We start from the raw sequence: 72,089 nt of genomic DNA on the forward strand, positions 1-72,089 counted from the left end.
AAGTGCATTCCCTTGTGGAGGAAATGTAACACGGTGGACGACTGCGGAGACGGGTCGGACGAACCTGCAGACTGTGTTGAGTCCCTTTCTAACACCTATATAAAAGGCCAAATGTGTTCCGGATTCAGTACATCTGCTTCCTTCCATCCGGGTGTACTAATACATTATATAATTATAAGCAACTAATTATTATTATTTTTTTTTTTAAGTTGATGGAGCAATGAAAGTTACCATTGTGCCATAGCCTGTGTATACATTCTGAACCAACAAGGAAGAAATCACACCCGCGTGAAAGTGATGGGCGCTCTTATCATCATACATCATCGTCTTCACTTTTCCGTCCTCACTTTTCCGTCTTGACTCTTCTGTCCTCACATTTTATCCTTAATACGTACTTTGCGTACATTGGCTGCTCAGCCAATCAAATCATCGCTATGACACAAACACACAAAGCCGGGCATACGGTAGGAGGGGCTTGCGCCCCTCAAAAACTGTATTTCAGTTAGATAACTCAACAACAAATAGATTGAGACAAGCGAGAATATTATTTGATATTTGCGTTCAGGCTGTGCTATACACATTATTACTCCCTGCTCAGCACAACTGACAACCATTTAAGAGCACAGAGATTTACATCTATAACTGTCTGTCTGTCTTTCTGTCTGTCTGTCTGTCTGTCTGTCTGTCTGTCTGTCTGTCTGTCTGTCTGTCTGCCTGCCTGCCTGCCTGCCTGCCTGCCTGCCCCCCCCCCCCCCCCCTCTCCAGAGTCTGTGAGGTTGGTGAATGGGACTAGTGTGTGTTCAGGCAGATTGGAGGTGAAGGATAATCAGTCGTGGGTCTCAGTGCATGAGGATGACTTTGACCAGCAGGACGCAGAGGTGGTCTGTAGGCAGCTTGGCTGTGGGGATCCTTCAGTCCTCCAGGGGGCGCTCTATGGAGAAGTGGAGGCTCCAATTTGGACCAAAGAGTTCCAGTGTGAAGGCAACGAGTCTGTTCTCATGGACTGTGAAACTTCAGGCTCAACTAGAAACGCCTCCTCACCTGATGACAACGCTGTTGGACTGACCTGCTCAGGTATAAAGACACAGTAGGTTTGGATAAGTTGAATGTGACCAACCATGACAGACATATTGCTGCACGTGTTTTACAGGAACGGCAAAAAACACCATGATGCATGAAAATAATTTTGCTCAATTCCAGATTCACAAGTTTTTTACACTCTATACATAATTATATAATTTACACAAAATTTTAAATGTTGGTACCTAACATTGACCCCTGAGCTACACTTATTTTTGGCTAATTCCCATCGGTGACGCAACGCCACACATTCTATGGAAAACACAAATATGCAGTACCATAGTTTATACACAAATCTACATAACCGTATCACCAGAGGACTTTGGTCCAATACAAACACTGTGTAAATGCATTGAACAAATCAACAATTGGATGTGCCATAATGTCCCTCAAGTACACAAAGCCAAAACTGAAGTATGTTTTTGGAGCCAAGGATGACCAATTAAAAGTCAGCGTCCAACATTGTACACCCTGAACGGAGGTCTCCGTCCTATCAAATAGTTACGCTCAGCGCTCAGGACGGAGATTAATCACAGGACGGAACATTAATGATATCATAACCGAGCGCATCGCTCCACAGGCTGGGAGCGCATGTTGGGCAACATTCAATGTCATTTCCGGTTGGGACGTCATCCAAAGTGGTCCCCCTCCATTTTAGTGGATGAGGTCGAAAATCTTAAAACGTGAATAACTCTTGATCTAAATCAATCCGTCCAATAAAGATTATGTTTTTGACGGCCCATCGCAGTCCCATCGCAGTCCCATCGCGGTCCCGTCGCTAGTCACGTCGCTAGTCACGTTAGAAGCAATCATGCCTCCCGTTGTTGTCGCTCGCCTCGCCCTCGGGGGTGTTTTGGCTACATCTAGCTACTTCAGCTACATCCAAGATGGCGCCTGGTGCACCTTGAAAAGCGCTTCGTAGCTGCAAATCGCTGGGCGCCCTGATGTAATGGTCCTAAATACCCCCGGGCATTCGGGGTGTTAAAAACCACTAAGCCAAACATTTGTAGCCATTGAATCAGACCTGAATTTAAACAGCCACATTAACACAATCACAAAGTCATCACTGATTAAAGGTTATACTGTAACGGTTCACAGGTCTCTCTAAAACATTTATCCGATTAAAGATTATTATTATTTTTGTAACCTATTTAACCTTTATTTAACCAGTAAAAACACATTGAGACACATCAATGCTACATCAATACATGACATTACAAAAACTGAATAATACATTAATGATTAACCGGCTCAGTACCTCAAAATATGAATGCAATGTAAAACAAAAACATGTAAACATAATGGATTCTCTGTTAATAATAATGACATACATTTTCCCCTCTTTATTGTTTACTCTCTTGTCACGGTACAGGGCCTGATGATGTCAGGTTGGTGGGAGGAACCAGCTACTGTACTGGGCGAATGGAAATCAGACACCAGAAAGAGTGGAGACCAGCGGATGGGTCGTCTGTCTGGAACCTGAAGTCAACAGCGGTATTGTGTAGACAGATAGACTGTGGTTTTGCTGTTTCAACAGAAAGAAGTACACTGATCAGAAAGAACAGAAAGATCAGTTCCACTGATCAAAATGTATGGAGGATTGCATCTTCCTGTGATGGGTCTGAGTCTGCACTGAGGGAGTGTGGAATAAAGGAATCTGATACTTCCACTAACATATTGGAGGTGAACTGTTCAGGTAACACAATCAATGACTGTAGTATTTAGTCTCTTATCTATCTATCTATCTATCTATCTATCTATCTATCTATCTATCTATCTATCTATCTATCTATCTATCTATCTATCTATCTATCTATCTATCTATCTATCTATCTAGGAATATGCAGCAGAATTGAGTCTTTATTACCACACATATGATGTCTGTCTGTCTGTCTGTCTGTCTGTCTGTCTGTCTGTCTGTCTGTCTGTCTGTCTGTCTGTCTGTCTGTCTGTCTGTCTGTCTGTCTGTCTGTCTGTCTGTCTGTCTGTCTGTCTGTCTGTCTGTCTGTCTGTCTGTCTGTCTGTCTCTCTCTCTCTCTCTCTCTCTCTCTCTCTCTCTCTCTCTCTCTCTCTCTCTCTCTCTCTCTCTCTCCCTCTCCAGAGTCTGTGAGGTTGGTGAATGGGCCTGGTTTGTGTTCAGGCAGAGTGGAGGTGAAGTTGAATCAGTCGTGGGTCTCAGTGTGTGAAGATGACTTTGACCAGCAGGATGCAGAGGTGGTCTGTAGGGAGCTTGGCTGTGGGGATCCTGCAGTCCTCAAGGGGGCGCTCTGCGGAGAGGGAAAGGCTCCGATGTGGACCAAAGAGTTCCAGTGTGAAGGCAACGAGTCTGCTCTCATGGAATGTGGAACCTCAAACTCAACTAGAAACACCTGCACATCTGTGAAGGCTGTTGGACTCACCTGCTCAGGTATACCGTAAAAGACAAACAACACTTTAGGTTTGCAACAAGGAAATGTAAAAATCACATAGTTCACATAAAATAAATGCACAACACGAAAAACCATCTCTCTCTCTCTTCTCTCTCTCTCTCTCTCTCTCTCTCTTCTCTGTGTTTTTATACCAATTAATGCACTTTTTTATTGTTTACTCTGTTATCTCTTTACAGAGTCTGATGATGTCAGGTTGGTGGGAAGAACCACAACCAGCCGCTGTACTGGTAGACTGGAGATCAAACACCAGGAAGAGTGGAGACCTGCGGACGGTTCTGACTGGAACCTGAACTCAGCATCTGTAGTGTGCAGACTGCTGGACTGTGGTTCCGCTGTTTCAACAGAAAGGAATCCTGGTTCTACGGTTGAAAATGTATGGTCGATTACATCTTCTTGTGTTGGGTCTGAGACTTCACTGCGGGAGTGTGTGATGAAGGAGTCTGGTACTTCCACTGACATATTGGAGGTGATCTGTTCAGGTAACACAAACAATGACTTCAACAATGATAGTAATCTTTAGTCTATGTTTTACCTACCTACCTACACCTACCTACCTACCTACCTACCTACCTACTTCTACCTACCTATACCTACTTCTACCTACCTATACCTACCTACCTACCTACTTCTACCTACCTATACCTACTTCTACCTACCTACCTACCTACCTACCTACCTACTTCTACCTACTTCTACCTACCTACCTACCTACCTACCTACCTACCTATACCTACCTACCTACCTACCTATACCTACCTACCTACCTATACCTACCTACCTACCTACCTATACCTACCTACCTACCTACCTACCTACCTACCTACCTACCTACCTACCTACCTATACCTACCTACCTACCTACCTACCTATACCTACCTACCTACCTACCTACCTACCTACCTATACCTACCTACCTACTTCTACCTACCTATACCTACCTACCGACCTACCTACCTACTTACTTCTACCTACCTATACCTACCTACCGACCTACCTACCTACCTACTTCTACCTACCTATACCTACCTACCGACCTACCGACCTACCTACCTACCTACCTACCTACCTACCTACCTATACCTACCTACCTACCTACCTACCTACCTACCTACTTCTACCTACCTATACCTACCTACCTACCTACCTATACCTACCTACCTACCTACCTACCTACCTACCTACCTACTTCTACCTACCTATACCTACCTACCGACCTACCTACCTACCTACCTACCTACCTACCTACCTATACCTACCTACCTACCTACCTACCTACCTACCTACCTACCTACTTCTACCTACCTATACCTACCTACCTACCTATACCTACCTACCTACCTACTTCTACCTACCTATACCTACCTACCTATCTACCTACCTACCTACCTACCTATACCTACCTACCTACCTACCTACCTACCTATACCTACCTACCTACCTACCTACCTACCTACCTATACCTACCTACCTACCTACCTACCTACCTATACCTACCTACCTACCTACCTACCAACCAACCAACCTACCTACCAACCCACCTACCTATACGTGAACTCAACATCAGTCACAGTGGTGAGGGAGTCAATCATTATAGTCTACAATGTTTGTTTTGGTTAGTTTGGTAAACACACGATACAGTTTCAGTTAGTTATCGTTTTATTATAGTTTAATTTAGTTCAGTTAACGAAAATGTTTTCTTCAATTTTAGTTTTCGTTGTTTCGTTAGTTTTAGTGAACCAAAATGGCCTTGCTGTCTTGTACCAGATCTGCTGTTTAAGCCAAACATCGCCCTCTTCCCATCGACACCCGAGGGCCAGCAGCAGGGGCAGCACATGTACATGGGTTCCACTTTCACCATCGCCTGCTCCGTTCAGCCACAGTACCCAGGAGGCCACTTCCTCCTCACCTTCACTGGATCCGCACAAAGCCGCTTACAACCAGCTGTCAATCACTCTGCGGACTTCCTGTTTCCTGCAGCAGACCACACCCACCAAGGAAACTACAGCTGTGTCTACCACGTCTATGTTTTTTCTCACAAGTTCTCCTCTGAGAGCGAGATTCTCTCGCTCATTGTCACAGGTAACCCTGAATAAAATGGACTTTTCAACTCACAGTATAAAACTCATTCAAGTCCGATATGCATAAAAGTGACATGAATTCAGAAATATCAAGGGAAGGGTAGGGTAGGTAACCCTCACAAAAAACATGCAGTAATCCTGGTCTCTAAACTGCCTCCCCCTGGCCAGCCTGATGGAGGGGAAAGGAACTGGTTGGAATAACGTGTTCCTTCCACGCGCTACGTCCAACCAGGGAAACTCCCCCCTGTCAGGAGTAAAGGAGCAACTTGGACACTCATGCATGAAGGAAGCATGAGTTCAAGTCCGTTGCTCTCCCCAGGTTGGCGGAGGGTGTGTAGAGCCCAGGATCACATTAGATAATTGACACGGGGGTGAAAAATGGGTTACAAAATCGTGGCATAAAATATCAAGGGAATACTATCAACTAAACTTCTGGGTACTGATAGCTCTTACATCATGTTTATTGTCTCCACCAGGCCGAAGGCATAGGAGAGAGTATGTTTTGCACTCCGTCCGTGTGTCCGTGTGTCCGTCCGTCCTTCCGTCCGTCCTTCCGTCCGTCCGTTACCAGCTAATCTCCGGCACCGTTAACCCGGTCGATGCCAAACTTTGCACACACACTCCCTGGATGCCAACGATGAACCTCTGCCCCACATTTTCCAGAACGGCCTGTTATAGCGCCACCATGAGGCAGATTTTCAAATGTTTTACCTAAAACTGCACCGATCTGCGTGAAACGTTGCATGCACACTCCCTAGAGGCCAAGGACAAACCTTTGACCTGCATTTTCCGCATCTGCCTTTTATAGCGCAACCAGGAGGCCGACTTTTGTAAAACACATTTTTTGATATTACTCCTCCAGATTCTGTCCAAAAATCTCACAAATCGTTACACAGTATCTCTATGGTCATGTGCTCAAGTTGGATCTGTCCGATATTTCATATTCCATCCTAATTGGCTATAATTGGCTTTCACAGTTTGCAAGATTGCCCCGTTTTGAACAAAAGCCTCAAATCATGAACGCAGCATGCAATTTACGTGAAATCTTTCACACATTTTCTTACTAGGCTGAGGAATATATCCCACCCTTTTCACATTGGCCTGTTATAGCGCCACCAACAGGTTGATTTTTGCAAAACACATTTTTGGAACAAAATGCCTCAAATCATCCAATTGCCATCAAAGGCGTATGAAGAAATAGCAATCGGTACACATGATCTCTGTAGTCATGTGATCAAGACGAGTCTGTTGGATTTCTCAGATTGTACACTGATTGGCTAAGATTGCCTTCCAAAGTTTTCAGGAGTGGCCCGTTTTGTACAAAATGCTGCACATGTCCTGCTCATCCAGAATTCTATCCTCAGAGATGCTATGAGTGATCTGGCTCTGCATTTCCTCAACAAAATGAAGAAAATTGTTGCAAAAACAAATACAAATATACATCCTCCTAAACATTTTGCCAAACATCACACACACTCCTATCCTCCTGGTGGAGACATGTGCCCGGAAGGGCACTTTTTCTAGTTTTTATTTTTTTAGGGGCGCTAGTCCCTCCTATGCACAGGTGTAATGTTTGTCTTTAGTTCAATGTTTGTTTTGTAAACGCATTGACAATGAAGGGAAAATGTACGTCATAATGTGTCATTTACGTCATATTGTCTCTTTATTGTTAACTCTTTGAGAGTTTCAAGGATTTCTATATAGTTTGTAGACTTCTCTATGGCAGAATGGCGTTTTTTGTGATTTATTGAAAATTCTCTGTTGTGAATGTGTGACAACGAAAGACCTTCAGAGAAAGCTTGACTTGTCTGCTTCCAGGAAAAAAATGAACTGAGTTGATAAAATGTTTAGTTCTTGTGTTGGAAGCCATTTAAAAGAGCCTGCATTTACACTGTTTTCTGTTTCTAGGACAACCAAAAAAAGTTATGCCCGGTTGAAGTTTTATTTTCTAAATAACTTTTTTTCTGCTGGGCGTACATAGCCATGCAATATCTCATTTTAAAGGGTGAGTTGTCTAGTTCAATTAAAATGAAATAAAAAGTTTCTCACATGTACCACTGTAGATATTTTGCCATCTATAAATAGCATGGTCAGTCATGATCAATCTGACCTATCCAGCTAAAAGTCCCCATAGCTCTGAAATTGGAACATCATATAAACTCAATTCTTTTTTGGGGTAAAATTAGACATTCTAACGCACATTTTGATATATACCATGTTTACATAGTCTTACCAGTACCTTGTCTATTCATGCATGCATCTCAAAAACCTGTTATGAAGAAACACAGTTTTGATAAAAAACACATCCAAGGACATTGTTTTGATATGACTTGGTGCCCATGATATGTATCAAAATATAGACTTGAATGTATACTGTATTATAAGAAAGAAATTGAGTTATTACCATCTACCGTTACAGAGTAAATCACAGTTGAAACTTGCTTAGTCATATACAATAAACCTCACAATAGTGAACAAAATAGTCATGACAGGTCTAACTCATTGTAAAAGCGTCTTTTATTTTTTACGACTACTAACATAATAAAATGATAAATATTACAGAAAATAAATAGGCCTACATACAAAACAGTTACTCCTCCCCTAGCTCTGATCCATAGCTCTAAATGCGCATTTAGAGCTATGGATCAGGGCTACTCCTCCCAAATGTCCCCAAACCCAGTCCTTGACGGTGTGTGTGTGTGTGTGAGTTAACCTGACTCCGCCATATGGGGCAGCAGAGTGTACACTGTGTTCCCCCCTCCTGCTCCCATCTGGGAACTCTCAGGCAGACTTGATGCCCGGCCACAAAACGGCCTGGCCAATCAGCAGCAGCTTCTAGCAACTTCTAGCAGCAGCTTCTAGCTGCTGCTGATTGGCCAGGCCGTTTTGTGAGCAACTTCTAGCAGCAGCTTCTAGCTTCTAGCTGCTGCTGATTGGCCAGGCCGTTTTGTGGCCGGGCATCAAGTCTGCCTGAGAGTTCCCAGATGGGAGCAGGAGGGGGGAACCCAGTGTACTCTCTGCTGCCCAATCTGGCGGAGTCAGGTTATGTGTGAGTAGGCTAAATAAAAAAAACACCCAAAAACGCCATCGCAGTCTTGACTCTTCATCCTCCTCCTCCTCCTCATCTGATGCCAGTTCTAAATATATAAAAAGAAATAAACATTTTAGCTGTAGTCAGTGCACGCTACTATTACATGGCGTTTTACCCGGCTGCTGGCGATCAAATGATTTTATTGTGCAGTGTCTTTGTGGGCCGAGTCGTGGCATGAAAAATACAAATAGATGCTTGTATAAGTAGTATCACGATAAAATAATATGGCGACGTTAGAATGAAACACCAATGAGTGACCGCTGGTAATGTAGCTAGCTGCCCAGGGTATATCCAGCACCATTGCGTCGCAATCATCCAGCAACATTGGTACTGGCTATTGCCCGGGCTTGTGGCCCGGCCAATAGCCAGTACCATTTGTGCAGCGTTTGTTAGCAACTACTACTAGCCAACAGCCAGTGGAATGTGGTGACGCGATGGTGCTGGATATACGCTGGGCAGCTACATTAGCCGCGATCACTCATTGGTGGTGTCATTCTAACGTCGCCATATTATTTTATCGTGATACTAATTATACAAACATCTATTTGTATGCCACGATGCCACGATTCGGCCCACAAAGACACAGTACAATACATTCATTTGATCAGATGTTTTTGTTAGCTACGTCGATCACCTATAGTACCGACCCTTGTTATATATTCTCCGACTATGCCTGTCACGATGACTAAACCAGTTAGATCTATCCATATATGGTTCTACCACATCTATCTGATATCAGCACTAGGTCGGCTCGGGCCAAATATAGGGATCGTCTTACTAGACATGTCATATTAGGGCATTTTCGAATACAATAAAATTACCTTTTAGCGAAGGCATCAGCCTTGGTGGTAACTCCGGTGGGGAGAAGAAAAAACATTGCACACGTGTAATCCGCGAGGGTGGATGTTGCAGCCCGGCCAACGGTCTGGGACTGGAGAATGCCACTGGACACGGATGGATCATTTTTCAGATTGTTTTTTTTGCGGCGACTGCAAACCTGGCTGAAAAACTCTTCCTCCAGTGCCCACCTCGGAGGAGTCAACCAACCCCCCTGTTCACTGGGGGCTGGGCGTCAGTTTCCAATAGGAAAGCATACACGTGTGTCACGTGACACGGGAATTCTGGGAAATGTAGTTGATATTTATGTTCAATACTCTATACAGAGGTGCGGACCGAATTAATATATTGGTATTAATAAAAAAAGAGAACTACGGAAAATCACGTACAAGTCAGACAGAACTAATGCAAAACTCCACGTGTTTTCCAGTAGTAATCTGTCTAAGGGTTAAAGGCGTTTAATGTTTGTGTTTGCACCGTTTGTTTTACATCACCATTACATCACCTAATCAACATGAGTTAGACTTTAATATATTAGCGCCCCTCACTTCACACAGGTGTGATTTCCCCCCCCCCATTCCAACATTTTTGAGGGGCGCTAGCCCCTCCTTTATACAGCTTTTTGTCCTAACTCATGTCACATTTGCCATTGACAATGAAAGGAGAATTGACGTCACATGTGTTTGAGGAAATCAGCTTTTTGTGCTAACACAAACATTAAATGCCATTGACAATGAAAGGAGAATTTACCGAGCAAATGGACATGTTACGTCATGATAAGAGCGCCCCTCACTTCACACGTGTGTGATTTTTTTCTCACAGACTCTAGTCTGACTCTGACAGCTATCCTGATCAGAGCTGCAGCCGTGGTGCTTCTGCTGCTGTTAATCGGAGTTCCCTATTGTGTCTGGAAGGTATTATACGTTTACATTTTTAATTATTCAATATACGACTGGAATACACATGAGGACAGTCAGAGGGAGTTAGACGTTTTCATGAGACACACATCAAAGCGTACATTAAAGTGGGGCGTTGCTGCTGTGTTTCTCCCCAGGCGACCAGAGGGCAGAGGGGGGCCAGAGAGGAGAACATTAAGGGGGACTGTTATGACCTGGTCGGTTCCGGTGCTGAGGCTGGGCCGATGGAGGAGGCAGACTGCCACCTGTATGAAGAGGTGGACCTCCAGGGATGGGCCGCAGCGGGGCCGAGTGTACCGGCTGGAGGCCATGACTCACAGTTGTAACTCCATCTCACAACCATCACATCACCTCAGTTAAACCCATTCTGGGCGGGAACCCCTTTTGGTGTTTTAAGCATTATGTTATAATTTAGCTATTGAAAAATAGCAGATCTACGAGCTTGTAGGTCTGCTATTTTTGAAAAATCGTGAAAATGTGGCGCAAATCTTTAAATATTCTTTCACAGTGAATATTTTGAACTCAAATATTAGCTTCTGGGGGTTCAATGAAACAACATATTTTCAGATGGCGGTCCGCAGCCAAATACAGATAATTCTGGGGGTCCTTGATGTGAAAAAGGTCTAAAGGAGCACTTCACCCATTTTCAACCTTATCTTCGTATTATAATTGATCCTCACTAATGCTCATTATAAAATGGCACCATCCAAAACTATTATAACCTTGCAAGACAAAGGTGATTGGCCAAAAGCACAGATACGTATATGCATTGTGTTTTTGTATGCTGTCCTCTCATGACTTGTTATGTCAGTATTGTTTATTGTTCAATGTACGTTGACTACGGATGGAAAATAGCATCTCTGCTAAATCCAGTGTATTTACGCTACATTTTTAATGTAATTAATATGCTCTGTCCCGTCCATATAAACAAATAAAGTAAAGTAAAGTATGAACTCAGCTCTGAACAGTTCAGAAACCTGCCTACAAATGACATCATCGATGGCGAATCCAAGCTAATAGAAACTACGGCCATGAATGCTGAATGGAAAATGTTCTTGCATTAATATAAAAATAATAAATACATATTTCTGAAATTTTGTTTGAAATGTCCAAACCTGCCTATACGAATGATGACACTGGTAGGCAGGTTTCTGAACTGTCCACAGCCTCTGAGACGAATAGACATTCAGAAATTGTTAGCATCTTATAATTAGTGAGAACCAAGTGGTCCTTTGAAGGTTTTATTATTTACATAACTTCACACACTTGAATTATCAAAAACATGAGAGCGGGTGACCAGGATTTGTCTGCATGGTAGCCATATTTTGGTCAATCGCTAGCATCAATCGAGGCAGAAAGTGGCAGGAAGGGGTATAGGGGGGAGGTGAAGTGTTACGCCAGGGCTCCACCAGACGCGTTGCGTTGCGTCTGCGTCGCGTCAAAAAACGCACCGGTTCAATTTTAATGCACGCGTCGCGTCTCCGTCAACGCGGGCAGTGGAGCCACCCTTCATTGATTAAAAAGGGAACATTCCCTGACGGTGACGGAGACGCGACGCTGACGCGCCCGGTGGAGCCCGGCCGTTAGGGGGTGAGGCGGAGTCTTCAGATTACACAGGAAAAGTGGAAGTGAGTCTAATCGGACTCTGCAGTTCCGACGGAAATGGAGGAGTTTGTTCCACAGTTTTGTGCGAGGAGGGCAACGAGTCTGGCTCGTGTGGATCGTTGTCCAGGGTGTTTTAGGGAGACAGCTTTCTTGTGTTAGCTGATCTGAGTTAGCGGGTGGGGTTGTAGTGCTGGATCAGGCTTTGATGTAGGGTGGTGTAATGCTGCCTTTGATTGATTTGTAAGCCAACATCAGCGTTTTGTACTGTGTGCGGCCAGTAACTGCATGGGAGCCAATGGAGGGAGCGGAGAAGGGGAGAGAGAGAGACATGAGAAAATTTTGGTTTAAGACCGGTTGTGCTGTGGCCGTCATTTGGAGTAGTAGACCTCCCTGTCTCCATAACTTTAGCCTAACAGAACACGCATTTTCAGTGTGTGATACCAATCAAGAGAGAACTCATACAGGATACAGGATATAAACATGACATTGGAAATTATGACACAAAGCAATGAGCAGACCATTTTTACTGTAGCACTATACAATTAAAGCTGATAAATAGGTACTTTCTCCTGATTGGATGAAAGTGGCAGATGCAGAGACCCATTACTAAACAAACATTCTACAGCAATAACTTTCAGAATATAGAGCTTTAACCTTCTCACGAAAATATGTTTTGCTTTGTTTTATTATCCAAATATATTTACTCTACAGTACCTTGAATAGTATTACTCTGGTTTTTATGTTTAAAATTAGCATGTGATGTGGTTTTTTGTTTATTTGCCCATTACTGTTATGGGCAGTCAACTATCAGTGTACATAGCAGCTTTGTTATTTTTTTAGCTGATTTATTAACTCTTGATATATAGAAGTTAAGTAGTTCTAGTTTGTATTTTTGAGTGGCACTAGCCCCTCATATGTCCAGCTTTTGGTGTGTGTAACCCCAAATTTGTCCTAAGACAAACATTAAATCCCATTGACAATGAATGGACAATTTTGAGTGTTCGTGTAAACACAAACATTGCGTAAAACAAACATTGAAGATGAAGGTGAGGACGCAAATTCTGATTGGCCGGAATGAGATGATGTACGATGATAAGAGCGTCCCTCACTTCACATGGGTGTGATTTTTATTTTCCATTTAGTTATCTTTTCGTTTTCTACTTTTGTAGTTGAACTGAAAGTTGATATGACCCATTCAAAGACACGTGTTTGTTTGGACCTTATGCTGACTGGACAGTTTTTCATCTAACTTAAACCTTTGAATTCATCATTGCGCCTTGATACAAAAACTATATAATAAACTCATTAAAGACAAAAGTAGATCAGTTATTCTAATTCTTTTCATTGCACACAAACCTTTGGTGCATTCCTTTTATGGTGTTAAATGGAGCATCTTCATTTTTAACAAAACAACACTTAAACTGCCTTTGCTTAAGCTGCATTGAAATACTTTTAGAATTACTGTAGTATAATATAAACGCAGATTTTCTTTATTCTTTCTTAAGCCAATTTGCAGTAGGGGGCTATAGCTATTTAGGGGTCAAGTTTGGGAATCTCTGCGTGTACTGTATGTTTTGTTCCTCTCTCCATGGTGCTGAATGTTATTGTTCCTCTCTCCATGGTGCTGAATGTTATTGTTCCTCTCTCCATGGTGCTGAATGTTATTGTTCCTCTCTCCATGGTGCTGAATGTTTTTTCCTCGCTCTGGTGCTGAATAATGATAAGCAGGAAAAGGCCGGCTACAACTATCCGCTTTGAATGTAAATGCTAACAATGCATTGAAAGGGACAAAATCATGTTTAATCAAAGGCAGAGCATTGAATGCTCTCAGTAGCCTACTGACCTACCAAGATCTCAGTAGCTGCATTCTGTGTGTTGATCACGGCTACTGTTTTGACAGCGACGGCGTGAGTTGTCCTATTAACACTAAATCTAACCCTAACTCTAACCCTAACCTCAGTCTTAACCGGCCCACGTAAGTCCCCTGACCTCATATCAGTCTTAACCGGCCCACGTAGGTCCCCTAACCACATATCAGTCTTAACCGGTCACGTTGGTCCCCTAACCTAATATCAGTATTAACCGGCCACACAAGTCCCCTGACCTCATTTCAGTCTTAACCGGCCACGCAAGTCCCCTAACCTCATATCAGTCTTAACCAGCCACGTTGGTCCCCTAACCTAATATCAGTATTAACTGGCCACACAAGTCCCCTAACCTCATATCAGTCTTAACCGGCCACGTTGGTCCCCTAACCTAATATCAGTATTAACCGGCCACACAAGTCCCCTGGCCTCATTTCAGTCTTACCCGCCCACGTAAGCCAGTTTTGTCGCTGTCAAAACAGTAGCCGTGATCAACGCACAGAATGCAGCCCCTGAGATCTTGGTATAGGCAAGAGCAATCGATGCACTGATTAAACGGATAGTGCACTGGAAGCGGGAGGAATAATAGGCAATAGGCTCTCTCTGCACAGCAGCCATGTTGGAAAGAAATTGGGCCTCTCCCACTTCCTTCCTTCACAGGTGGCACCAATTATACTGATTATAAAGCTATGCTCCATCCAGAGTAATCTAGTAAGAGAGTGGCGACACTATAGCGTTGATTGTGCTCATTCTATCTCAGTGGAATAGTTCCAATGTTTGGAACTATAGCCCATAGCAGCGAGATCAAAGAGTGTCGCCACTCTCTTATTAGATTACTCTGGCTCCATCCTGGTCAAACAGAATCAGGGTGCATATATTGCATATATTATGCATATTATGCATATTGTCTCACTGGAAACACTCTGTACACCAGTGGGTCTCAAAGTGTGGTCCATTATACCCCATGGTTCCTTGAGGGGCCTTGTATGGGTGTGTAACTTTAAGAATGCACAAATGGACCCAAATGGACTCGTATAAGGGTCCACAGTGGTTTGTTAGATAACTAACCACTGTGCTACAAAAGACCTACACAAGAAGCATGTCACCAAAGGTCAAGAGGTCACTGTGGCCTGTTCATTAAATTCTTTCAAAGACTTTATTCACAACATTGTATACTATACAGACATGGACAGACATGGATGTAAAGGGCCACTGGTTTGTGTCGACGCGTTCAACGGCGATGTGGAATTTCTAGTCTTGTTGGCAGTCATCTTGTCTGCGTGAAATGCAAACGTCTCAGCCACCAGTAGGGGGAAGACTATAGAAGCATCTGCATAAACCTTCACGGGCTTGGCGTCCATTCTGATCTTGCCCCAGGACACGGCCTCATCAGGTCTGGCCCCGGAGTCGGACCCGTCGAATTCCTGACCAGTGTTGACGTACACTGAATAATCAGCTCCGTTTCTCATCAGATTGGCGTTGGCTATGTGGTGCTTGACCAGACCACCTCCCAGGATGATCATCCCCGTCCGCTTGGCGAACACCGCTGCGCCGTTCAATTTGCGGATGTCTTCTACTATGTCCAACACCAAACCTGGCTTTCTGTAGGAGTGGAAGTAGATCATGTCTCCCAGGGAGCCGTCCGTCAGGGCGGGGCTGTACACCGGGATGTCATTCCTGTAGGCCCAGTAGCAAACAGAGTCGGGGTTGTTGATCTCCTTGCCCAGACGGTGGATCATCTTGGACGGCGTCCAACGGGTGCCCTCGGTATCCTGTTCCAGGACCATCTGGTCCAAGATGGGCATCAGCCAGTCCTCAAACTTACAGTAATTTCCGTTGGGGACCAGGAGATTCCCCACCCTGTTGATGCCTCTCTGGCGCAGCTCCTTGCCGGGCAGGGCGAAGTCCCCGAGGAACGTGTCGGCCAGGCACTTGATCAGATCCTCCTCCACGCCTCCGGCCGTGGTCACGATCACGTCCACCATCCTGTGCTCGACGAGGTAGCGGATGCTCTCCCTGACCCCGGAGCTAATGAGGTTGGAGGTGTAACCGAGGAAGATGGTGCAGCCCGTCTGGCGAGCGGCGGGGGAGGAGCCGGAGGCCGTCGTCCGCTCGCTCCCCTCCGCCTCCGCCTCCGTCGGCTCCTCCAGACGCTTCTCTATCATGTTGTTGATCTGCTCGATGGCCAAGCCCATGTTGCTGGCCTGGAAGCCGGTGGTGAGGTAGGAGCGGAGCAGAGCCCGGTGGTCCACCCCCTGGTTGAAGTCATAGCCCCGGATCTTGGGAGTGTCCTCCGGGAGGTCCTCGCTCTGTTTAAGGACCGCCTCCGTAGCCATCGGTGGAGCGTCTGCCATCTCCACTATTCGTGAGTGTCGGTGGTTTAAGAGTGTCAGCGGACAGGAGAAATTGTCAGTTAAAGTAACACGTAGTAAAGAGTACATGAGCACGAGGGATACCATAGGACTGCTACCCTCTGATGTCATGTTGATGACATCATGTTGATGACGTCAGTGTGCAACTCCATATTTGGATTGGTGGGACACTTGATCTCAGAGTATGAGTTCACAACATGTGAAAAACATTCACACAAAAATAACTATTCACAATTTGTGAAAGATATTCAGGAATGTGCCCTAGTGTCAATGTGCCGTGCACATTTCGTGCTGATCGATCCAGTGGTTTGCAAGATTAACCGATTAACGCACGCACGCACGCACGCACGCACGCACGCACACACGCACGCACGCACGCACGCACGGAAGTGTCCGAAACGGTAGAGACATGACAGAGTTACCGTGTGGGGGTCCCTCTACTGTACCCTCTACTGTACTGTAGTGTACTGTACTGTCACTGTACTGGCACACACGGAATCATCATATATACAGTTAATATGTGCGTGTGTGTTTGTGTGTGTGTTAGGTTGCGCACAGGTGGTGAAAAACAACCATGCTGTTTTCGTGCTCAGACCCAGCCAGCCACCCACCCACATACATAGCTCCGTAAGGGAGTGGTTGCATCACTCAAAAAAGAAGACGGAATCTTCACAATGGTTCATGCTCCCATAGGGAATTTTATTATGTTATGTTATGTTATGTTATGTTATGTTATGTTATGTTATGTTATGTTATGTTATGTTATGTTATGTTATGTTATGTTATGTTTACTACTAACCTACTGTAGGTCACCTCACATGCATTGGTGCACAGGTGGCCAGTAGACATGTAATTAAATAATACAGCAATGAACATGCATACAATTTTATCACAATGCAATTATTAAAGTGTAGGTTAGTGTTAGTAGAAAACACTCACCTACACACTCTCTACCTAGTAGGCCATACACTGTAATATCAAAATAGATAAAAACCCAATATATTTGTCTTATAGTTACACAAAACATTATAAATCTAATAGACACAACTTGATCACAGAATATCTTCTGATCAGCTCTATTATTCTACAAGAATTTACTTTGGGAATTTTGTAAAAGTAATGCAATCATAAGGATTGTCACGGGCCAGGCCAGCCCGTGCCCTATAGACAATGATTGAAAGAGTTTGTATATATGTATTGATACTGAAGTTGTATTGTTTGTCACCTGTCTCTCCTCTGCAGTGCTGGCACTCCTCTGTAGATTGGAGGGTGCCAAGTACTGTAGAGGAGGAGGGGTGTTTGTTCATGTCTATTATATTTGGTCTTATTTTTGTTAGGCTCTGTAAATTAACTGGGCCTGGGAAATGTAAATGTATATTCAATATCCCTTTAAGATATTTAGTAAGGTTGAAGAATTACTCGTAGGCCTTAGATAGCTGTGTGGTTGAGTTAATTATGTACCACTTACTAATTAGGGGATGGTTTGCCCCACCTGGTTAAGAGCAGGATTGCTGCAGGTGAAGGCAGTTCAGTCTCACTTGAGCCTAGGTAAGAGACAACAGGGGAGAACTGCCAGCCAGGGAAAAGCCTGTACCAGTTCCTCTCTTGAGTGTATGTAGTTTTCAAGTGTTCATTTTGTTTTATTGGGACGTTGTTTTGGCCGGTATTATTTATTTTTTGTACTTTGTCGCCGACTTGCACTGCACTTTTCAAGGTGAATAAAAGCCTAAAATGTACTTGTGGACCTGTCCACTTCATGGAGCCTCCGACCAACGGCTGGCATTATCACAGATAATGTATTTTTAAATGTCCGATAATATTAAAGGAACGACCTCTTCAGCCAACCAATATTTAGAAACTCAGAGCTCAACAGATCTTTTTGGTAAGTACTTTCATATTTGTCTCTCAAAGGAAATAATAAATACATTTTGGGGGGGCTTTTATGCCTTTTTTTTTATTGGACAGTAGTAGACTGACAGAAAACAGGGAGAGAGACGGGGAGTGACACGCAGCAAAGCTTGTCGGGATCGGAATAGGAACCCATGACACACTGTCAGGCTGGCATTGCAGCCTAGCTGTGCCCGGACCGCCACGCCAGCGCTGTAGCCAAAAAGTTTGTTTGTTCTTTAAACATAACACGCACTGGTGCTAAAACGATCTGGAAGCTAACTTCACTGGTGCCACCAGGAACAAGAGGCTAACGCCACTGGTGCTACGAGGAGCGATGTTTGCAGGACTTGTAGGAGTGACAGTAGTGCTTGGAGGATCAATCATTTTAAAATTATCGATCGTGTTACAGAAGTCATCTTCACAGCAGCTTATTTTAGAGTCCTCTGACAGGCTAATATTCATCACAGTGTTTAGCAGTGTTGTGGCACAGCAGATAAGGGTCTTGTTTCGGTCTCCATAAGGTTCCACCACTGAACACAAAAACCTGTATTATTGTCTTTGCTTAAAGGGATAGTTCAGATTTTTTTAACTTAAGTTGTATGAAATACTTGCCATTAATATAGTGGTTGCAACTGTATTAATTGATTGCCCGAGTCCTGTGGTGGGAGTTCTGCTCTGGTTTTGGTGAAATATCAAGTAGTTCCGGTCATTTTGTGGGGGGCACTGGGGGCCACGCAGTAAAAGTAAATTAATCCACAAAACTAACGTCATTTGTATTGTTGACCTATTTCTAAAATATTAGTGCAACTTCCGTTCTTTTTTTACCCCTCTATCACACAGAACTATGTTTTTTGTGTCCATATCACTACGCCCAAAAAATAGTTCCATGTGATAGAGGGGTCAAAGTTGAACGAAAGTCGCGCTAATATTTTAAAAATAGGTCAACAATACAAATTACGTTCGTTTTGTGGATTCATTTACTTTTACTGCGTGGCCCCAGTGCCCCCCACAAAATGACCGGAACTACTTAATATTGACCAAAACCAGAGCAGAACTCCCACCACAGGACTCGGGCAATCAATTAATACAGTTGCAACCACTATATTAATGGCAAGTATTTCATACAACTTAAGTTCAAAAAATCTGAACTATCCCTTTAAGCTGCACTACGTAACTTTTCCTCTTCTACACCGGATTTGAACCCAGTTTCCTTCACAAGATCCTGACATTTTTACCATTGAGGTAATAGAGCCTGCTTGCTCAGGGGATAAATATTATCTTGACCATCAGGTCCAAATCTGTGTCAGATGATGATCCCTGTGTCTAGGTGAGACATGACCTTTGACACAATCCAAATGTCTCAATAGAAGAGCACGGTGACTAAATACAACCACCCCAATAGCACAAGTTAAATTGTAGTAACATACTCTACCACAGAGAATGTGAAATATTAAATATATTTGGGTAAATTGCAAAGCCATAGTAGTCTGGTTTACCTGAGATGCAGTGGGTCTGAAGTGATCTACATGTTAAAGTCTTCTGTGTGTTCTCGCAGTCCTCTGGATCTGTGCATGTGTAGCACTTCAAACCACTGGGATTCCTAGTCCAGTCGTCAACTCCTGTAAGGTTTACATTTTGATATGTTAACTTGCTTAGAAGGCACAGGACACAACATTTCATTTCTTACTTGTTTGATTCAATGACTCACTCTTGTGACAGTTTATGACTAATAGATGTTTATCTAATTGGAATTGTTGGTATCATTTTCACTTTTTTATATGTTTTTGATTGATTTAGATTTAGATTTCTCTTTGTAGAAATATGTTTTATTTACAGAGCCCCTAAAGGGACCTGTGTGAGAAAAGGAAAATTATTTAAAAAAAGTTCACAATACTTGTGCATACTCTCACAAAAGTATTGCAATCTCTTGCATTTTGCGAGATTCGCAACCTTTCCAAGAGAACATGCATAATGTTTTACGAGATATTGGACAGGTTTTGCGATAATTCGCAATATAAGCTATTTTTATGTTTTGTACTCCAAGCACTTCCGGGTCATAGTTTCACGTTCTTCGTCACAATGTTTTGGTTGGGATCATCAGAGAACACAACAAACTATTATCATTCCTAATGAAGTAATGTATGGTAAATAACTCAATACATTAATGTTTACTAACGTAACTACCGTATGCAGCTTTGGAAACCTTCCTCTTTTACTGCTTAAGTTACCTGTATTACCAGCTTTTGTGAATGTATTGAGGATGCTAATATCTGTGTCTGTAGCATTAGTTTTAGGTTAATTAGATTAAACGCTAAACAAGTGAATGTTATATTTATATTCTTAGATCTATTGGTAGAATAGCAGTAGACCAGCTGTCTAAAAAAAAGTCTTGCTCCATTCCTTGTCTATTATATTCCACTGTAATATAATGCTAAGATAAGAGACTTTTATAATCCAGTGATTCAGGTGTCGAAGCAGCAATAACATTAAGAGTGAAATATAGGATACAGTAACAGTAGAGATATGTAAGATGAGTCTGACACTATTTGAAGTTATTTTAGTTATCATATGATATCATATAATTTCAGAATAGCCATGAAAACTACACGACTGATCCATTTCTCAGGAATGCAAAGACAAAACAAAACATGTTGGTACTAGGATTTTCATCTGTAGCTGTAATTTGCTTAATTGCAGTTTGTTTCAGTTTTTGTAGGAAGTATGAAGAATAAACAAACATACACAATTTGGGAAATGAGTACGGGACTGATTCTCCTTCATACTGTACGTTGTTTTATTGCATTTAATTGTAGTTTGGAAGAGAGTGTGGGATCTCAGAACCCCACACACACACACACACACACACACACACACACATCTCAGAACCATACAGGACACACGCACACACACACACATACATACACACACACAGTTGGATTCACAGACATACTTAGGCAGCAGCACTCCCAACTCACACACACACACACACACACACACACACAGGCCATACAGTACAGCACATAGGCGCACTGGCTCATAGGGTCACATGCACACGCACGGCACCCACACATTCTCAGCCATACACTGATAGTAGAGTTAAGCCATGATGCATAGGTTGAAGGGGATCTTCCTTCCCTTAACATACAGTTTATTCACTGAACATATACAATGTACTCATCCGCATATTTCACACGCACATCACAAGCACGCGAAGACCACTATAGACCTTTTCCTAAAATGTTCAACTTTGGGTCAACGCAGACTGTTGATTGGAGGGTATCTTGTTTGAACGCACACACCGCTGGGGCACATACACACACTGGAGATATGTGCACATACATTTACAGCCATGTATTAACCTAGCCTGGCTAATAAGCCAGACTAATATCACACAACACTGTCGCGGTATATTAGTCTGGGCTGGCTCCACTTGGATTTCATTTCCCGGGGGGCGGGTTCAAACATTTTCTCTTCGACGCAATTGGTCAGAGCTACTGTCAGTCAAAGGTCTCAAGCATTGAACGTCACTGTACCAAAGCCCGCCCATATTGCATACCGTGTCCCGATTGGTCCGACCTGTTCTCGGTTGTAGGAAAGAGGCGTGCTACTGAGCCTCGCCAGACCCTAATCCGCTGGCAGGCAATTTTTTTTTGCCAACGGCTGATTCGGTCTGGTTTATTAACCAGGCTAGTATTAACCCAGTATAAAGTGACAAAGGAAAGAACCGCACCCTTTTCCCCCTGATCCTTTCTCCTGTAATACCCTGACCCTGATATCCTCTTACCCTCTCCCTATTCCTCCATTTACAGTGGTGGAAAAAGTACTCAATTGTTTTACTTAAGTAAAAGTACCAATACTGCAATTTAGAACTACTTTGTTACAAGTAAAAGTACAGAATTGAAAATGTACTTGAGTAAAAGTACAAAAGTATCAGCATCAAAATGTACTTAAAGTACTAAAAGTAAAAGTACTCATATTGCAGAATGTCCCATTTCACAAGTTCAAAATGTGTACAAAATCTATTGAAAATAGCCGATCTACAAGATCTCAATGCGTCGCGTTGTGAGCTTCTAGATCGGATATTTTCAAATTGACAATGTATAGCGTTGAAGTGGTTAATGTATGTTTTCTAATCAAAATTAAAATGTTCAAATAATTGTAGTGGAGTAAAAGTACAAATTTTGCCTCTGAGATGTAGTGGAGTAGAAGTAAAAGTACTGGAAATTGGAAATACTCAAGTAAAGTACAAATACCTCAAAATTTTACTTAAGTACAGTACTTAAGTAAAAGTACTTAGTTACTTTCCACCACTGTCCATTTATCCAATAAATGTACTTGAGTATCCCAGTTCAGTCCGGCTGTACATTTCCTGTCATTTCCCCGGACACGACAAGAGTTAAAATGATAAAAGGTGCTCCTGGATAATAGCCGATCTACAAGCTCATAGCGCGCCACCAAGCTTGTAGATCTGCTATTTTGCAATGGCTAAAGCATAACATAATGCTAACAAGGGGTTCCCGCCCAAAATGGGTTAACATATACGTTGGAGATGCTCCGATAATCGGCCACCGATCGGTGATCGGCCGGATCGGCCAAAAATGACTATCGATGATCGGCAATTTAACCATATCTCTGATCGGCAATTTACCCTTTCTGGAGAAACCGATCTTTTACACCATTTAAGTGGTATAAATGTCAATCAAATTTCCCCCTTACGCACAAGATCAGTATCGGATTTGGAATCGGCCGATCATGAGAAAAACAATCGGTGATCGGGATCGGTCCCAAAAAACCTGATCGGAGCATCCCTAATATACGTTGTTTTACCTTAAATGCCGTCTGGGATCTCCCATTTTTCATATATTTTTTAATCTGTAGTTTAGAAGACACCACACGTAGCCTATAGGTACTTACTATGTCTCATAAAGTTAAGATTGCAGAGGTCAGTGGAACAGTACATGATGTTCTCATATGTGTGGATGTTTCCAAAGTACACTGAGCCAGTATAGCATAGATCGGCTGGCATGCAATTTTTCATTATATTCACCGTAGCCGCACTCCGTTCAACTGAAAACAAAGAAAATAGTCATTCCACCAAATGATGTCATCATACTAGAATATCTTCTACATTTTTATCCCACAATTTTGTAACCCCTATTACATACCGTTAAGTACACGGACTACCAGTGCAGCACATTGCTGGGATCCAGGACAGTCGTCCTGTGTTTTCCTAATTTGCAGGGCGTTTCGTTTATATTACATGCACATTTCAGGGCATAAGCTATAAGAAAACATAGAACATATCACACAGGTTACCGTTGAAAACTGAGATAAACTTGACACATGGTGATTGGCTGAAATTTCATCATCATCATCATCATCAGATTCATCATCATCATCAGTCATTTTATCAGTAACAAAGTGACCAAGATATTTAATTCTATTCCAACAATGATTCAAACAATAAATGTGCATTAATTGCAATTACTAATTGCTCTGCAATGATGACAGGACTACTATAGCTATGAAATGCATTGCATGCTTATAACATTTTTAAAATAAACTTGTTTAAATGGAGACAATTTGATGGTATAATGTCTGTTATGACGAGGGAAACAAAACTATGCATAACACCGGGTAGTTGATACCATGTTGCACGGTTCCAGGAGACAGAAATCAGAAATGCTGATAAAATAAATACATACACGCATACCAAAAAAAATCACACCCGTGTGAACTGAGTGGTGCAACTCTGTGTGGGGGTCCCCGGTGGGTCCCCAGAACTTCCAGACCCACAGGAACGCGCCCAGAGTGCCAGCCCGGTTCCGGCGAGCCACCCCGTGTCCGAAACGGATGAGAAATGACAGAGTTAAGGTGGTTGCACACTGGACGCGTTTAGCTGCGTTTTTTGGAAAAACTTGCTCTGTGTGCAGGGACCTTTACTGTGTGGGAGAATTAACATTTAGCAGACTCTCTCTCTCTCTCTCTCTCTCTCTCTCTCTCTCTCTCTCTCTCTCTCTAATTAGCAGGCAACAGCGCAACACTATATCTCTCTCTCTGTTTCTAGCACAACAGCACCACTTTTGCCCCTACTGGTACTCTAAACATAGGGACGGACATAGGGACAGGTACGTCGACATATAGGGACATTGCTGTTCCTTGGAGTGGTTGCACCACTCAAAAAGACTTACCTTTAGGGAAAAGTGTGATGCCAATGATCAGTAGCCTATGAGCAAATGCATGTTCTGGTCTGAGAGGTTCACCTGGAAGACTGAATATACAGTAGGGTGACAACTGTTAATGTCTGTGTAATGTACTGTTCTTGACCTCTGACTAGTTGTGAAGACAAACCCTTATCCATTCTTATTCCAACAAAACACTTCACCAAAACATGGAAAAGCCACACCCTCTATCAGCTTTCTGTCCCCTCCCCTCACTCTCCCTAGCCAATCACAAAAAGGACCTTTCCCCCTGATATCATTCACTGGGGGGTTGTACATACAGTAGCCTATGTACAGGAGGGAAGGAACTAAGGAAGCATCATCACCATTTCAACAGATTTGACCACTGTTTAGTTTAGTTCCACCAGTGGAGGGCGCTATTGTTCAAGCAAGTATACTGCTAAGAAAATGACAATATGGAATATAGGCCTATTGAGATATCTAAACAGTAGGCTACATTCTGTTGCCAATATAGTGCATTTTAACACACTTCATATTAAAGACAATAAGCGCTAAATCATGTATGGATGGAAACGAATGCACTGCAACAATGAGTATAATATAAATATAGCCAGGGCCTCCTGACAACCTCTGATTGATTGATTGATTGAATAGTTTTTTAACAGTTTGCATTGGACAAGCACAGGGAAGTATAGTGCAGGTCTGTTAAAATAGTTAAAGGATGTTAGCGAAATGTGTGGCAATTGGCAAATCTGCGAAGAAAATAAAATGCTTACAACTAGCTCTGGACCATAGCCTTCTACTGCTTCTACGATTCTGCCCTGCAGTATAAGGCTATGGGACTTTCGGTTTTAAATCTCAAATCGAAATCAGACCAGCCTCTCTTTAGTGGAAATCTCACAAACGTTTGACCTACTCACCAATACAAAGACGGGTTGTGTCAATAGAAAGCCTACTTTCCTTAGTGGACGCACTCTTTGAGTTACTCCAATGCGCCCTCTACCGATATTGCCCAGAGAACTGCCTCATAGAGAATACTTTTCCTCCGGTGAAAAAAAATCCCTTTCTGGCCAAAAAGTACCGTTTATACGTGTGGTGCGGGGCTCAGAGTGCGTCCACTAAGGAAAGTAGGCTTTCTAATGACACAACCCGCCTTTGTTTTGGTGAGTAGCAGAGGCTGGTCTGATTTCGATTTGAGATTTAAAACTGAAAGTCCCATAGCCTTATACTGCAGGGCAGAATCGTAGAAGCAGTAGAAGGCTATGGACCAGAGCTAGCTTACAACTAGCTTTCTTCACAAATGTGTTCATTAAGATGTCTACTGTCACATACAGTAACTTTGTTCCAACCCAACTCCCTTGGGAAACCTTGTGACAGCTGCTGAAAGTTTGGGTACCATTCACAACCAATATAAGGGAACATTTCCTAATTTTCATTATGCTTTAAGTAGCATGTTACGTGTCAAACTAGGGGGTTTTCATGATTCTGAATCTATTGCAAGCATTAGTTTTACACGAAAAACACTCCTTGGGCTAAATTCGGCCATTGCCACTTGCCCAATGTGCCCAAATGTGATGGCCATTTTTAGGCGATTTAAACAGTAAAATAGTGACATCACAATATCCCCTCCCCTAACCCAGTGCCATAGAGTATAGACAGAGTTGCGACATTGAGGGGGCAGAAAACTGCGTGCACACGCACACACGGCTGTGCATAGGAGAGAAAGGCAGAGAAAAGGCTTCCCACAGATAACACTTTCTTTAAAAACCTTAACTGATTTGAATGTGTGCACTAGAAACCCAAGCATTTTTGATGACCACCTTGCCTAGGCTCTTCAAATGCAATATTGTAATGATTCCATCCCATAAAGTTTAAACCGGAGGCAGAGGTGCACTCTGCTAATCTGCTGCTGACCTCTAGCAGCCATAGTGAGTGGGGCCCATGGACTTACATTTTCGGGCCCATTGCTCTAGCAGCAGCAAACATGTATTTTAGATTAAAGATCCATCTGCTTTTCATCACCCCCTCATGACCAGTGGCGTAACGAGATGTCAGTAGGCCCCGACGCAGGCTGGTCACCGCGGGCCCCGGTGAGCCATTTAGCTCCTAGCTTAGCAACCAATAGCTATAGGCCTACATGTTGAAAACTGATTAGTGATTATAGAGGATATTTGGATATTCTAGCATTTAGACTGATGAGTTTTTTTGTTTTTGTTTTACTTATGATCCTTGATGACTATTTTATTTCTATGCATTTGATGTATTACCTTGTGTTGTCCTTGCTTACTTACAGATGGTGGAGGTGAACGGAACACTGCTCCCCCCCCCCCCCCCCCCCCCACTGCTGCTCTCGGACAGGAACAAACTGCAGGTTGAAAAGGCCCTCTGCTCTGAACTCTGCAGAATCTGCACCTGGCTCGCTGATAACAAACTGTTCTTAATCTTTTACCAATCCATGGCAGCCGTTATGTTTTTGTTGCATTTTTTAGACAAACAAACAAGTGTACAGTCTGTGTGTGTGTCACCTACCTGTAACTAGGCAAGCCATATACCATTTTAAAGGTGCAGGTCTTAGTTGTGATTATAGAAAAGAAGAAAGTTGCACACTCATAGCCACAATGCTGACAATTTATTAAAAAAGAGCTGAATATAGCTGAATATAGGAGGGGCTAGCTAGCGCTCCTCAAACTGTTGGAGTAAATGTTTTTCTATGACTTTATCAGGAAATAATTGTTAACATCTTGCTCAATATACTGACTATAGATTTGTACTGATTTAGTAAATAATCATCTGTCATTTTTGAGTGGTGCAACCACTCCTATACACAGCTATGTGTGGCCAGGGACGGATTAATCCCCACAAGGGCCCCTGGGACGGTTTTTGCAGGGCCCCCATAGCATGCGTGCGCACGACATTCTCGTGTTTTTCCGTGTTTTTATCATCTTTTTAACCTAAATTTAACAAAATCAACAGCCAATGAAGGGCCCCAGGAGCCCTTTTCAGTCAAACCTAGTACCTCACGGTCCAATTTCCCCGAAGGCCTCTGAGAGCCAAGAGCCCCTGGGCCACGGCCCCACTGGCCCATAGACTAATTTGTCTGTGTGTGGCAGTGTCCCTGGGTCTGTCCCTGTGTCTCTGGCTCTGCCCCTGTGTCCCTGGGTCTGTCCCTGTGTCCCTGCCTGGCTGTGTCAGAGCACAAAAACAGCGTTATAGCGTTTGCTCACCACTAAGTGTCACTGTTTCACAGCCTAACACAGGGACACACACAGGCCAGGCAGGTCTATACAACGATACATGACTGATGAGGAACATGCAGCAATGATTATTAGAGAATTAGCAGTCTTACAAAGATGAAGAGAAATGAAGAACAACATTTTTGGAATGTATCATCAATATCACTTCGGTTTAACCACTTATAGACCCTCAACAGCGGGTCACATTGTTAAGGTTACATTTGTTTTGTGTCCTACATTTTGTTAATGATTTCAAAACATTTCCACAAAACATTCACAAAAAAATAAGTTTTTCATGAATTACAAACAATTTATATTTGTTCCCCAGTAATTGCATGAAGAAATAAAAGGTGGGTTTTTCTCTTTGCCAAAAATAGCAGATCAACGCCTTGTGGTCTTGTGTAGATCGGCGTGTTTTGGTGAATGTTATACCCTATATATTAGGGGTGCTGGGGTTCTGATGGAAACGGATATTCTCTCACATTTTGAGAGCTTGTAGATCGGCTATTTTCAAATGAGTTTTTAAAATACATGTGTATACATTTGAAATCTTGTGAAACGGGACCTTCTGCATAATGAGTACTTTTATTTTTTGAACTTTAAGTACAATACAATTACAATTTAGGCATTTAGCAGACGCTCTTAATCCAGAGCGACTTACATTAGGCAAGAACAAAAGTATGGGAATACATCACATATATAAAATGCATTTATCAAGTACATTTTGATGCCAATACTTTTGTACTTTAACTCAACTAAAATGTAGTATTTCTATACTTCTTCCGTCACTCCAAGTTGTCATAGATCTTCACCACGATGTTTGGTTGGGGGGCGTCGGTCATTGTGCCCTCCACCCTGAAGCCTTCCTTTATCAACGTCAGTGATTGACCGCCGCGTCTCCGCTGGTCGTCGGAGCTCATCGCCTTGTAGTTGACGACCTCAGGCGTCGCCTGGGAGAGTTGCAGGGAGAACCAGTTCTCCGCCTCGTCATGCGGAATCCCTCCGCCGTGCGGCACGCCGAAGATGAGCAAGAATTTCTTGACATCGCCGCCCTGGGCGGGGTCGGCCAGGTGATAGACCAGCTCGGCAGAAGTCTTGTGCTCCGTCTTCAGGAACAGCACTGTGGTTTCCATGGAAACGTCCACGTCTTTTGGCATAGTAGGTAGGTAGGGTTTTCCACTGTATACTACAATCCTTCATAGGAGGAAAACACACACAACACACGCGCGCGCACACACACACATTTTAGTTATTTTATTTGATTCCACAAATTACAATACATTTTTACAAGGAAACAAATATAACGGGGTTGACAGTTCATGTTCACTTAAAGGGATAGTTCAGATTTTTTGAACTTAAGTTGTATGAAATACTTGCCATTAATATAGTGGTTGCAACTGTATTAATTGATTGCCCGAGTCCCGTGGTGGGAGTTCTGCTCTGGTTTTGGTGAAATATCAAGTAGTTCCGGTCATTTTGTGGGGGGCACTGGGGGCCACGCAGTAAAAGTAAATTAATCCACAAAACTAACGTCATTTGTATTGTTGACCTATTTCTAAAATATTAGTGCAACTTCCGTTCTTTTTTTACCCCTCTATCACACAGAACTATGTTTTTTGTGTCCATATCACTACGCCCAAAAAATAGTTCCATGTGATAGAGGGGTCAAAGTTGAACGAAAGTCGCGCTAATATTTTAAAAATAGGTCAACAATACAAATTACGTTCGTTTTGTGGATTCATTTACTTTTACTGCGTGGCCCCAGTGCCCCCCACAAAATGACCGGAACTACTTAATATTGACCAAAACCAGAGCAGAACTCCCACCACAGGACTCGGGCAATCAATTAATACAGTTGCAACCACTATATTAATGGCAAGTATTTCATACAACTTAAGTTCAAAAAATCTGAACTATCCCTTTAAGGATACACATGGCACCTCCTCCTCCACACAGACAAACTAACAGCCGAAACAGAACAGTATTTGGCAAGTTGTTTGGCTTTGCTCTTTGTCATGCCAGCTATTAGGCCACTCATGGTCTCACACAGACACACACACACACACACACACACACACACACACACACACACACACACACACACAAAGGCAGGGAAGTTTGAAGTCTAATCATATTGTAAGCTTAGTTGCAGCTATTTTGGGTGATTTTAAGATTAGAGCATTTTAAGTAGTAATAATTAACAACAATAGCTAATTGATGATAGATAAAAAACTGTTTGAGGAGACTAGTCCTTGGATGTTACAGCATACTTTTAAATGAAACACCAGATTATTTTTGCAATCATTTATTAAAAACCTGTACAGACTAACAGACACAATTATTACACCAATGCCAGCCTTGGTCATCTAACATGTCCTTTCCCATGGACTAATCTCCTCAAATTATCTATCAATATCATATTGGAACTCATTACCTGCATCTCACATTAATCTTACACAAAATTCATTATCTTTCAAGAAAGCATTGAAGACACACTTGATGCAGCTGACCACATGACCGGCATAATCATTATGAAATTGTTCTAATTATTGTATTATTGCTATAGTTTGAGTTCACTGTTGTTATTATTATCAGCATTGTTATTCATATTATAATTATTATATAATTAGCTATTATTACTAGGGATGTCCCGATCACGTTTTTTTGCTCCCGTTCCAATTCCAATCATTTGGTTTTTCAGTCATGCCGATACCGATCTTTCCCGATCTGATCTTTATATATATTCTTGTATATCAAAATAGTATAATATCCTAATGTATGTCACTCTAGTGTAGTCTGTTGCCTTTCAATTATTGAAAGGCAAAATGTGACAATACTTTTATTAGAATGACTGTCATTGTTTTTTTTTATATGATTTCTATGAAAGCATGGAATCATAGCAAAATAATGATGTATTGGTTAATTAGAGTGAATACAGTTCTACAGCTTATAGAACTGAAGTCAAGTTAAACCTCTTAAGAGTATCTCTCTCATTCAGAGAGTACTACAGACACCTATGCCATCATGCATGTCCTTTGTTTCCATAGGTGTCTTTCACTCCTCTCAGTGTGACTAGTCTTTGTTTGATGATCTCTGACTGGGACCAGAAGGAAAACAAATAGCATAAACACAACAGTTTTTTACAAAATCTCATTGTTATGGAGACCATGCAGTGCCAAAATGTATATTCTGAAACTGTATACATTTTTGAAACTCTGAACATGTGTTGGTCAAACACTGTAAAATGTGATTGCAGAGATTCTAAACTTTTTTTCAGTCTTGCTAAAACAAATTCAGAGATTCAAAACGTGTTTTCACTCTTGCAAAAATATTTTCAAAGATTCAAAACCTTAATTTGAAGTTACCAGTATAGGAGTATTGGCAGGATCCAAATTCCAAAGCATAATGAGTAGCCTACTTTTACTTTTGGTACTTTAAAGTACATGTTAATGCCGATCTTGAGTACACTATGACTTTTGTAACGAGTACTTCTAACATTGTGATATTTATACTTTTACTTAGGTGAACATTTTTTGTGTACTTCTACCATCACTGTATGAAAATAAATAGTTACTTCTCGGGGTTAACGAGGTGATGTCTAGCAGTATTGTTCTGGAACTGGATCAGACATTGGCGTTGGTTCGGCAGCTGTTTGTCCACAGCTTTGGCGATGTCATCGATGGTACCGGCCTTGCCGATGTGTATGGTAGAGCCTATTCCAAGATCTTCTAGTCCCATGATCGGAAGGTCAGGAAACCTGTGGCACAGAAGAGCAATTTGCTGAGAGCATGAGCTCTGGGTCTTTAGGCTCCCTTTGGGACAAAACAATTTTTTTCCAACTTTTCTCTTTTTTAGTGATCAAAATAAGCGATTTAACCTAAGACCCAGTGTGCACTGTTGGAGCTGTTATATGCTGTCATTTAATATTTCATGTGCACCACTCATTATTGGATATAATAACATAACAATCAGAATAAGGTAAGAAAAGGGTTAACCCAGTATTGATACTTTTACTAAACTTTCACTGGTATATTGCATAAACAGACCAAGAATGACAGTTACAAAACAAAACATTAAATAAACTAAAGCTTCTTTTACCTGGAATGAAGATATGCCGTCTGAATGAAGATGTGTGTCGTCTGGATTCACTTCTTCAACAGCTTCTGGTTATTTGACACAAATGAGCAGAAGCATATATAGCAGTATTTCTCATAGGCCCCTCCCTCCCTCCTTTCACTCTGAAAATATATTAGTTATGTCGACATCAAATGTGTGGGTGCGTCTGAGCACGAAAACAGCATGGTTGTTTTTCACCACCTTGCGCAACCTAACACACACACAAACACACACGCACATATTAACTGTATATATGGTGATTTCGGGTGGGCCAGTACAGTACAGTGACAGTACAGTAGAGGGTACAGTAGAGGGACCCCCACACGGTACAGTAGAGGGACCCCCACACGGTAACCTCTGTCATTTCTCAACCGTTTCGGACGCGGGGCGGCTCACCGGAATCGGGCCAGCACCCTGGGTGCGTTCCTGTGGGTCTAGAACTTTGTCTGAGGCTTAAAGGTCTTTAAATAAATACTTTTTGAAATGTCTATGGGAAAAATGAATGGGAAATTCTCTTCCGGGCCACTCGTCGTTCTGAAAGGGGGCGGGACTGCGACGCTCTATCCACATTTTTCATATAGCCCATAAGTCTTTGCGTTTGTGTGTGCATAAGTTCCTCTTCCTCTTGCTGTGTTGCCAGTTTTGCAAGAGAAACAAGTGGCCAGGTCTATGAAAACAAGCACAAATGAAAATAGCTGATCTACAAGCTCACAGCGACACATTGTGAGGTTGTACATCCGTTATTTAAAAACACATTGAGAATTAATCGAAATATTTTTTAAATATTTTAATAAAAAAAGGCACAAAATATGTTCAGATGGATGTCTGCTGGACAATTACATAGTATTCATCTGGGTTTCCTTGATGTGAAGAAATGTGGAAGCAAGCCCAAATAAGCAACTACTATACACTTTATAATCAAGCCCAAAAAAACATCAACCAGCAACTACCAATAATTTATTTGCAAGTGACTTTACAGAAAAAACAAGTCAAAGGTTGCTTAATGTAAATCGCTCTGGATTAAGAGCGTCTGCTAAATGCCTAAATTGTAAATTGTAAAGGTTGCGCTTATAATAAGCAGACATGGCAACACGGCCTGAAGGAAGCAAACCACACACAAGGAGCCCCAGTACGTTGGCGGGGAAAACGTGGATAGGCTATGAAGGTGAAAATCACAAAAAGGGAAAAAAAAGGAAAACAGGTGATCTGATTGATCGGAATCAGTGTAGAGGGTCCTCATCTGGAGATGTTTGATGCCTCAGTCTCTTTGAAGAGATGGATGGATGAGGGACAGAAAGACACTGGACACTACTTTTTATTTTTTTGTAATTGCAGTATATTTTATTGACAAATAGATATTAATGAACATGCTGTGCACTACTAGCCTGGCTAATAAGCCAGACTCAAATCACACTGTCGTGTGGTGGCTTTTTTTTGCTGGATGGCAAATTTTAATTTCTGGTATGCATTTTTAACTACTTTCGTCATTTTATGTTATTTGTAAACTTTGTAAAAAAAATCGATTACATATTGGTGCTCCTTAGATTTTGGTGGGTGCTCCTTAATTTTGAAATTGGTAGCACCAGTGCTACAAGTAAAAAAAAAAAGTTAATTTCGAGCCCTGAGCAGACACATGATGATATGATTATATGGGCACATTTCAAACATGATGACTCAGCCAGACAAGCTGGTACACTTACCCAACCTCAGAGTTCCCAGTAACTGAGTCACGAGAAACAAGTGTCGATTTCAAAGTATTTAATAAGGAAATGAGGAAATCTTACAACGAAGTAGAACTCAGGAAACAGGACATAAACTCACACTTGAGTGGAATGCAGGAAACCGGAATAAATCTCACACTTAGGCAGACCGCAGGAATCCAAACAGAAAATGACAAAGTAGTCAAACTGGAAAACAGGAACATGCACCGACGACATCAAACTATGAACTGACAAAGAAGGTTTGATTGATTGAAGAATTTATTAACAGTTTGCAGAATTACAGTACATTTCAAGCACAAACTCAATACAAAGGCTGTTAACTGTGAGTGGACGACCCAATTAAGCATTACACTTGTTTCCAATAGGGTCCACCATGTTCAAATCATCAAAACATTTAGAGACGTACAAATAGACACTTCTATAGACAGAACAGGAATTCATCATAAAGGAGGTAAAAAGGGAAAAGAAATATACAGTGAGGGGAAAAAAAGGGGTGGGGGGGATTCACGTTCAGCTCCGTTAATTTGTTTGTTTTCCTTGGAGGAGCTGCGTTGGGTCCCCAAGTCGGCTCAGTGGCCATACCTTGAGTTGGCTGTGTGGCCGCGACCGTCTCTTGTGTTGTCCTTGCGTTCGTGTTTGAGGGATTCCGATTTTACAGGGGCCAGTTTTTCGAATTGCAGCCGTCCGTAGGTGCCCTTTGAGAGCGGTTTTGAAAGAGTCAAGGGATTCGCATGTCTTAATGACAGTTGGTAGGGCGTTCCACATTTTGGTGGCATAGGAGCGAAAAGAATTTAGTCCCTTGTTTGTGCCGAATCTGGGTTGTACATGGTTCGTTGCACTCCCTCTGGTGTTGTGGGTGTGGACTTCGTTAACATTAAGGAAGTATGAAGGTACATGGGTATCTTGGTGGTGTATCGAATCTTGTGGACCAGACCCATTCTGCAATGAGTTTGCAATGAGTCCAGTTATATAGGGGCAGGCTGATTGTAGAAGTGTTGAGGCAAAGGACCAGAGCAGAGGGGATCTTCAGGTGGGCGGCCAGGACGATGGCCAGAGGCAAGGCTGGTGACTTCAGGGGGACGTCCGGGAGGCTGGGAGGTGGCAGCAGAGGTGTCATCTGGGGGACGGCCAGGATGCTGGGATGAGGTAGCATCGACTGGTGGGCGGCCCGGATGTTGGGGCGAAGCATCAGAGACGTCGTCTGGGGGACGGCCCGGACGTTGGCGGAGGGCCGTAGAAGCGGCGCTGGGGATGCTGCAGACGAAGGCGACGCCAGGGATGCTGCAGACTGAAGAGACGCTACAGGCAGAGGTGACACCATGGATGCTGCAGACTGGGGTGACGCTGCAGACTGGGGTGACGCTGAGGAGGCTGCAGACTGGGGCGACGCCGAGGGGGCTGCAGACTGAGGCGACACTAGGAATGCTGCAGGCTGAGGCGACGCCAGGCGTCCTGCAGGCTGAGGCGACGCCAGGGGTGCTGCAGGCTGAGGCGAAGCCAGGGGTGCTGCAGGCTGAGGCGAAGCCAGGGGTGCTGCAGGCTGAGGCGAAGCCAGGGGTGCTGCAGGCTGAGGCGAAGCCAGGGGTGCTGCAGGCTGAGGCGATGCCAGGGGTGCTGTAGGCTGAGGCGAAGACAGGGGTGCTGCAGGCTCGGAAGGCGACGCCGGGGATGCTGCAGGCTGAAGCGACGCCGGAGGTACCGCAGTCTCGGAAGGCAACACCGGAGGTGCTGCAGGCAGAGCTGCAGGCGGAGCTGCAGGTGGAGGAGACGGAGCTGCAGGCAGAGCTGCAGGAGGAGGAGACGGAGCTGCAGGCGGAACTGCAGACACAGGAGGCGGGGCTGCAGGAGAAGGAGGCGGAGCTGCAGGCGGAACTGCAGACACAGCAGGCGGGGATGTAGGCGGAACTGCAGGAGGAGGCGGAGCTGCAGGCAGAGCTGCAGGCGGAGGAGGTGGAGCTGCAGGCGGCGGAGGCGGAGCTGCAGGCGGAACTGCAGGTGGAGGAGGCGGGGCTGCAGGCGGAACTGCAGACTCAGGACAGGAGGATTTGCGGTATTTTTGGACAGAATCTGGAGGAGTAATATCAAAAATGTGTTTTACAAAAGTCGGCCTCCTGGTGGTGCTATAACAGGCCGTTTTGGAAAAATTGGGCCAGAGGTTCATCGTTGGCATCCAGAGAGTGTGTGCAAAATTTGGCATCGACAGTTAACGGTGCCGGAGAATAGCTGGTAACAGACACACGCACGCACGCACGCTCGCTCGCGCACACACACACACACACACACACACACACACACACGGACGGAGTGCAAAACATACTCTCTCCCCATGCCTTCGGCCTGGTGGAGACAATGATGACTCAGCCAGGCAAGCTGGTAATCTTACCCTTGTTCCGTGGAAGTGTATCAACCTCAGACTTGGCAGTATGTTAACATTGACAGTTTGACACACTTCCATGGAACAGTGCAGTGCACAAAAGAATGCTGTTAGACTACTAGGCCATATTGTGAGGTCCCTTTTCGTTCAGTTTCGTTCCCGCGTCATGGGCACAACACATTCAATGCATTTTTTCATAGATAATACCCTTCTGGACTTTGGGTTAAAAGTTCTACTCATAATATCCTGCAGTATTTTGTCACAAGCCAGAAATATATATAACCAAAAAACGAAAATCTCGTGCTGCTGTTTTTGCTTGTAAAATCTGTTATTGATTTTGACAACACAAAATCTTTCTCAAATGTCAAATACATATACCTAACATCTAAAACAAGTACTGGTGCCTTAGTTTACTCATATGTGAATCTAGTTCATGAAATGTAGCACATTTGGTTAAGAAAATGCTTCAACTTAAGTGATTGGCACCCAGCACATGAAGCATACACATAGTAAATTTAGCCAAAAGCTTATATTTCATACATAAAAATTGTCACAACCTACTGTGTAATGAAAGGTAGAAAAGAAAAGCAGAGCACCTCGGCCCACAAAGGCTACAAATCTATCAAATTGTTACCACGCCCCCCTAAATTGAATAATGCAAAAAATGGACACGACTAAAGACAAATGCAATAAAGGTCAGAATTATTACAACATATGGTATGAAACATTTATTCAAGGATCACAAAGTGTCACAGCATCTGACCTTTGGGGTCGCCATCGCGGCCAAATCCAATATGGCTGCTAACTAAAACTGTTTTGGCTGTAACATTTGAACCAGATGAGCTACACGTGCAAACTTTGTGTCTGTCATGTTTTTGGACCATTACAAACACGTTGGAATGCTTATCATTATGATTGGGTGTGTCTGGAACCATATGGCTATGTGAAAACGAGTGAACTTTTGACATTTGACAAACGTGGTGTCTATTTTATATTTTTAAGCATTAGACACACATTGAAATGCTCTGATGTATGATTACATCTATCTAGAACACTCTAATATACACATTCCTATTGATACAGATAGGAGTATTAAATAATTAATGCACAAAATCTCTGTACGTGCATACACACGTCCATCTAGTAGACCATGGGTTTTCAACAGGTGGTCCGTGGACCACTGGTGGTCCGTGGAGGTATTGCATGTGGTCCCCGACCATGCATTTAGTAATGTAGGATTTGTTGATTTGTTTTAAATGTTCTTTCCACTAGTTGAGAAACCGTGAACTGAATGACCTGGTGACATATGATGAGTCCATCCTCAGGCGCCCTAGCTTAATCATTAGAGCATGCCCTGGGCTACATCCGGGGCAAATGTGGTCCCTTTAATATTGATTGGCATGGAAATATCCGTAAGGCCCGGGACTATTGAAATATTGTTCATATAGGTGATTATGGTAAGTTAATTATGCTAATTGTGAAAATTGCTCAACATATGCAAGCTAGCATCCGGCAGTTTCTACATGCTGGGGACCCATACTCAATATTTCTAAAACTTTGGTGTACTCAACATGTCCGAGTTCACAATGGTGATGTGATTTAGGGGGGCGTGGTAACATTTTGATAGACCATCAGCCATTTTGGGCCAAGGTGTGCTGCTTTTCTTTTCTACCTATCATTACACAGTAGGTTGTGAAATTTTTAAAGTTCAGAAGGGTATTATCTATGAAAAAATGCATTGAATGAGTAGTGCCCATGACGCGGGAACAAAATTCATTTTCTAGGCACTTTTTCTGGGGTCCCAACACGGCCTATATAGCCCAGCGTTCAATATCATAATCCTCTTAAAACTACACACATTGGTACGAATTGGTATCAAAATGTACTTAAAGTACCAAAAGTAGAAATGACTCATTATGCAGTGATTGTAGATCGGCTATTTTCACCTGGTCGAAATGTATATAGGGTTGAAGTAGTTAATGTACAGTACAGTATGTTTTGCAAAAAAGGGGAATTACTCAAGTAAAGTACAAATAAATTGTTTTACTTACTAACAATGACTTCTGCTCCCCTGACCCTCAACACAGGAGCCCCTCAGGGATGCGTTTTGAGCCCCCTTCTCTACTCCCTGTAGTACACCCATGGCTGCGTGGCTTTGTTAAGCTCAAACCAAGTGGTCAAGTTTGCAGATGAAGGCTTGATCACGAACAACGAAACTGCAGAGAAGTGGAGAACCTAACCTGGCTCTCAACGACGTTGACAAAACAAAAGGGCTAATCTTCGACTACAGGAGGCCTAGAGATAGAGAACACTCTCCCATCCAGATCAGGGACGCTTATGTACGGTATGGTATGGGGTTGGTCTGCTCATTTCCAGAAAATGGAAATACTCCCCTGTTTCACTGTCACTATTCTCTCCTACCTCATTTGAATTTCATGTGGTCACTGTTTCTCATCCAGTCAAGCTCACCATTGCAGCTGTTTATCGCCCACCGGGCCCTGCTGGTGGCTTCCTGGAGGAGCTGGACCATCTAGTCTCCCACTTCCCTGTCGATGGCTCTGGATTCATCCTTCTGGGTGACTTCAACCTCCCGACTGAGAAGCAGCTAGACCCACTACTTTCGTTTCTCGCCGCCTTTGACCTAGTTCTTTCCCCATCTCCTCCTACCCATGAGGCGGGCAACCAACTGGACCTGATCTTCACCAGAGGCTGCTCTATTGCTAACCTGTCTGTCACTCCTCTTTCCAGTGAAAAGGGTAAGAAACTCTCTGATCACTACTTCATGTCCTACTCTCTCTCTCTCTCCTCTCCCCCCTCACAGCCCCTCCCTACCCACATGATTTCCTCACGTCACAATCTTCGCTCACTTTCCTCCACTGATCTTTCCTCTTCTGTTCTCTCTGCTCTCCCTGCCCCTGAATCCTTTGCTCTTCTATCCCCTGATACCGCCACAGATCTTCTTTTCTCTACTCTATCCTCTTCTCTCGACCATCTCTGTCCCCTCACCACCAGGCCTGCACGCCAAACTCCACCTGCCCCCTGGTTGTCGGACTCAGTGCGGACTGAGAGACGGAGCCTGAGAGCGGCTGAGCGCAAATGGAGAAAGGGCAACCTCCCGGAGGACCTTCTCACCTTCCAATCTCTCATTTCTACTTTTTCCTCCTCTCTATCAGCTGCTAAAGCTGCTTTTTTCTGCACTAAAATTCAGGCTTCTGCTTCCAACCCTAAAAAACTCTTTGAAACTTTCTCCTCTCTCCTACAACCACCACCCCCTCCTCCCTCCTCGTCCCTCCTCCCTGACGATTTCGCCAACTTCTTTGACAAGAAGGTGAACGATATCCGATCCTCCTTCCCTCCTCCCCCGGCTGGTGCCCTGCGCACTGCCCACACCCGTCTGCCTGCCACCCCCCCCTCTCTACCTTCATCTACTCCTCTTCACCCCCCCATCCCCTCTCTATCCCACTTCTCTCCCCTCTCCCCTAACGAGGTCCTTCTCCTTGTTACCTCTAGTCGCCCCACCTCATGCTCTCTGGACCCGGTCCCAACCACTCTGTTGCAGTCTATTGCACCTGAACTTCTTCCCTTCTTAACCCACCTTATTAACACCTCTCTGACATCTGGCTACTTTCCCTCTACTTTCAAGACTGCCAGAGTCACCCCCCTCCTGAAGAAACCGACACTTGACCCCTCTGAGATCAAGAACTACAGACCGGTTTCCCTTCTATCCTTCCTATCTAAAACTCTCGAACGTGCTGTCTTTAAACAACTGTCCTCCTATCTCCACCAGAACAACCTCCTGGACTCCAACCAGTCTGGTTTCAAAGTGGGTCACTCGACAGAGACTGCCCTGCTGGCAGTGACGGAGTCGCTCCATGCCGCTAGAGCGAACTCTCTCTCCTCCGTCCTGATACTCCTGGACCTGTCTGCAGCGTTCGACACGGTGAACCATCAGATCCTCCTCTCCACCCTCGAGGGGATGGGTGTCTCAGGCTCTGCACTCTCCCTGTTTGCATCCTACCTGACGGGTCGCTCCTACCAGGTGATGCTGAGAGGGTCTGTGTCAGAACCACACAGGCTCACAACTGGGGTTCCCCAAGGCTCGGTTCTGGGTCCTCTTCTTTTCTCTCTCTACACTACATCTCTGGGTGCTGTCATCCACTCCCATGGCTTTTCCTACCACTGCTATGCCGATGACACCCAGCTGATCCTCTCATTCCCCCCCTCTGATACCCAAGTGGAGGCACGCATTGCTGCTTGTCTGGCTGACATCTCGGCGTGGATGTCGACAAACCACCTGAAGCTCAACCTGGACAAGACCGAGCTGATGTTCCTCCCGGGGAAGGGCTGTCCGCACCGAGACATGGCCATCACCATTGATAATGCTGTGGTGACCTCAACTCGGACTGCGAAAAATCTGGGTGTGACCCTGGACGATCAACTGACGTTCTCGGCAAACATCGCATCAGTGACAAGGTCCTGCAGATTCCTCCTCTACAACATCAGGAGGATTCGCCCCTTCCTCACGGAGAAGGCAGCCCAGGTGCTCATCCAGGCTCTCGTCATCTCCCGCCTGGACTACTGCAACTCCCTCCTTGCTGGTGCTCCGGCATCTGCCATCAGACCTCTGGAGCTTGTTCAGAAAGCTGCGGCTCGTCTGGTGTTCAACCGCCCCAAGTTCTCCCACACAACCATCCTTCTCCGTTCTCTACACTGGCTCCCCGTAGCGGCCCGCATCCAGTTCAAAACCCTGGTGTTAGCCTATAGGGCAGTGAAAGGAACAGCTCCTTCCTATCTCCGGGCTATGGTCGATGCCTACACCCCTGCCCGACCACTTCGGTCTGCCACCTCGGGGCGACTGATTGCCTCGTCACTCAAGGGTCCTTCTGGCCGATCCACACGGTCACGACTCTTTTCTGTTCTGGCCCCACAGTGGTGGAATGAACTCCCCACTGATGTTAGGACAGCAGAGTCACTGCCCATATTTCGCCGCAGGTTGAAAACCCACCTCTTCAGGAAACACTACCCTTCCTCTCTGCCTGACCTACTTGTTGTTAACTAGTTGTACGAACGTTTGTTTTCTATTGTTGTATTGTTTATTGGATCTTGTTTAGTCGATACACTTAATTGTTTTAGCTCATGCTCATTTGATTTAGCTATTTTGTCTCATCCGGTTAAGGAAATAGGTAGCTGATATATTGCACTTTTACCTTAGCGCTAGGTATACTCTTGGTTGCTTGTTTTTGCAGAAAATGCACTAAAGACTTCTGGTGATTAGTAGTTTTTGTTCCCTACCTATGTTGAATACACTTATTGTAAGTCGCTTTGGATAAAAGCGTCTGCTAAATGACTGTAATGTAATGTAATGTAATGTATGGTGTAGAATATAGCCATACTGTGAAGTTCCTGTTGGTGTAGACAATATACCAGTGGTTCCCAAAGTGGGGTCCAGAGATCCCTCGTGGTCCTTAGGGACGGGTCCATTTCGTTCCATTAGTACACTCTCAGAGTTAAATTAACATTGATTTTACAATATAAATTGGGGGTCCCAAAGATAGAAATGCCATTAAATGGGGGTCCGTATCAAACTGAGGGTCCTTGAATTTAAAATGGTTTAGAATCACTGCTAGAGGTGTAAAAATCTTCTCTGGGTCTCTGGCATATCTTTTCAAATGGGGGTCCACTGCAATATACCAAGACTATATGCACATGTAAATAATGATGATGCTCTTTTATTCTTTGTTTGCACTTTTTTGCTTGATTCTATCTTTTTTGTTGTTGTTGTTTCCACCAGGCCGAAGGCATGGGGAGAGAGTATGTTTTGCACTCCGTCCGTCCGTCCGTCCGTGTGTCCGTGTGTCCGTGTGTCCGTCCGTCCATCCGTCCGTCTGTGACCAGCTAATCTCCGGCACCGTTAACCCGGTCGATGCCAAATTTTGCACACACACTCCCTGGATGCCAACGATGAACCTCTGCCCCAAAATGTCCAGAACGGCCTGTTATAGCGCCACCAGGAGGCCGCTTTGTGCAAAACAAGTTTTTGGACAGTACACCTACAGATTTTGTCCAAACATCACGCAAATTGGTACACAGTCTCTCTAGAGCAAGGGTTTTCAACTGATTATGAACCAGGGACCACCACCCTGACTGAGAATAGACCTGGGGACCACCACCCTGACTGAGAATCAACCTGGGGACCACTACCCTGACTGAGAATTAACCTGGGGACCACTACCCTGACTGAGAATTAACCTGGGGACCATTGTTGTGTTGGGAGGGGGGATATGGGCATGGTGTGGGAGAAAGAAATTAACCTTCCATATTAAACTCATGTTGCTGTTCATTGTAACTTACTCTATGAGTAAGCAGACACACACACACACACACACACACACACACACACACACACACACACACACACACACACACACACACACACACACACACACACACAGGTCACCTGGTGGAGACCTGTGCCCAGAAGGGCACTTTTTCTAGTTGCTTTTGTTATTATCGATGCTGCTGCATTGTCTGAACTCTGAAAGACAAAATTACTTATTTTAATCAATTCCAAACCCCATGAAGCCTTGAATTAATTGAGATTTTCCCCCGTTCACTGCATCTTTTTTATTTATTTCCTTAACCGGAGACGCCCACTCGCTTGCCCCAGCCTCGCCCCTTCCCGTTTGGCACGCCGACCCCCCCCCCCCCCCCCCCCCAGCCAGGCAAGCTGGTAATCTTACCCTTGTTCCGTGGAAGTGTATCAACCTCAGACTTGGCAGTATGTTAACATTGACACACTTCCATGGAACAGTGCAGTGCACAAAAGAATACTGTTAGACTACAGCCCAGCGTTCAGTATCATAATCCTCTTAAAACTACACACATTGGTACGCAAAATGTACTTAAAGTACCAAAAGTAGAAATTACTCATTATGCAGTGATTGTAGATCGGCTATTTTCACCTGGTCGAAATTTATATAGGGTTGAAGTAGTTAATGTACAGTACAGTATGTTTTGCAAAAAAGGGGAATTACTCAAATAAAGTACAAATAAATTGTTTTACTTACTAACAATGACTTCTGCTCCCCTGACCCTCAACACAGGAGCCCCTCAGGGATGCGTTTTGAGCCCCCTTCTCTACTCCCTGTAGTACACCCATGGCTGCGTGGCTTTGTTAAGCTCAAACCAAGTGGTCAAGTTTGCAGATGAAGGCTTGATCACGAACAAGGAAACTGCAGAGAAGTGGAGAACCTAACCTGGCTCTCAACGACGTTGACAAAACAAAAGGGCTAATCTTCGACTACAGGAGGCCTAGAGATAGAGAACACTCTCCCATCCAGATCAGGGACGCTTATGTACGGTATGGTGTAGAATATAGCCATACTGTGAAGTTCCTGTTGGTGTAGACAATATACCAGTGGTTCCCAAAGTGGGGTCCAGAGATCCCTCGTGGTCCTTAGGGACGGGTCCATTTCGTTCCATTAGTACACTCTCAGAGTTAAATTAACATTGATTTTACAATATAAATTGGGGGTCCCAAAGATAGAAATGCCATTAAATGGGGGTCCGTATCAAACTGAGGGTCCTTGAATTTAAAATGGTTGAGAATCACTGCTAGAGGTGTAAAAATCTTCTCTGGGTCTCTGGCATATCTTTTCAAATGGGGGTCCACTGCAATATACCAAGACTATATGCACATGTAAATAATGATGATGCTCTTTTATTCTTTGTTTGCACTTTTTTGCTTGATTCTATCTTTTTTGTTGTTTCCACCAGGCCGAAGGCATGGGGAGAGAGTATGTTTTGCACTCCGTCCGTCCGTCCGTCCGTGTGTCCGTGTGTCCGTCCGTCCATCCGTCCGTCTGTGACCAGCTAATCTCCGGCACCGTTAACCCGGTCGATGCCAAATTTTGCACACACACTCCCTGGATGCCAACGATGAACCTCTGCCCCAAAATATCCAGAACGGCCTGTTATAGCGCCACCAGGAGGCCGCTTTGTGCAAAACAAGTTTTTGGACAGTACACCTACAGATTTTGTCCAAACATCACGCAAATTGGTACACAGTCTCTCTAGAGCAAGGGTTTTCAACTGATTATGAACCAGGGACCACCACCCTGACTGAGAATCAACCTGGGGACCACCACCCTGACTGAGAATCAACCTGGGGACCACTACCCTGACTGAGAATTAACCTGGGGACCACTACCCTGACTGAGAATTAACCTGGGGACCACCTGTTGTGTTGGGAGGGGGGATATGGGCATGGTGTGGGAGAAAGAAATTAACCTTCCATATTAAACTCATGTTGCTGTTCATTGTAACTTACTCTATGAGTAAGCAGACACTTGCGATTGATTATGGGCACATTTCCTTATAATGGTGACTCAACCAGGCAAACCGGTACGGTTTCCCTTGAGATCCTAACTCACCTTTCTGTGGAAGTTCTTGACATCCGACTTCCCAGTAACTGACAACATCGACGCGTCATCGTTTGTCACCAGATCATTTACTGCATTGTTTCTTAACTTGTGGTCAATGCAATAAATCTTCACTTTCCTACATTACTAAATGCATGGTCAGGGACCACATGCAACACCTTCACGGACCACCAGTCGTCCACGGACCACCTGTTGAAAACCCATGCTCTAGAGCCATTCAACGAAACGGGTCTTTCAGATTTCTCGGACTCCATCCTGATTGGCTAAGATTGGCTTCCAAAGTTCGCAGGAGTGCTCAGTTTTAAACAAAATGCTGCAAATCATGAACACATTGTGTGATTTCCGTGAAATTGTGCACGCACATTCCCACTAGGCAGAGGAAGAAATGCCACATGAACATTTTCAACTCAGCCTCATGGTGGCGCTATAACTGGCTGAAAAGTGTTTTTACCTCTAACTGCACGGCTCTGTGGATAACTTTGTATGCCAACTCCCTAGAGGCCAAGGAAAAACCTTTTCCTGGAATTTTTCACATCTGCTCTTTATAGCGCCACCAGGAGGCCGAATGTCAAACACATTTTCTAATATTACTCCTTCAGATTTTATCCAAATTTCACGCAAATCGGTACACATGCTCTCCATAGTCATGTGATCAAGACGGGTTTGTTTGATTTCTCATAATCCACCCTCATTGGCTACGATTGGCTTCTAAACTTTTCAGGAGTAGCCCGCTTTGTACCCGTTTTGTACAAATCGCCACAACTACTCAACACAGCGTCCGATTGTGGTGAAACTGTGCATGCATATTCCCACTAGGCTTTGGAAGAAATGCCACTTCAAATCAGCCTCATGGTGGCGCTACAACAGGCCAAGCCGCGACACGCACACGCACACACACACACACACACACACACAGGTCACCTGGTGGAGACCTGTGCCCAGAAGGGCACTTTTTCTAGTTGCGTTTGTTATTGTCGATGCTGCTGCATTGTCTGAACTCTGAAAGACAAAATTACTTATTTTAATCAATTCCAAACCCCATGAAGCCTTGAATTAATTGAGATTTTCCCCGTTCACTGAATTTTTTTCATTTATTTCCTTAACCGGAGACGCCCACTCGCTTGCCCCAGCTTCCCTTCCCGTTTGGCACGCCGACCCCCCCCCCACCCCCCACCCCCCAACCCCAGGTTGGCGGTGGACACTCAGTGACACGTCGGTATATCGGATGTAGTAACCACCCCATTTTCATTGTAAGTTCGTAACACAAATGGCCCCATGTATTTCATTATTTTATTTCGTATTACTATTATTATTTTATTTTTTGCACTCACTGTATAGGACGTAGTATTTTCATAATGTGTTATATGACTGGATTCAATGCCGTAATGAGGCTGTAAGGTTTTCAAGGTTTGTAATGTAGGCCTATAGACTATAGTGTTTTGTCCTGTCCATGTAATTTGTTTTGTTTTATTGTTTACATGTATCTGTGTTGGGAGCCCCTCGAAAACGAGATGGTACATCTCAAGGGGTCTTTTTCCTAATAAAGACACTTGAATCATCATGTAGCAATTAAAATAGCATTAAGAGCATGGGCTCTGCAGCATATAATTTATAGTGTGCAGGGTGCAGGGACCCCACAGAACTGGCATGCCTGGGGGGGATCAGTTGATAGAGGATATCATTTATATTGCTGAATCATTGCCTGTCAATAAATACAAAAACAAATAAAAAGCGATTCCCCTGAACAATGACTCAATATTTTGATGTCGACATAACTAATATATTTTCAGAGTGACAGGAGGGAGGAGGGAGGGAGGGGCCTATAAGAAATGCTGCTATATATACTTCTGCTCATTTGTGTCAAATAACCAGAAGCTGTTGAAGTGAATCCAGACGACACACATCTTCATTCAGACGACATATCTTCATTCCAGGTAAAAGAAGCTTTAGTTTATTTAAAGTTCACCTAACTTTGCTACTACAAGTAAAACATGCACATGTACATTTGATACTCCTTCTCTACTCTTTGTCTGCTCTTTTTTGCACTCTATATTCTATCCTTTTGTTTGCTGTGTCTACTGTTTGATGTTATATTTGCTGCTGCATTGTCTGAAGGAAGTCAAACAAAATGAAGTTTTACTCTTATGTACTTGTACATAAGATGTAACAATGAAGCACAACCTTGAACCTTGTAGTTCAGTATTCAAGATTTCCTGGAGTAAAAGTACAAATGTATTATCAAACATTTTGTGTATTTCTATTTAATGTAGGATTATTATCTTTGTTTGCATTGCTAACATTGTATCACTTTGGACATGCTTTAGGTACTTGTTGTGTATCATGATGTCCTATTGTTTGTTTTGTAGTTTATGATCCTATTGTTTGTTTTGTAGTTTATGTTCCTATCGTTCTTTGTTTTGTAGTTTATGTTCCTATTGTTTGTTTGGTAGTTTGTTTGGAAAAGACATGTAGTTTTACTTCTGCCTCTTGGCCAGTTCACACTTGAATAAGAGACTTTGTCTCAATGTGTTTCACTGGTTAAATGTTAAATAAAGAAATTAAAAAAGTACCAAAAGTACTAATTGCATAAGTTTACACATGTATATAATGTAAGTCATTAGTACTTGTATATAGTTACTTTCCACCACTGCTTAAAGGAGAATTCCAGATTAACCCTTTTCTTACCGTAAATTATTACAGTATATCCTAGAATGAGCATGCAGCCCAAACTGCGTTTTGGTTTATAAACAGTGGGGCACTGTACAGTAGTTGTGAAAGTACCCACAGTGATTTTACAGAGCAGCAGCATCCGTAGCTCAGCTCAACCAGAGCTGTTGGGGATCGAGGGCTAAATGTAAACCTCCTTTTTGTTATGGCCTACGAGCCCAGCTGTAACAAATTGCTCTTCTGTGCCACAGGTTTCCTGACTTTCCGATCATGGCACTAGAAGATCTTGGAATAGGCGCCGCCATACCTCTGCGCGAGGCCGGTACCATCAATGACATCGCCGAAGCTGTGGACAAACTGCTGCCGAATAAACGCCAGTGTCTGATCCAGTTGCAGAACATTACTGCTAAATATGAGCTCATTAACCAACAGTAAAAATACTCATTCACACTTTTGAAAATAGCTGCAGCTATACACACGCACACACATTCATATTTTTTTCCTTCTATGAAGGATGTATTTTCATTTGTTAACATGCAGTGTGTGTGTGTGTGTGTGTGTGTGTGTTCCTTCTATGAAGCATGTATTTTCATTTGTTAACATGCTGCGTGTGTGTTTACCTTCTATGTACATTTCAAGTTATTAACATACAGTATTATATATGATTTTTCCTCATGAATGAAGAATATACATCGACAGTGGCGATAACGAGAAACCTCTGCCGTCAAGTGTGGGCGTTGCCATGGAGACCACCCTGCTGTTCACCAAGACTCCCCACAAGGCCTCGGCCGTGCTGACCTACGACCTGAAGGACGCCACCCTGAAGGACGCCGCCGCCGAGCAGTTCATCCTCATTTTCTCTGTGCCATACGACTTCAACGTCAACGACAACTGCTTCTCGATGTTTCTCTACCCGTATCATCGGGACTGCAACAAGGAGTTCTACAACGAAATGAGCATTATGCTCGACGACACAAAGTCCCCGGATCGCCACGATCAGTCGCTTACAATGACGAAGCACGGCTTCAGGGTGGAGGCCACGATGACCGACACCGCCCAATCCAACCTTGTGGTGAAGATTCATGACAACTGACCAGTGACAGAAGAAGTGTACCTACTCAAGTAGAAATACAACATTTTAGTTGAATTAAAGTACAGAGGTATTGGCATAAAAATAAATATATATAACATAAAACATGTCCATGGTTCCTGAGTTGACCCACTGTTTGTGAAACAGAGGGTCTAATTGGTTAAACTGAAGTGATATTGTGTATATTGAAAGTATTGTAATGTAATATGCAGCTGTATTTTTATTTTGTTCTTTATGTCTCTTCATCTTTGTAGCACTGCTAATTCTACAACAACCATTGCTGCATCTTACACAATCAGTCACTTGGAAAAGTTGTATTTGTGTGAATCTATATACTGAATAAATATAATCAAGAAAATAATTGTCTTCCTCTTCAGTTTGCTCAGAAATATAATATAAAAATCACACCCGTGTGAAGTGAGGGGCGCTCTTATCATCTTACAACATCGAGGAGGGAATTCTGTATACAACGACTCAAACGACTCAAACTTATTACATACAGGTATGTTTTACGTGTAACCTCTATTAATCGAACTAATATATTAAAGTCTAACTCAAGTTGCTATAATTAGGTGTAATGATGATGTAAAACAAACTAAACTAATTAAATTCTCTTTATTGTTAATGGGATTTAATGTTTGTGTTAGGGACAATGGCGTTTTTAAAGCCATTGACAATGAAGGGAAAATGTACGTCATAATGTGCCTCATTACGTCATATTGTCTCTTTATAGTTAATGGCGTTTGTGTTTGCACCGTTTGTTTTACATCACCATTACATAAATGGTGCATTTATATAGCGCCTTTATCCAAGGCGCTTTACATAGATTGTGCATTACATTCACCCATTCACACACACATTCATACACCGATTGCAGCGGAAGCCATGCAAGGTACCAACCAGCACATCGGGAGCAATTTGGGGTTCAGTGTCTTGCCCAAGGACACTTCGACATGTAGACAGGAGGAGCCGGGATTCGAACCGCCGACCCATGGATCATTGGATGACCTGCTCTACCTCTTGAGCCACAGTCGCCCTTACATTACATCACCTCATCAACACGAGTTAGACTTTAATATATTAGCGCCCCTCACTTCACACAAGTGTGATTTCTTTGTTGATAGATCGATTGAATACTAGATTCATGATTGAGTACTGTAAACAGTCCTGTATAAAATGCACAGCATATAGCATACCCAAAGCAAATTTATTGTAGTTCTTGAACCGTTTGGAATAAATGACTGGGCATGGTCTCAAGGTAATTACTTCCCCAGTAAAAATAATCAACTGTACAGTATGTGAAACTTACATTGAGTAATACAACTTACTGGAATAGAAGGTTTTTAATTTTTGCCTACATATTTTCTATAAACTGCATAACACCATTATTATCATATGACCTGGAAAACAATATAGCCTCATAGTCCAAAAACGTAATCTTTAATTATTATGATATATTATATCAGGGCCGCTTTTTAGGTAGTGCGGACGCGCGCTCGCAGCCCCCCCCCCCCCCCCCTTTTAATAGGCTTATAAATGTTAACAATCACTTTATCTGAGACCTCAAATATTTTTCTTATATATTTCACATTTAGTACTCCGCTGAAATTGCGTGTCTGCGTCCTAAAATCTAGTTTTGCTTATGATGCATGGATATATTTCATATTTTGTAGCCTACTCGCTGACATTGCGTGTCTGCGTCAAATCAAGCGCAGTGATCATCTATAGTGGATGGTGTGCGACTGTGCATGGCAGCGTGGTGGTGGGAAACTTGAAACTAAAGACACAAAGTCGAGTTGCAAAGAAAAAAAGAACAGTTCAAGACCTCGCTGAGAGTTTCATTTGATAAATGAATTACAAAAAGCATCGATCCAACCGCGCCTTAATCAGCCGCGGGGCCCCGCGTCGAGACAACCGAAAAAAACTGATCTACAAGGGATTATCATTATCAAGACATTATTTCAGAATTTGCTGCAAGGAAAGCCAGGAAGATTGTAGCCCCATATGTGCCCTCCCACCCCGTTCAGAAACGGCGCATGTTTCCACAATTCCACGAGTCTTACCCTTTTCTAAACAATGAATAAAAAACGTGAAGTGGCGTGAAGGGTTTACACTAATTCAACGTCAACAACGCCAAAGAAAATCCAACTTTAAACGGTTACACGAGCGTCTAGCGGTTGTTTAGCATGTTTTTCAAGGAAGTTGAAAAGCTTTAGCGCCTCCCCGGCGCCTCCCCTGGTCGAACATTTCCAACTGACTTCAGTTCACTCGACATGCATGCGCACACGCACGAATCCCTTGATAAACATGGAAGCGGCTGACTAAACCAACCGCTGTAACGCTCGTAACCGTTTAAAGTTGGATTTTCTTTGGCGTTGTTGACGTTGAATTAGTGTAAACCCTTCACGCCACTTCACGTTTTTGATTCATTGTTTGGAAAAGGTAAGAATCGTGGAAACATGCGCCGTTTCTGTACGGGGTGGGTGTGACCTCATCTCGGAGCTACAGAATGAGCGTAGGGAGAGGGCACATATGGGGCTAGGAAGATTGAGGAAAATGCAATTCTTTGCTGCTCTCTCTCTCCGTACTTGTAAATGTCTACAGATGTCAAATGTCTGTAGACATTTTTAAAGCACAGCTCAAGACTCACCTTTTCACTATTGCTTTTAATTGTTTAATCCAGGTACTCACCGGTTTTATGCTCTTCTATGCTATTGTTTTATTGTCATATTACACTGCTTGATTTGCTGACGGTTTTATGCCCTTTGCTATTGTTCTATTGCCTATCTATTTGTTTTAATGACATATTTTTTATTCTATATTTTAATTCATTTCTTGTTTGTTCTCTGCCTACTTTGCGATGCATCTGTCATGAATGGTGCTTTATAGCCTAAATTAAGTTTATTATTATTATTATTATTATTATCTGTGTATCCATCCTTATTCCAACAAAAGCAACACTACATTTATTTTTTTTACAATTTTATTTATACATATTCAGGTTTAAAGACAAGACATACTGTACAAACATTCACATCACAGATACACATAGCCCCATATGTGCCCTCTCCCTACGCTCATTCTGTAGCTCCGAGATGAGGTCACACACAGGGCCCCTCCCACCCCGTTCAGAAACGGCGCATGTTTCCACAAGGAACGATTTTTCTAAACAATGAATCGAAAACGTGAAGCGGTAGAAAGGGTTTACACTAATTCAAATTTAGCAACGTCCAAGAAAATCCGAGTTTAAACGGTTACGAGCGTTACAGCGGTTGGTTTAGTCAGCCGCTTCCATGTTTATCAAGGGATTCGTGCGTGTGCATGTCGAGTGAACTGAAGTCAGTTGGAAATTTTCGACCAGGGGAGGCGCCGAGGAGGCGCTAAAGCTTTTCAACTTCCTTGAAAAACATGCTAAACAACCGCTAGACGCTCGTGTAACCGTTTAAAGTTGGATTTTCTTGGACTTCTACCGCTTCACGTTTTCGATTCATTGTTTAGAAAAGGGTAAGAATCGTTCCTTGTGGAAACATGCGCCGGGGCTAAGATACACACAAACCCTCCCCACCCCACTCCATTCAAAGGAAAGAAAAAGGAAAAAACATATAATACACTTAGAAAAAAGAAGATACACTTAGCAAAAACAAACAAACAACAAAAACAAGAGTTTTTCTAAAATAAATGTAAATGATTGATTATAAATGAAAAAGTGTATCGTCACTGAACACTTACATTTATAGGCTACTCAATAAGTTGGCAGGCTAGTAGCCTACTGCAGCATCAGCTGTGTTACTTGATCAAAACGAGGAGAGAGATTAAACAGACAATTATTCATTCAACACTGGAAAAAAAGTGCACTTCAATATATGGTGTTACACTCTGGAATAATCTTGATATAGACATTAAACTGTGTACAAATATTAAACAGTTCAAGCACTGCTATAAGCAGTCACTCCTGCAAAATTATGAACAGCTGATTGACTAGGATTAGTTTTACTCTGTGATGTCTTTTTATTCTTTACTATAGATTATTACTTAGTTAAATTATTACTTTCAATAAAATGGATTTACAATTACTGTATGTAATAAAATGGTTTTATTATTTTTTATTATCATTATATACATTGTTTTGTATTATAATATATTGTTTTACAAGATATGTAAAGGTAAGAAGGGGGCCGGACAATATAAGCATTGCTTCTCTCTGTCCCTTCTTGAACAAAAAAAATATGATGTGATTGATATTGTGTTGATGTACTGTTATTTGTACTTTTTATGTTCAAGATAAATAAAGATCAAAAGATTGTAATTTTCTTTGAACCATCAGATGGTCAGCATTATTCCCTGTGTTCACAACTTCACATCTAATAATAGGAGCGGCACAAAACATGTAAATTGTAAATGCCTAACCCTCTATCATCTTTCTGTCCCCTCCCCTGACTCTCCCTAGCCAATCACATAAAGTACCACTCCCCCTGATATAATTTACTGGCAGATAATGCGGGGGTTGTACATACAAGGGGTCGGACTCAAGGCAAGGTTAATTAAATAAGGTTAGGTAGCGAAGACCGTACAGTGGACTCCATGTTGCTCCCTTTCATATATACTAGGGCCCAATCCCAATCCACTCCCTTGCAGACTCAATGAGCCCTCACTGACTTAGCTGCGCGTTCATATGAAGTCTGCGAGGGCTTGAGGGATGTCCCATTTGAAATCGGTAAGTCAGTGAGGGCTCAGCCCCGCCCCTTTATGTGCCCTTTGCCAAAGTCAGCATCGATGCTGACTTTGGCAAAGAAATTACCCACAGTTCTTAGCGTTACCAGGGGAATGAGGGGGATCCTCTGAACGTCAATCATTTAAGTATGCAAATTAGTTATGTATCACGGTTAGAATGTCAACAAACACAATAGTGCTTTCTCACTGTTATTTAATAACAATAATAATAAGGGAAACATGATGAGAAATGACTAATGAGCAAAGTAAAAGAATATGGAAATGCAATTTATAATGAATATTATTATAGGCTATATGAATATTACAACCCCTATCACACAGGAAAGTGTATTTATGAAACTAATAATAAAACGATCAGCTTAAATACTAAAATAGACATGATAGACATGTATAAAAGGCCAAGCATGTAGGCACTGGCTGTGAATAAGGACAGTTTGTATAAAGTGATGCAAAGTGTCATGAATGGCGGACTCATATCTTCAAAGTGCTGTCCCATTCCTTTCACAACAATTTGGAGCCCTTGCAGCCTCCTCACCCTCAAGCACTTACAGCTGACGTCACTAAAGTCAATGAGGGTTCAGGGCTCAGGGCTTGAGGGAGGCAATTGGGATTGGGCCCTTGCTCCCTGGAAGGTTGGTCATGTACAACTTCCTGGTCTCAATTGCGCATGTTTCTTTCCTTCCAGGGAGCAACATGGAGTCCACCGTACGGTCTTCGCTTCCTAACCTTATTTACTTAACCTTGACTCAAGGAGGGAACGAAGCATCATCGTGCACATTTCAACAGATTTGACCACTTAGTTCCACCAGTCGAGGGCACTGTTGTTCAAGGAAAGTACTGCTAGAAAATTACATGGAGAATAGAATAGGCCTATTGAGATCAGATATCTAAACAGTAGGTTATACATTCTGTTGCCAAGTGCATTTTGACACACATAAAGACAATAAGCGCTAAATCATGTATGGATGGAAACGAATGCACTGCTAACAATGACTATAAATATAGCCAGGGCCTCCTGACAACCTTTGATTGCATTGATTGATTGATTGATTGATTTAATACTTTATTAACAGTGTGCATGGACAGGCACAGGGAAGTGCAGGCGGCCTATTAAAAGGATGAAACCAAGTCATTTGATCAAGGTTTGCCTATCTCCTATGGTACCATCAATACAGCATGGAATTGTTGACAACATCCTATTCAACAACAACAACATATTCTGTGGAGCAGAATAAATGGACCCTCCGTTAGCCACGACCCCTCCCCCCTTAGACGCACCTGCTGCAAAGTGCAAACAGACGACAGGACAGACAGACACGAGCTCGAGTTCGTTTCGTAAAAAGAGTGAAATTAAATAAACAACTTATAATGTAACTGAATTCATACACCTCATGGAAGTTGAGTGGAGTAGTCTGGGTTGTTAGGAAGTGAAAACTGCTCACAACTGTGACAGTTTGAAAGAGAGGAGTTAATTCATCTCACAAGAGAGAGAGAGAGAGAGAGAGAGAGAGAGAGAGAGATCCACCATAAGGGTGCTTTACCACCTGTTTACCAATGATGTTGTGTGTACACCTACACTACGTAATATATAGCCTACTAGGCTGTGTATGATTTTGTGACTTTTGAGTTGACAGGATATAAGTCCGGAATTTAAGTATGTAGTATGTAGTACGTCAGGCTGTGTATGTTTGTCTGCTGTTGTTGTTGTTGAGTGGTGAAAGGGTACAGTGTACACACTACAGTAGGCTATGTGGCTCTTGGTCAGCTCACTTTCTTTCTACCATATAGCCTACTACTGTATACTCAAAGCTTATGGTGTCTCTCCCAACTGCCAGGTACACAAGTACACAAGCCATGCAGGTGATGACCCCGGACTCCCAAGCTCAGCTTCTTCTCAGCCCTGGCCCCTGAGTCCATTCTCCTGTGACATGCTGTGAACAGGGACGGATTAACCCCCACGAGGGCCCCTGGGCCGGTCATTTTTGCAGGGCCCCCATAGCGCTCCTGGGCCACGGCCCCACTGGCCCAATGGCTAATTTGTCCCTGGCTGTGAATGCTGGACTCTAGAGCCTGCCCTAAATCCCTGACAACTGCACTACACTAGAATGCTATGTGCAGTATCCAAAGTTGTTGTTGTGACAGGGTGGCTGTATTGGTTCATGTGAGTTGTTGTGTTGTGACAGGGTGGCTGTATTGGTTCATGTGAGTTGTTGTGTTGTGACAGGGTGGCTGTATTGGTTCATGTGAGTTGTTGTGTTGTGACAGGGTGGCTGTATTGGTTCATGTTAGTTGTTGTGTTGTGACAGGGTGGCTGTATTGGTTCATGTGAGTTGTTGTGTTGTGACAGGGTGGCTGTATTGGTTCATGTGAGTTGTTGTGTTGTGACAGGGTGGCTGTATTGGTTCATGACTATCTGGCATGTGACAGGGTGGCTGTATTGGTTCATGACTATCTGGCATGTTGTGACAGGGTGGCTGTATTGGTTCATGACTATCTGGCATGTTGTGACAGGGTGGCTGTATTGGTTCATGACTATCTGGCATGTTGTGACAGGGTGGCTGTATTGGTTCATGACTATATGGCATGTTGTGACAGGGTGGCTGTATTGGTTCATGACTATCTGGCATGTTGTGACAGGGTGGCTGTATTGGTTCATGACTATCTGGCATGTTGTGACAGGGTGGCTGTATTGGTTCATGACTATCTGGCATGTTGTGACATGGTGGCTGTATTGGTTCATGACTATCTGTGACAGGGTGGCTGTATTGGTTCATGACTATCTGTGACAGGGTGGCTGTATTGGTTCATGACTATCTGTGACAGGGTGGCTGTATTGGTTCATGACTATCTGTGACAGGGTGGCTGTATTGGTTCATGACTATCTGTGACAGGGTGGCTGTATTGGTTCATGACTATCTGTGACAGGGTGGCTGTATTGGTTCATGACTATCTGTGACAGGGTGGCTGTATTGGTTCATGACTATCTGGCATGTGACAGGGTGGCTGTATTGGTTCATGACTATCTGGCATGTTGTGACAGGGTGGCTGTATTGGTTCATGACTATCTGGCATGTTGTGACAGGGTGGCTGTATTGGTTCATGACTATCTGGCATGTTGTGACAGGGTGGCTGTATTGGTTCATGACTATATGGCATGTTGTGACAGGGTGGCTGTATTGGTTCATGACTATCTGGCATGTTGTGACAGGGTGGCTGTATTGGTTCATGACTATCTGGCATGTTGTGACAGGGTGGCTGTATTGGTTCATGACTATCTGGCATGTTGTGACAGGGTGGCTGTATTGGTTCATGACTATCTGTGACAGGGTGGCTGTATTGGTTCATGACTATCTGTGACAGGGTGGCTGTATTGGTTCATGACTATCTGTGACAGGGTGGCTGTATTGGTTCATGACTATCTGTGACAGGGTGGCTGTATTGGTTCATGACTATCTGTGACAGGGTGGCTGTATTGGTTCATGACTATCTGTGACAGGGTGGCTGTATTGGTTCATGACTATCTGTGACAGGGTGGCTGTATTGGTTCATGACTATCTGGCATGCTGGCAAAGAATATCTCTATGCAGCCCTTTTCTTTCTTTCTTTCTTTCTTTCTTTCTTTCTTTCTTTCTTTCTTTCTTTGTAGACATGTAATGAAACAGCAAATAACATGCAGACAATTTTATCACAATGCAAACAATTATTATTATGAGTATACAGGTGTAGTTGAGTGTTAGTAGGCCATACTCTGTAATATCAAAATACGATGCACATTAAAAACGCAAGAACGTTGTAAAATGTTTTGTAGATTCACAAAACATTAAATCTAATAGATACACTACTTGATCAAAGAACATCTTGTAATCAGCTCTATTGTTTTAAAATAATTTACTTTGGGAATTTTAAAAGGTAATTTTAAAAGGTATTATTTAAATGTCCAATAATATAAGAGGAATGGGGCAGTATTATGCGTGTCTTAAGTACCAGGTCTTATGACTTAACTTAAGACCTGGAGGCGTGGTCAATGCTGTTTGGCCAATCAGAATAGCCAAATGGCATTGATCACGCCTCCAGGTCTTAAGTTAAGTAATAAGACCTGGTACTTAAGACACGCATAATACTGCCCCTGATCTCTTCAGCCAACCAATATTCAGAAAACTGAGAGCTTAACAGACTGAAAACGGAACAGATGTTTTCTATTCTATTCATTTGTCTCTCACAATAAACTGCATTTGGCTTTAAGGCGTCTTACTGGTTATAGGGCAGTAGTAGGGGAGAGAGACAGGGAGTGACACAGCAAAGGTTGTCGGGATCGGGATACGAACACGTGACTGCAGCCTATAGTGCCTGGACCAAGGGGGCAGGCAGACTTTCCAACGTTGAAGCTCTGGGTCCTAGTGGTAGGAGGAGGGACTACAGGCGGACCCGTGGATTCATGACCGGGAAACCCCGTGCAGCTGGGCTTTAACGTTGAGCGCTCGGTTGCCCTACGTCACTCAGGACCTCAAAGTTGAGGTCCTGGGAGGGACTTCCGGCAGTCTTCCGGGTGCTTCAAAACGCCACTGAGCAACTTCCACTGACATGAATAGCTGGGGGGGCGGAGCTTCGCGCCAGTTCAGTCTCTATTATATATATACTCTATGGCCTGGACCGATACGGCAGCAGATCTGAGCCAAAAAGAATGTCTATTCTTAAAACATAACACACAGCTGGTGCTAAAACGATCTGGAAACATCACTGGTGCCACCAGGAACAAGAGGCTAACAGCACTGGTGCTACGAGGAGCGATGCTTGTAGGATCAATCATTTTAAAATGATCGATCGTATTACAGAAGTTCTCTGCACAGCAACTTATTATAGAGTCTGTGGACAGGCTAATCACCGTGTTTAGCAGGAATTGAGTATCTCCACACACGCTCGGTGTGGCACAGCAGATAATGGTCCTGTTTCGGTCTCCATAAGGTTCCACCACTGTGAACACAAAAACCTGTATTATTGATCTGTGCTTAAAGCTGCACAACGTAACTTTCCTCTCCTACCCCGGATTTGAACCCAGTTTCATGTGCAATATCCTGACATTTTTACCATTTGAGGTAATAGAGCCTGCCTGCTTGCTCAGGGTATAATTGGAATTTTGACCATCCGGTCCAAATCTGTGTCAGATTCCTGTGTCTAGGTGAGACATGACCTTTGACACAATCCAAAAGTGTCAATATAGTAGTTTTAGAGTTTTAGAGTTTTCTCAAATAAATGTAAATTATTGATTATAAATGAAAAAGTATATCAACACTTACAGTACAATGTAAGTCTTACATTAATACTGGTGGTGGTAAGTTGGCAGGCTAGTAGCCTACTGCAGCATCAGCTGTGTTACTTGATCAAAGCGAGGCGATTGTAATTGTGTTTGAACCATCAGATGGTCAGCTTTATTCCCTGTATTGGTCACATCTAATAATAACAGGGTTGGGGCGCGGCACTTCAGCAAAACATGTAAAAGCCACACCCTCTATCAGCTTTCTGTCCCCTCCCCTCACTCTCCCTAGCCAATCACATAAAGCACCGCTCCCCCTGATGTCATTTTCTGGCAGATAATGTGGGGGTTGTACGTACAGTACAGTATTGTGTACAGTAGAAGGAAGGAAGGAAGGAAGCATCATCACTCATGCACATTTCAACTGATTTGACCCCTGGTTTAGTTCCACCAGTGGAGGCGGGTACTGTTGTTCAAGCAAAGTACTGCTAAGAAAATAAGAAAATGACCTGAACTCCTGGTTGGTGCCTTTTTCCGCCGCCATCGGTGTATGAATGTGTGTGTGAATGGGTGAATGTAATGCACAATCTATGTAAAGCAAGGCGCTATATAAATGCACCATTTACCATTTAATATAATATAAATAAGGGGGGGGGCTCCAGGCAACCTGAATAGTGATGAATCAGATCAAACTCTTTGGTATACCCTATTTTCAAACTGTGGGATTGTCTGATTTGATTGACAGCCTTGACAGGTAATGACAATAATGACAATGTGATGATAGGTAACTACCAATCAGCGACCATGCATCTTGTGATCGGCTCTATTACTTTAGAGGAATTTACTTTTTTTTTGTAATCAAATGAAATGTATCATGTTCATGTCCAATGATGAAATCAGAACCATCCATCTCTTTAGCAAATCAGAGTTTAGCAACTTGACTGAGAGCTCAACTGACCAAATCTTTTCAGGTAGGGGATTTAGGCGAGGTTGCGTGCACGCATCCGCCTGGGTGACGGCAAACTGTTGGGCGAGCGCTGGTGCTTTGCCATGGGGAGTCAGATCAACATATGGAATGAATTCTGTACTGGCCAGTGTACAGGGTTTGATGATGTCAGATCAACATTATGGAATGTCAGAACAGGTCAGATCCATATATGGAGATCTAAGGGTGGCAGTGGGGGAAGTGTCTTGAGTGTACAGGGTTTGATGATGTCTGGCCATATACAGTATGGAGCGTGTCTTGAGTGTACAGGGTTTGATGAGGTCAGATCAACATATGGAATGTCAGAACAGGTCAGCTCCATATCTGGAGATCTAAGGGTGGCAGCGGGGGCAGTGTCTTGAGTGTACAGGGTTTTGATGTCAGAATGACATATGGAGCGTGTGATGGACTGACAACCATATATGGAGATCTAAGGTTCTCCACGGTGTCACGAGGCATGGCCATATATGGAGGTGTGACATGGCCATATATTGACATTCCCATTTATGGGGAAGGGCCCCTGGTGATGTTTTTAACGTCGCGACTACATATATGCCATATGGTCATTATAATTTACTTAGATACTTAGATACTTTATACTTTATTTGTCCTTTTGGAAATTTGTTTTGTGCCAAGCAGTCATCAGGATACAGAAAACATATACAAACAAACAGATCACACAGTACATGTCATTGACAATAAAGAAACAATGCCAAAAGAAGGCCACCAGTCATAGTTCCAAGAGGCATCACACTTTATGCACGGAACTGAGATGGTGGGGCCTGCTTGTTCATAAGTCCTATACTTATATGAACAAATCTAGCATACAACATTGATGCATGCTTGTTGTATGAGATGTATAGCTGATGAAAGCTCGCAATGCATTTCCAATGGGAGTCACATGGTTTGACACATTTGTGTTGTATGGCTTTCGGCTGTGTTTCGACTGCCCCCCTCCCCCTCATACAACACAAATGTTGTGTCAAACCATGTGACTCCCATTGGAAATGCATTGCGAGCTTGCATCAGCTATACATCTCATACAACAAGCATACATCAATCTGTTGTGCACGTGTGAGTCGCCCCTTAGCCTGCAGAGAAGGTACCGTCACTCTGATGGTAAAAGATGGTATTGGCTGTGTAACGGGTGTGTATATTTTCATTTGTTTTATACTCTTTACAGATAACGTGCACTAGTGCTACCAGAATCAGGAGGCTATAGCACTGGTTTAATAGCAACGCGTGTAGGATAACTGACTCTGACACCGTTGCACAAGATGCCTTCACAGCAGCTTATTTTAGAATCGTTGGACAGGTTAATATCCATCATGTAATACTCCAAGTAGAAAAAAGGAGTTGAGCATTCTTCTGAGCTGACGAATGTGAAATATTGGACATTTTATTTGGGGAGAGCCAGTCGTACTAAGCACTGGTTCCCACACCAAAAGTACACTCCTAGACTCATCTGTGAGTCATGGACACATTTTTATGGGTCCCTTTATTTTTGGTTTCCCTCATTTTGTTTTTTATTATTATTATTATTATTATTATTATTATTATTATTACATTTATTATTATTATTATTATTTCAAAACATTTTCAAAAAACATCCCAAAAAAACCATGAAGAAATAAAAGAAAAATCAAATAAATTCCATAAGAAACAAATGTTTAAGAACTACTTAAAATAGCCAATCGACAAACGCTGCGTGAAGTGACGTGTTGTGAGCTTGTAGATCTGCTATTTTGACTAGTTTGGGTCCCGGGCCAAACATCTCGTTGAGATTGACCTGAGATGCAGCTGTCCTCGTCCCCTAGTATTGGACACGATAACGTCTTCTGTGTGTTCCTGCAGTTCTGTGGATCTGTGCGAGTGTACAGTAGCACTTCTTACCACTGGGAATCCTGCTGCTGTGCTCCTCTGTGAGGTTTAACTTTTGATATATTTATAACATAATTCATAATGATAATATGACCATCATGAGTCATGACCATCATACAGCCAATTAGAAGTGTATACTTGAATACATAACTTGTATACATGTATGCAATTTGAAAGTAGTATACTGTGGTCGGCGGTCATGGTAGTTCTATTCTATAACAGGCTGTTGATGGTGACATAATTAAGATGGTGGGCAAAAGGTATGTATACATGTATGTAATCTGAGTATAAAAGTATAAAACTTGAAAGTAGTATATTGTGGTCGGCTAGACCGAAAGTGGTATGTATGTATGGTGGTCATATTCTATAACTTATAATTGGCTGTTGATGATGACGTAATTGGCTGTTGATGATGACGTAATTTACGATAGGTCTCAGATTACATACATTCATACATCACCTTTTGCCCACCCGACATTGAAACATATCTTAACTAGAAAAAGTGCCCCTCGGGGCACAGGTCTCCACCAGGCCAGGTCAGGTTGTGGCCTCCTGGTGGCGCTATAATAGGCCAAGGTGAAAAGGGTGCCATTTATTCTTACACCATTGATGGCAATTGGATGATTTGAGGCATTTTGTTCCACAAATGTGTTTTGCAAAAATCCACCTGTTGGTGGCGCTATAACAGGCCAATGTGAAATGGGTGGGATATATTCCTCAGTCTAGTAGGAAAGTCTGTGAAAGATTTCATGTAAATTGCACGCTGCGTTCATGATTTGAGGCATTTTGTTTCAAAGGGGCCAATCCTGCCAACTTTGAAAGCCAATGTTAGCCAATTAGGATGGAATATGAAAAATGATTTGCGGGATTTTTGGACAGTATCTGGAGGAGTAATATTAAAAGAAAAGTTTTGACCAGGAGGCCACCAAAGTCGGCCTCCTGGTGGCGCTATAACAGGCCGTTCTGGAAATTTGGGGCAGAGGTTCATCGTTGGCATCCAGGGAGTGTGTGTGCAAAATTTGGCATCGACCGGGTTAACGGTGCCGGAGATTAGCTGTTCACAGCGAAAGATTACTTGATAATCAGAAAATAAAACATAATTTCTAATTACTTTATGGGTGGACTAAAACCACATCGCTTTTATTTTGAAGCCCACGTATATTCTCACAGTGCACGCAATCTGCACGTCAACTGTGCATGTGAATTGCACAGTTGCAATCTTCCTTCCTTCACCCCCCTCAAAAGCAAAAACGTCTGCGTTTTGGATGTATTGTTGACAACATCGTCGGTGAATGCAAATAGCCATGAAGCATGCAGCCAGATTTACCTTGCTGAGGCCCGGGGGCCCCCTAGTCGGGGGCCCCCGGGCTGCAGCCCACCCTAGCCCAACGGGCATTGTTAAAAGAAAATGCTAGTATTTAAGGACTTAAACAAAACTGTTTTCAACTGGGAAAGGAAACCTCAAGCATGCAAGTAGAAAGTAGAAAGTAAAAAAATCACACCCATGTGAAGTGAGTGGCGCTCTTATTGTACATCATCATGACGTAAAATAGTCACTATGCCTATAATTTCAGTCAAATGTTTCTGTTGTTCTAAAACAATGCCATTTCTGCTTTTTATATAGAAATAAAATTGATATTATGCATAATTAAGTTCAGCCTTTTGGCCCGGCACTACAAAATAATTTCTGTTTCTCATTTGGCCCCTTGGGAAAAATAATTGCCCACCCCTGCTCTACCTAACTTAAAACGTGTTTTAACATTAATTCACTCATTATGAGAAAAGTAAACAGGCTATCTTTTTGCATGAGTGAACCGGGCCTTGGATCAAGCCTGTCATACATTTATTTGATCGGAAAAAAAAAAAGACAAAAAGAAAAAGGCCGGCGTGTTGCGCGTATACGTAGCGACGGCACTCTCCTCCTCCCTATTCTCTCCCAGAACAGCAGTTGGTGAGGTGATCCAGGCACTGTCTCACACTGCAGGCAATCTGCACAAGCAGACTGTGGGGCGACTGTGGCTCAAGAGGTAGAGCAGGTCGTCCAATGATCCATGGGTCGGCGGTTCGAATCCCGGCTCCTCCTGTCTACATGTCGAAGTGTCCTTGGGCAAGACACTGAACCCTAAATTGCTCCTGATGTGCTGGTTGGTACCTTGCATGGCTTCCACCGCAAACGGTGTATCAAATGTGTGTGTGAATGGGTGAATGTAATGCACAATCTATGTAAAGCACCTTGGATAAAGGCGCTATATAAATGCACCATTTATTCATGACAGTTCTTCTCATAGTCCCCCAAGAAAAATAACAGAAGAATAACGGCATAACGCACCATGTAGTAACGGTAACACAGTTACTGATTTTTTTTAAAAAGCGTTACAGCTACAGTTACTGCCGAAAATAACGGCGCTACTGTAATGCGTTATTTACGTTGTGTTACGTCCCAACACTGGACCCAACTATTAGCCCTGAGTCTGTTTCTAAAATAGAAAATTGAGACTTTCTCTAACTTAACCTTACAAGCTGTGATTTTCCTGGCGTTGCAGGATTGCATAATGCATAGCATCACAAATAATCTAAAACGTGTTGTTCTTTTATTGATGCTATTTCCTCTTAGGCTACATGTGGTTCCTTTTTTGCCATTTATCTATTTTTCCCATTTGGGCTCTATATTTCAACCAGATATTTTTCCTATTTCCTATTGTGTCATGTAATGTGTATTCATTAATGGTAAATGGTGCATTTATATAGCGCCTTTATCCAAGGCACTTTACATAGATTGTGCATTACATTCACCCATTCACACACACATTCATACACCGATTGCGGCGGAAGCCATGCAAGGTACCAACCAGCACATCGGGAGCAAATTGGGGTTCAGTGTCTTGCCCAAGGACACTTCGACATGTAGACAGGAGGAGCCAGGATTCGAACCGCCGATCCATGGATCATTGGACGACCTGCTCTACCTCCTGAGCCACAGCCGCCCGTAATGTGTATTCATTAAGCATTCTGTTCTGATGGTGAAGTGGTGATTATACTCTACACTATTTAATAATGTGTGACCCTGATGAAGGCTCATCTGCGTTTTTTAAACATTGTTTTAAAAAAAAACATTTTCTACTTGAACTGAACAGAGCTGCCTTGGACCTTCTGTAAGTTAATCGCCTTATATATTTGTCCACTGTGATGCCTACAATCTACAAAGGAAATTAACTTAGAACTTTTGTTGTCCTGAAACCTACTAATAAGGGAAAATTAGCTTAAGTTATGGCAAATCTGGAAAAAAAAAGGCAAAGAAGTTTAGGGATAAGGAGGTACGGCAGTAAAAAGGCACAGACGAAAGTAAGGCCCTTAGCCTTCCTGACCCAAATAGTGTGTGGAGTTCTGTGTTTAAGGCCTGTACATCTCCATAGTGATACATTGACCTGTACGAGACCATTATCATATAAAATCATTGTATCTACTGTCTTATTGCACAATCAGCAGTGTGCAAATAGTAGCTCGACATAAAACAAACTCGTTAATGTATTTTTATTTCTTTTTTTCGTTTAATTTTTATCCCACGATTTTGTGGGTGAGGGCTGTTATCGCCCTGCTGAAACCAGGCAAAAGTGCGGAAGACCCCAAGGCCTACAGACCCATTTCGCTGCTCTGCGTGCCATTTAAATTACTAGAGAGGCTGATCCTCAGTCGCATAGAGCCAGTAGTAGACCCACAGCTCCCCAGGGAGCAGGCTGGTTTCCGACGGGGCAGGTCAACGGTGGACCAGGTGACTCTACTCACCCAGGACATTGAGGACAGCTTTCAGGCCAATGAGAAAGCTGGAGTAGTGTTGCTTGATTTAACGGCCGCATATGACACTGTCTGGCTCCGTGGACTTCACCTGAAGCTGCTAAGGACAATTCCAGACCGGCATATGGTGAAGTTCATAATGGAGATGCTGTCCAACCACAGCTTCATCCTCAGGACCAGCGACGGCAAGAGAAGCAGATTGAGGAGATTGAGAAATGGGGTGCCACAGGGGGCTGTCCTCTCACCACTGCTATTTAACATCTACATCCATGACATTCCGGAGACAAAATCCAGGCAATATGGTTACGCTGATGACCTAGCAATCACGCTGCGTCAACCAACATGGTCAGCAGTGGACGACGGTCTTAACCTGGACATGAGCACCTTGGCCGACTACTTGCGCAAGTGGCGTCTGCAGCTCAGCACCGGGAAGACAGTGTCGGCCGCATACCATCTGTGCAACAGAGAGGCAAAGAGGGAACTGTCGGTGTCTGTTGACAACAAGCGCCTAGAGCACCAACTAGCCCCCAAGTACCTCGGGGTTCGGCTGGACAGGACACTGTCTTACAAACAACACCTGCAGGAAGTAAGAGCCAAAGTATCATCAAGGGTCTCGCTTATCCGCCGCCTCGCTGGCACAACTTGGGGAGCCTCCGCCAGGACACTACGGATTTCCACACAAGCCCTGGTGTTCTCTGCTGCAGAGTATTGTGCTCCAGTCTGGAGTAGAAGCCCACACGTGAGGAAGGTTGACCCTGTCATCAACAATGCCCTTCGGATCGTGACTGGCTGCCTGAAGCCGACCCCTGTGCACTACCTGCCAGTCCTAGCAGGAATTGCCCCCGCCGGCCTTCGACGAGAGGCTGCAACCCTCGCTCTTGCAAGGAAAGCCAAGGAAAACGACTGGCATATCCTGCATGAGATAACAACAAAGGTAGCGCCCCCAAATAGACTCAAGTCCCGCCACCCCTATAACAGGAGAGCACAAGACATGCTTGGTTCCATCCCTGAGGACCTGTCGACAAGGGCATGGCTGGCAACCACCTGGAAGCGGGAATGGGAGTCGGCCGAGCCCACACGTCTGCACTACTACACCCAAGACCCGGGAGACGGAGTCGAAGGAGAATACCTACCACGTCGACACTGGACCCTGTTAAACCGCCTCCGTACTGGGGTCGGACGCTTCGGATCGTCTATGAAGGAGTGGGGCCTGGCAGACAGCGCAGCATGTGAGTGTGGCGAGCCTGAGCAGACTGCCGACCACATAATTGCCACCTGTCCTGTGTACAGACCTCCTTCAGAGGCTGGCCTCTTCCATGTGGGACCAGAGACAATGGCGTGGCTTTCTGACACTGAGCTGGACATATGACGACGATACACGAAAGAAGAAGAAGAAGTGGGTGAGGGGCAGCGGAGGGTGGGGGGGACTGACCTCATGCTTCCTTCTATGCATGAGGAGTCCAAGCTGCTTCTTTTCACCTGACAGGGGAGAGTTTCCCCGACTGGACGTAGCGCATGGAAGGAACACGTTATTCCGACCAGTTCCTTTCCCCTCCATCAGGCTGGCCAGGGGGAGGTAGTTTAGAGACCAGGATTACTGCATGTTTTTGTGAGGGGACGCTAGGGGACACGGGGAGAACATCCAAACTCCACACATAAAGGCCCTTTCGCCAACCCCGCCTCGGTTATGGGCACTGATGACGAGGAGGAGAGAACACGCCCCCAGCGCCCACAGCGTCACCAGCGGGAATCGAACCCAGGACCTTCTAGCTGTGAGGTGACAGCACTACAGACTGTGCCACCATAAATGTATTTTTTATCAAATCAAATCAAATCAAATCAAGCTTTATTTATATTGTACATTTAAAACCATCGAGATTGACCAAAGTGCTTTACACAATAATATCTAGAAACAGTTATGCATATTAAATCAAAACATCAAAACAATTATGAATGTGCACCCACAAACCAACAAGAAATTAAACATTTTTCATTAATCATTAACCGTTTTGGCGCCATTGCCGAAGGCCTTCGGCAATTGAGTTTTTATAGTGGATTAATTTGAGCGACCAATAATGCTACTCACGTTAGCATCGGGTAGCTAGCTGTTGTTGTCACAAGACTCCGTCGCACATCTTAGATCATCGGCACCATAAGAATCCATTCTATCCCTTTCTTTCAATCGCCTGTATCTCCTATTCCTTGTCCCAGATGGCATTTTTGGTCAAAACAGCGTTTCTTTGACGGCACAGAGCTGACGATCTAGAGCTCTCCGGAGCTCCGGTCAGGATTCAGAATGTAAACAAGGCCTGCACAGCTCTGTGGAAATTCTTAATTTAGGACTACTGCTTGTGGAGCGGAAATGGCGGCTTTTCAAAATAAGAGCTCAAATAAAAAAAATGCTGGCGTGAATTAGATCCTAATTCAATAAATGATAGCGCTGAATGGGTTAATGATCAAAAGCCATAGAAAAAAGATGAGTCTTAAGAAGAGACTTAAATAGTTCAATGTACTTTTGATATAAAAAGAGGCTATTCCAGAGAATGGGTGCTGCAACAGCGAAGGCACGATCACCTCTAGATCTTAAATTGGATGGGGGTCAGTCAAAAGCAGCTGGCCAGCAGACCTCAAAGGTCAAAGGATTTTTAGAGTGGTCACACTGTTCACTGCTGTATTGTAAGTGTGTGTGACACAAATAATCAACCCATAAATCTTAAACATTGCGCCATACTGTACATAGACCTGTCTGAGATAGTTATCTGATAAAACCATGTTATCTACTGTCTAACTGCAGAATCAACAGATCAAAGAGTAGCTCAGCACATAAACTCATACATGCTAGACACACCTTTACTTTCAATTGTGTTGTTTGTCAGGGATTCATTTCTGGGAAATGGGCTGACTGACTGTGAAGCTTTGTGTGTAAATTACGTAGTACACATTTTGATATTGAGAAACTAGAATATATAGATAGGAGAGAACACAATAATCAATACCAGCTCAGTGGCCTTGTGGTTAGACTGTCCGCCCTGGAGGGACTGGGTTCCAGGTGGTCCCCAGCTAAATGACGGAGAGTTGGTGACCAAATTATGGACCCTTATAGATCTTTAACTCTTTAGAGCGTAAAATGAAACCAAATGGGTCCATTTGGTTTAATTTTATGCTGTGTTCCAAGTGTTCCATTAGTGTTAAACATCTGCATTATTTAATTTACAAGAAGTCTACACAAATTAGAGAATGTAGAAGAATTGTTATTTTGTGGACCAAATATTATCCGACAACAAAATATTAAAAGTTTTGGGTCTGAGGGGCTAAATGTCATCAAATGGTGGTCCGTAGCTCAAATGGGTCTGAGGGGCTAAATGTCATCAAATGGTGGTCCGTAGCTCAAATGGGTCTGAGAGGCTAAATGCCATCAAATGGTGGTCCGTAGCTCAAATGGGTCTGAGAGGCTAAATGCCATCAAATGGTGGTCCGTGGCTCAAATGGGTCTGAGAGACTAAATGCCATCAAATGGTGGTCCGTAGCTCAAATGGGTCTGAGAGGCTAAATGCCATCAAATGGTGGTCCGTGGCTCAAATGGGTCTGAGAGGCTAAATGCCATCAAATGGTGGTCCGTGGCTCAAATGCATCTGAGGGCTAAATGCCATAAAATGGTGGTCCGTGGCTCAAATGGGTCTGAGGGGCTAAATGTCATCAAATGGTGGTCCGTGGCTCAAATGCAGAATAAACCCTTCTGGGCACAGGTCTCCACCAGGAGGATAGGAGTGTGTGTGATGTTTGGCAAAATGTTTAGGAGTGATATAAACATGTTTGTTTGTTTTTTGCAACAATTTTCTTCATTGTGTTGAGGAAATGCAGAGTCAGATCACTCATAGCATCTCTGAGGATAGAATTCTGGATGAGCAGGAGATGTGCAGCATTTTGTACAAAACGGGCCACTCCTGAAGACTTTGGAAGGCAATCTTAGCCAATCAGTGTAGAATCAATCACATGACTACAGAGATCATGTATACCGATTTGCATGAGATTGGGATGAAATCTGTAAACAATGTGTTTTGCAGAAATCGGCCTCTATAACCGGCAGATGTGGAGGGATGCAGGGAAAATGTTTTTCCATGCCTCTAGGGAGTGCGCATACAAAGTCGTACACAGAACGATGCAGTTCTAGGTAAAAACAGGAATTGCCCTGTTATAGCGCCACCAGCGGCTGGTTTGGAAAATAAATTGTGTCATGTCGTCCTCAGCCTAGTGGAAATGTGCGTGTATAATTTCACGGAAATTGCACACTGTTTGTGATTTGTGGCATTTTGTTCGAAACGGACCAATCATGTGAGCTTTGGAAGAGAATCTTAGCCAATCAGGAAGGAAGATGGGAAATGGTGCAGATCCGTGTTGATCACATGACTATGGAGATAGTGTATACCGAATTGTGTGATGTATGGATAAAATGTGTACGAGTAATCTACAGAAATGTGTTTTGCCTAAATCGGCCTCATGGTGGCGCTATAACAGGCCGTTGAGGAATATTTGGGGCAGAGGTTCGTCGTTGGCATCCAGGGAGTGTGTGTGCAAAGTTTGGCATGGATCGGGCCAACAGTGCCGGAGATTAGCTGGTAACAGACGGACGGAAGGAAGGAAGGAAGGAAGGACGGACGGACACACACACGGACGGAGTGCAAAACATACTCTCTCCCCATGCCTTCGGCCTGGTGGAGACAGTTACGTCACCATCAACGAGCCAATTATAAGTTATAGAATATGTCTACCATGACCACAATGACTACCACGACCACCATACATACATACCACTTCTGATCCAGCCGACCACAATACTTGCACGCTCTGCTTGCGCAAGTAATAACTGGGCGGGCCATGCATTTCCAACTTGCATCGTTCCAAGTAGGCCAGTGCACAACTGGCACCGCTCTAGTTTTAATATAATTTACTTGTGGAGTATTTTAGTTCATTTGTCTCTCAAAAGAAGTAGTATTTGGGGGGGAGTGGCTTTTGTGTCTTTATTTATAAGACAGTAGTAGACTGACAGGAAATGGGAAGAGAGATGGGGAGTAACATGCAGAAAAGCTTGTCGGGATCTGGATTCGAACCCGCAACACACTGTCAGACTGCCCTAAGTGCCCGAACCGATATGCCAGCTTTCTGGGCCAAGAACTTTATTTTTATTCTTTAAACATAACACATGCTGGTGCTAACAAGATCTGGAAACTAGCATCACTTGTGCCACCAGGAACAAGAGGCTAACATCACTCATGGTGCTACGAGGAGCGAGGTTTGCAGGAGTGACAGTAGTGCTTGGAGGATCAATCATTTTAAAATTATCGATCGTGTTACAGAAGTCATCTTCACAGCAGCTTATTTTAGAGTCCTCTGACAGGCTAATATTCATCACCATGTTTAGCATGAATTGAGAATCTCCACACATGCTCGGTGTGGCACAGCCGATCCTGGTCTTGTCTCCATAAGGTTCCACCACTGTGAACACAAAAACCTGTATTATTGGCTGTGCTTAAAGATGCACTACGTAACTTTCCTCTTCTACACCGGATTTGAACCCAGTTTCCTGCGCAAGATGCTGACATTTTTACCATTGAGGTAATAGAGCCTGGGATAAATTGAATCTTGACCATCAGGTTCAAATCTGTGTCAGATTCCTGTGTCTAGGTGAGACATGACCTTTGACACAATCCAAATGTCTCAATAGAATAAAATACAAATACAAAATACAACCCCCCCCCCCCCCCCCCCCCCCCAATAGCACAAGTTAAATTGTAGTAACATACTCTACCACAGAGAATGTGAAATATATTAAATGTCATCTTTGGGTAAACTGGAAAGGCAGTCGTCTGAAACCATAGTAGGCTGGTTTACCTGAGATGCAGCGGGTCTGACGTGATCTACACGTTAAAGTCTTCTGTGTGTTCTCGCAGTCCTCTGGATCTGTGCATGTGTAGCACTTCAAACCACTGGTATACGTTATCCTGTCGTCAAGAGTACCACAGACGAATAACAGTCTAAGTCCACACTATTGATCCATAATATATAAATGATAGATAAGGGTTCAGGACAACGAGGCCTTTTCATGGAGGGGTCAGTCTGAAATTTGGACTTAGACTGTTTTTCGTCTGTGGTACTCATTGCTGTAAGGTTTACATTTTGATGTTTATAAAATCATTCATAATGATATTTAAACCCTTAACCCCATGTACAACAAAACATACACAATTGAAGTTCTAACTTGCTTACAACCATCAGGACACATTTCATCATTTAAATTCTATCAGATTCTATGATTGACTCTTTGTGACAGTTTGTTAAATATTATGACATTTTTATCTGTAATTGGTATTATTGGTATAATTTTCATTTTCACTTTGTAATTTTTATGTAGTTTGATTTAGGGGAGATTTCATATTAAGCAAGTTTTTTTTCTTTTTTTTTGCCTGCATCTTTGTAGAAAATATTTATTTGTGGGACTAATCCAGCTCAGTGACCTTGTGGTTAGAGTGTCCGCCCTGAAACTGGAAGGTTGATCCCCGGCCGGGTCATACTAAAGACTCTGAAATATGGGACCTCCCTGCTTGGCATCAAGGGTTGGATTGGGGGTAAGTCCTTGCAACATACTAGCGTCATGTCCAGCTAGGGGGTGTACTTGTACATCAAGCTGCCTCACGCTACAGAAACAGAGGATAGGCTCCTGCCCTATGGGCCTCATGGGTCGGCAAGGCTTACTTATGGGACTAATCATATATAAAAGATTTTTCTGACACTATATTTGAGGTTCTTTTAGTTATCATATAATTTCAGAATAGCCTTCAAAACTATACAATTGGTAATTGCTCAGGGATTCAGAGTCCTGGAGTATACCCCTATAGCAGACGTCCTCTATTAGCTATTAGACATTTTATACTTACTATAGCTCGTAAAGTTAACATTGCAGAGTTCAGTGGAACAGCACTGGATGTTCTCATAACTGTTGATGTTTCCAAAGTAGACTGAGCCAGTGTGGCACAGATCGGCTGGCATGCAATTCCTGTATGTATTCCACGGCCATCCCTCTCCCAGTTCAACTGAAAAACAAAATAGTTGTCATTCCACCAAATTATTATTTCACCATAATATCTGCACAAGATATCTTAAAAGTGACTTTGTAATCTATAGCTATTTGTCTATCTATACCTCTATCACTTACCGTTAGTTACAGAGACTATCAGTCCAGCACATTGCTGGGATACAGGACAGTCGATTTATTTTCCTATTCCAAATTTGCAGGGCAGGGTTCCGTCTTTATCACATGCACATTTCAGGGCATAGCCTATAAGAAAACATGAACATATAACACAGGTTAGTGAGGTTATACCGTTGAAAACTGTTCCATGATGATTGTGATGTTAGTATGTCATACAAGTCATAATTCAAAACTAAGATGTGGTTAGATAAAAT

At 43.3% G+C, this 72,089-nt stretch overlaps 2 protein-coding genes and 1 long non-coding RNA gene across 4 annotated transcripts in view; 1 reads left to right on the forward strand and 2 right to left on the reverse strand.

Annotated features, from left to right (window-relative positions):
* Nucleotides 1-15,077: 15,077 nt before the first annotated feature.
* LOC306943830 (deoxyhypusine synthase-like) lies at nt 15,078-16,256 on the reverse strand (the record flags this gene model as incomplete). The annotated part of the gene is made up of 1 exon (XM_079530354.1): nt 15,078-16,256. One exon carries the CDS (start codon nt 16,254-16,256, stop codon nt 15,078-15,080), a length of 1,179 nt encoding a protein of 392 aa, XP_079386480.1.
* Nucleotides 16,257-28,300: 12,044 nt separating this feature from the next.
* On the forward strand, nt 28,301-48,251 carry LOC306943375 (uncharacterized protein). The gene is made up of 3 exons (XM_079529661.1): nt 28,301-28,741; nt 47,150-47,329; nt 47,583-48,251. Exons 1-3 carry the CDS (start codon nt 28,569-28,571, stop codon nt 47,989-47,991), a joined length of 762 nt encoding a protein of 253 aa, XP_079385787.1. The 5' UTR covers nt 28,301-28,568; the 3' UTR covers nt 47,992-48,251.
* A 23,315-nt stretch (nt 48,252-71,566) lies between these two features.
* Nucleotides 71,567-72,089, reverse strand: part of LOC306943618 — a 3,536-nt gene continuing 3,013 nt past the window's right edge. For both annotated transcript variants that reach the window (XR_013792434.1, XR_013792435.1), the window contains exons 3-4: nt 71,839-71,961; nt 71,567-71,716 (exon numbers count right to left, since the gene is read on the reverse strand). This is a non-coding gene — a long non-coding RNA (uncharacterized lncRNA). The remainder of the gene's footprint in view (nt 71,717-71,838; nt 71,962-72,089) is intronic.

The sequence above is a fragment of the Electrona antarctica genome, assembly GCF_951216825.1.
Source record: "Electrona antarctica genome assembly, chromosome: 19".
Taxonomy (NCBI): Eukaryota; Metazoa; Chordata; class Actinopteri; order Myctophiformes; family Myctophidae; genus Electrona; species Electrona antarctica.

Bases quoted from the DNA above. Each gene is read 5' to 3' on its own strand.
- LOC306943375 (XM_079529661.1), top strand. From the start codon at position 28,569: ATGCGGAATCCCTCCGCCGTGCGGCACGCCGAAGATGAGCAAGAATTT. The intron at 28,742-47,149 runs GTAGGTAGGGTT...TCTGTGCCACAG, and splicing joins CACGTCTTTTGGCATAGTAG to GTTTCCTGACTTTCCGATCA. The intron at 47,330-47,582 runs GTAAAAATACTC...TCATGAATGAAG, and splicing joins TATGAGCTCATTAACCAACA to AATATACATCGACAGTGGCG.